We start from the raw sequence: 57,437 nt of genomic DNA on the forward strand, positions 1-57,437 counted from the left end.
AATTCGATCAAACTTCTAACTGTCGTGGTTGATTCTGTAACACTAAAAACAAATTCTACTAGCTACGTGTTGAAGACATTCTTCCAAAAGACTTGTATAACACAGAACTCAGAAGTAGAAATTCAGTCGAGTGAAATTAGGTTCTCAATATGAGCATCGATATAGTGATTACTTTACCACATATGGATTTCAGTATTCAAAGCTTCCTTTGATGAAGGATCATAAAAAGCAAAGTTGGCAGCTCGAAATTTACAGTGCTCCCAAGTATATGAACTATGTCATTTGTTGTCAACCCCAACAGCCATGGTACAGATACTTGTTGTGGAAGACCAATAGTGCGCTCCATTGTCCAAGTATCTGCTTATGCAACCCATATGTCACATTACAGACTATTCTCGCTTCCGCTTACATGGAACAAAGAAAGTGATTCTCCCAACACTCGAGCAATAAGTACTATACGGTTGAACTGTGCACATAACTAGTTGTGGATGTTTCATTATTTTCCCCTTCAGATTTTCTTTAACGTCTTATGAACCAAAAGAAAAAGAAAAAAAATACGGAAGTCAGAGGTGAGAAAAAATTTTGACCTCTTAGTTTTGATATTTTTCTTCTTTTCTTCCCTACCAAAATTCCAAACATATGAGTTCTTATATTTGATTCTCGTAGCGAATATGAACAATATTATTAATTAATCCATTGCAAGACTTAATTAGTTCATTCTTCCATTTTTTAGTATAGATAATATTGTTTGTTAAAAAAAAAAAAAAACTTCAAATCCATTGAATGTTTATTATTCCATATTATAGCGTAGGACCTTAAATCGGATCGGGTTCGGATTGAGGTATGGTAGTACCATCACTACTCCACACCTGACTCGGATTTAAAAAAAAAAAAAAAAAAAAACCCACCCGCCTCATATCCGTTTACACTCCCCCATAACCGCCTCATATTCGAATAAATTTTCCATTAACATAATCTTTGTCCTCAAAAAAGGCATTTAAAAGTAGAAACCGCGGACTGAACCAGTTCGAACCGGTCCGATTCAGCAACCCAGGTCCAATGCAAGCGGACAACTGATAACAAAATTCGAAGGAAAAAGAGACCCTGCGAGAACGAAAAGGCCAACAAAACAAAGGTTGAGTGTGTACGACGCCACGACACCATGGGAAAGACGGTGAAGCCCATCAGCTCCTGAAAACCAAGAAATGGGGTTCGTGGTTCGTTGTGTCTGAACGTGGATTCGATCCTTAAGTGTATCTTGGATGCCCGCATTCGCTTGATTGAGTAACAAGTAACAGTTAGGGTTTCGAATTGAAACCCCATTGGCATAAATGAGGTGGATGTACTTCTCGGCCATTTATTGGATTACGTTTGTTTAAATAACTGGACTATCCAAGAATTGCTGCGCGTGTTCATGTGCTTTTGTTGATTTGGGTTTCTGGTAATGGTGTTTGGAATTGTCGTGTTTAATCTTATAAGCTAAAGGGCCTTCAATTTAATACATCCCTAACTGGCATGGCTGTCATTTCAAGAGTCTTGTGCAAAATTTATAAAAGGACCCGTCTTAAGATGTTTTCTGAAAAAACGTAGAACAATGCATTAATGTTAGAAAATAATAACTTAAATCAAAACAAACTTTAAGACTCACTGATTGTACGTTTACTAATATCATTAAATAATAAGTAAAAAAAAACAACAAACATATAACCTTCACTAAATAATCAAAAGTAGTTCAATCTTAAACAACCAAACAAGAAGAAAAAAAACCTCAAAAACTCTTGAAGTTTTACTTGAAAATTTAGCATTATTATATAATAAAATTGAAAAACCAATCGTTTTTTAGGAAGTTGTTATTGGTACTCCAAATAGCTCATTGTGCACTCTAAATATTTATAGTTTGAAAGAAAAAAAATCAGCACTTATAAGAAGTGCACAATGAGATTTAAAAGTGCTAGCAAAAACAAATTTTTTTTTAATATATAGCATTATCACAAATAAATTTTTGATAAAATTTCTTTTTTTTAGGCCCCTTCAAATTTGGGGCTCAATGGCACATTTCGCTCCCCAAAACCGCCTCTGCTCGCTGATATATGATTAAAAGCACCATTGCACTATCTAGTTACCTGAAATAGGTTAATCATATAATATTACTCAAGATTTTGATCCATCTACAGAGTCCAGACAATGCACAAGCTAGCTAAGCTATGTAGGGTAAGTGAGTGTCAACTAAAGTGTGTGTGTTTGGGGGGGGGGGGGGGGGGGGGGGTGGTGGGGTTGTGGTTTGGTAATACGTACTTGATACAGTTTCCGATTTGTATCCACCATCCACCATCCACCATTCTTCAACACACTAAAATGTGTGGAAGCAAACGGAGAACGTGCAGGTGGCTCTCCTACATCGCTTGCTTTTTTTAACAGTAGTTGAGGAATTATTCAGCTCTCCAAGACTTCTATATATTGGGACATTTTAATTTTCTAATTGTAATATATACATTGAAAATAATTTTTGTCAAAGCTTTGGTCCCACGACGTATTTAGTTAGTTTCTTAAGGCATTTGGCATTTGGCACGACAAGTTCTCGTAATCACATTTCATCATATATATTTACGAAGAAGCAAATATAAGTGCCGATAAATTTACGATATTAGGATATCGTTCCATGCATCATCTTTTGCATGCATGGTTTACTAGTTTTTTTTTCAATGATGGTATTCCCAAACTACAGTTTATATGTATATGTTTCCAAATTGCGGTTTATATATCTTTTTGATAAAAATCAAAGCATTCCTTAGGGGTAAATGAAGAAAACCATTTATTCTTTTTATTGAACAACTAATTTGTCACACAGCACACATACATATTACATATATAGGGGGGAAATGTAAATCAATCCAACTTTTTTTTCTTAAAATGATCTCTCTTTCTTTTAAATAGAAGCAATAGTCATCGCTATAATAAATACGATACGAATAATATTATTATTGTCTTTTTTCTTGCAATTTTCTCACACAACCTAGGATTTCTTAGGTATTATTTTTCTTCTCCTCTCAAATCTTTCTTCCAGGTCACATATATATTATGAGAATCTTTCCGCACACCTCTTTTTTATTTTATGTATCCACACCCATGTTTATATTTGTCCCTTGATTCTCATCATCAGACTTATTAAGCCTAAAAATAACCCAAAGTGTGCATGCATGAGAGAAAAAAGATGTGCGGAACTATATCATATATGAAGCACAAAGTAGGTATGACTATCTAGTAGTCACTAGCAAGCTGCATTAGTTTCTTCCAAGAAGGCCTGTTGGATATGTCCTCCCACCATGCATTCACTTTCTTCCTCTCAGTCACCAAATGCCCCAGTTTAGCTTCATCAATCAGATACCTAATCCCAGGAAGATGGCTCAGATCAGCCAGAGTGAAAGTTTCTCCAGCAAGATATTTGCTTTTTGACAATCTTTCCTCATAAACATCAAACACCTTCGCCAGCTTCTCCTCACATGCATTGATTAATGCAACGTCGCCACGTTGACCCATCCGTGGCAGGACAAGAAGCTGGAGCACCAGAGTGTAAACCAGGTCGTTGAAGTTGTGGCCTTCCACTTCCAGCCACTGGTCGACAACTGCCTTCTCCTCCAGAGTTGTTCCCAATAGGTTGGGACCACGGCCTGCATACTTGGCTGCGTAGTACCTTATGATGGCCCTAGATTCTGGAAGGAGAAAAGATACAAAGGCTCAGACCATAAAAGAACATGTACGTAGGAACATGCGTGTGTGTATATTTATATATGAGAAAGACTTGGCTCCTCAGGGATTGAGGAGGAAATTCTCCTTAAAATACGTTGTTGGTTTTTTTTTTCTTCAAAATTTTGTGCTAATAATGGTCAGAATCGTTCATATTATAAATAATTATGTAATCTATTTATACAAAAAGTCAATTCAAACAAAGATAATTTACTATATAAAAGATAGATGGATTCGGTAAAAGTATTATGAACCGTTTATCTATTTACTACAATTAGTTGACTAAACAATCTTATTTTTAATTTATTTCTTTGGAGGGATAATTTTTACAAAGTGATTTATAATATAAAAGGTTCCAATTATAAACACGAAATTTTGTGAATAGGCCATGAAATACATTATATATATATATATATATATATATATGTATGTGTATATATGGTTCTCACCAAAGAGCCTTAAGTCACCATCTTCTACAACTGGAACTTGCCCAAACGGCTGCAAAACAATTAAACATCTATCAATATATATTACAGGTTCAATATTAACAGCCATATTCCATCTCCACCTCCTTTAAGGGCTTTGTCTTAGCCCATAAGTTTACAGAATTTTGTTGACGCTTGATTTAGAATTACATTTAACTATCATGTATGTTACATGCGCACTTTATGTTTTCAAATTGTGAATCGAAGACCTACCTGACGGGTGAGAAACTCGGGTCGCTTGTGCTCTCCTGCCTCAAGATCAACATCTACAATTTCAAAGTTCACTCCTTTCTCCAAAAGGCAAACCATCACCCTCTGGGGGCAGGCTGCCATTACTGGACCATATACTTTGACAACCATCTTCTTGTACAACAAAGAGCTAGCCAAGAATATATAGTGACACACTCGAAAACGTGCAAATTATAAGTACATATATATGAGAATTGCACAAATCTATGTTTTGGTTTTTGGCATTTCAGTGAGGACTCAAGCTCTCTATATATATACATGCATTTAGCATGACTTGATGCCCTTGGGTTCGCCATCGCGGGGGTTGCTACTTGCCACGTGAATTTGACTTTCAATGGCTTGTACATGAACATGTGTGCTATACATAAGCTACCTAGCCAGGTTGAAAGTATAAATGTAAAAGAGAGATTAATTCAAGAGTAAATACACAATTAATAATTCATTTCGTCACTATACTATATAGCAATGATATGAATTTTTTAAATTTTTTTTTAAAAGGGACCGACTTGTCGCTTCGCCACCACAATCAACACTTCCGGGGATGGAGAAGACTCACAGAGGCATTTCAGTCTCCCTCTAGCCTTCATTGTGTGTTTCACACGCTCTAGGAATCGAACCAAAGACGTGCCTTGTGGAATACAGACTTGAAATTCGTCCTCAACCACAAGGTCATCCCGTGGTGGTTATAGAAATGATATGAATAAATAACATTAGAAAAATTGCTAGTTAAAATGTTATTTAAACATAAATGATCATATTGCATATACAATTTACAATAGAAGTGAACTTTATTATTATATGTGAGATACATCAAAATTAAAGTGTTTCATGTATGTGTGTGTTTCTACAAATGACAGTGTTTCCAAGACTTTAGGGAGGACACTACCAAGACGCAGTAGAGGCCATCCCCCATCACTCTGTATATTTTGTTCCTTCGTAGTTGGCATTTTTCTTTACTTTCCATGCTTCATGCAATGGCGCTAAAAAAAGGCTAATTCATGCACTGTCCTTCCAGCAATCCCCTTTCAAAAATTGCATAAACTATATATGTGAAGATTATTGATGCATTCTTTTGCATGATTATACAAATTTTGCATCTATATAAATTATGCTCCCTCTTAGAAATACAATGGTTGAGCAATCACCTAATTAAATGAATTTTTTAGAGATGATATTTAGATAATAACAAAGATAATGACTTGTTCCGTTTATGACGTTTATAACTAAAAAGACTCAAACCATGGCTCGAACCAAATATTCTTTTAGAACGGGGCAACATGCACGACAATTTATGCCGTAACAGTTGACTACAACTAGAAATTAATCTCATAACAAAATATCAAAAGGCACAAATGAGGTAGAAACTGTGTTATGTGGAGAGAAGGTGGGGGGGCCGGGGCCGGGGCCGGGGCGGCGGGTGGGAGGGGGGTGGGGGGTGAAGGGGGACAACAAAGGAAGACTTTGGGATGAAAATTAGGTATATCAGTGTATGGTGGTTAATGGGGGTTAGCTCATGTCTCTTAGCCCGAGAGTAAGACACAACCAAAGCCGCCCTGTTATGGCTATTCGCCCACCACACGATGAAATTTACTTTCTGCGAGTGTGTGTCTGGCGCCCATGCATACACGTCTCTTCTGGGGATTACGTGCGAGTGTACGTCAAGCTAAGTTTCAACGATCGACAGTTCGAAAGGACGTGTACAATACTGAATATACACTGGGTTTCGTTTTGGTTATATCCACGTTCTAAAGATCAACAAGTGCAAATTGTGGATGAACAGGACGATAGAAACTTTTTCTGCAACTGTGAAATAGTTTTTGTACTGGTGTCATTCGTATAACGGATGTTTGTCATGTATTTATAATGTACATTATCAATTTAATAAATGTTTGTCGCATGATATTTTTTTTATTTAATAAAAAAATGATCAGTTAGTGACATTTTCACGACAATTCATTATTTCGAGGGCCGAAAAAACTCAAAGATGCATTTCAACCTTCTATGGCCACTTTTATGTGATTCACGAGTGTAGGAATCAAACTCACAACGCATCATGAAATATAGGCTTGAAATTCGTTTCGAACTACTAGGCAACCACATGGTGATTGTCACATGGTGTCTTTGATTACAAGATAATTCATCTCGTACCGAGAGAGAGAGAGAGAGAGAGAGAGAGAGAGAGAGAGAGAGAGAGAGAGAGAGAGAGAGAGAGAGAGAGAGAGTGTGTATCCTCTCAAATGAATTCGGTCTCACATATCTACGAGGATGTGTTTTGGTTTAGCTCATTTTTAAAATACTTTCAAGTTTAAATAACTTGGATCTTTTTCACGTCTTGAGCTGCCAAGCCTTTTAAAACACAATTTTCTAATCCCTAGTATCAACTACATGAGTGCAGCTATGAGGATTTGGATCCTCTCTGGATTCCCTCCCTGATCCGGATCAAGGATGTGTTTTGGTTTAGCTCATTTTTAAAATACTTTCAAGTTTAAATAACTTGGATCTTTTTCACGTCTTGAGCTGCCAAGCCTTTTAAAACACAATTTTCTAATCCCTAGTATCAACTACATGAGTACAGCTATGAGGATTTGGATCCTCTCTGGATTCCCTCCCTGATCCGGATCAAGGCACAAGGACCGTTCATCAAAGATCGTGCGGTCACAATTAAATGTTTTTTATATTTTTAAAAGTAAAGTAATCTCGTTTTGCTTAAAAAGCATTTAATTATGGCCGCATGATCTTTAATGAACGGTCCTTGTGTCTTGATCTCCGGGATCCTTAGGGAGGGGATCCAAAGAGGATCCAAATCCCATCTATGACTTCTACTGCTTCAATTTTGATTCCAATACAATGTGTTGTAGAAGATTAGAATGTACGGATGGCAATTTAACCGTTAAAATCTTGCGAGTAACCGTACCGAGTAGGACGGAGTTGAAGATGATAATTTAAGTATTTGATAACCGTGTAAAATTGAATTAAAATAAGAAAAAATTAATGAAAATAACTTCTCTAAACTTTTTATTAACAAAAAATTATCTACTAACTTTATTTAATAAAGATAACTTAAATTTTAATAAAAATGACTTAAACTTTAATGAAAATGATAAAAGTTTAACATGAAAATAAAAAAATAAAAAACAAAACAAAAACAAAAGCTAACACACGCATTACATGAGAGATTTTTCAGTGTGACCGGTATACAAGTTGGTACACCAAGTATCACTATACAAATGGTGAGATATATGTATTAAAAAGTTAATAACTTAAAAAATAAAAAATTTCACCACTTCTATAAAAACACATGATGTACTACTCGTGTTCCGATTATAATAAAAAATTTCCCGCATCACATGATGTATTGTTTATGGAGTGAGAGTAGAGTAGTGATATGAGAGAGTGAAGAGAGGTGAAATGAGAAAGGACAGAGAAGAAAAAAGGTTGATGTGGATGGGTGAGGTGAGAGGAGACAAAAATTTTCATTATATTTCAAGGAACTCCATTAGTTATGCCAAGGAGAGACAAAAAAATAAAAACAACTAAAACCCAGCCCAAAAACATGGAAACCATATTTTAAAATACTAGTCATACCCTTAAGGTTTTAGGGTTGTTAATACAACACAACCCTCACAACTCCAACAACATTAATATGAGTCATAAGCTTAACTCATCCTCGATTTTTTCTACAGAATCAATTTTGAAATTATATGCAGAATCAGTTTGTATCATTTATTACTAGAATCAATTCAATCCGTCCTCGACCGTTTTTGCAGAATCAGTTCAATGCATCCTCGACAATTTTTGTAGAATCAATGCAACCCGTCCTCGATCATTTTTGCAGAATCAGTTCAATTAGTCATTGACCATTTTTGCAGAATCAGTTCAATTAGTCATTGACCATTTTTGCAAACTAAGTTCAACCCGTTTTCGATCATTTTTGTAGAATCAATTTTTTTTTTTTGTAGAATCCGTTCAACCCGTCTTTGATCATTTTTTCAAAATCAGTTCAACCCGCCCTCGATCATTTTTGCAGAATCAGTTCAACCCGTTCTCAATTATTTTTTCAGAAACAATTCAAACCGTCTTCGACCATTTTTGTAGAATCGGTTCAACTTGTCCTCGATCATTTTTGCAAAATCAGTTCATTTTTGCAGAATCAGTTAAACCTGTTTTGCAGAATCAGTTCAACTCGTCTTCGATCATTTTTGCAGAATTAGTTCAACACGTCCTTGATCTTTTTTTTCAAAATCAGTTTCAAATAAATTGACCTAGTAAAAATTATTAACACAACTGCACTAATCTAGGTTAAACAAAGAGAGATCCTTAAATCCTGCCGAGCGGATAACAAAATTTTGATTTCTATTCCAAGCCAAAATACTGCTACCACCACCATATTGTGTCATTAGACTTTAGCTTTCTTCCCCCTCCATAACATTTTATGCAGTTGAATGGTATTATGTGTGACATTGAGAAATAATGATAATATTCAATAATTTAATAAAAAATAAGATTTGCTACTGGTTTTGTCATTAAATCTCCATGCTTTTCTCATACTAACTAAACTACTAAGGTTACAATAATTATGTATAAATACCACCAGGTCAAAACCATGGGCTCCCCGTCCATCATAAGTATGAATGATCTTACCTCCAGTAAGACCTGCATCACCATGAAGATTGTCTTCTCATGAAGAACAAGCTTAATGACATGGTCAACGACAATCTCATCGTTTGTGATAGTCTCATCATGCTGGGTGGAGATAAGGGCAGTGTGGACACGCACTGGAACCATACATATTTTATCACTATAAAAGATATTTTTGTAATTTACATTTCATAGAAGAAAAAAAAAGTCAATAATGTTATCTTCTACATTTATTAACTTTTGTCGTTCCTTGAAAGGTTTAAAAGTGTAATCTTATTATAAAATTAAGTATCTGATTTCGTGAATACGACATAAGTTTTGTAACATCTTATCCAAGGGATTCAATTTTTGAACCCAATTCAACTTCTTCTTCATTGGTCAATGCTTCCACCTGTTGGAGGAGACCTAAGAGATTCATCACCCTCACGTGTGTTCCTTGGGACAATTTTTCATTTGCTTAATTGCCTCATATTGTGAAAAGGAAAAGTAGTAGGATATAATCATCCCTGGAGTTTGACCGCCACTACAATAAAAGGGTATTTTTGTAACTTAAATTCTAGAGAAAAAAAAAAAAAACTAAAGATGTCATCTTCTATATATGTTAATTTTTATCTCTTCTTGAAATGTTTAAAAAGTATTGTCTCAATATAAAATTAAGTATTAAAAGTATACTCTATGTGTAATGTGTAATTTTTCCTTTTATAAACAATGCTTATTTTAATTTTGAAATAGTGATTTTATCTTTAGTTTGGACAAATTTTTAAGTTTGTGTTATGTGATATGAACACCGGTTATTTTTATAACTGTACACTAATTATTTCTAGAATTGAATATTAATTATATTTAGAACGTAACACTAACTATTTCTAAAACTGCACCATCGAATTATTACTATTTCTTAAACTAAACACTGATTATTTCTATAACTGAACACTGATTATTTCTTAAACTGAACACTAGTACTATCACTATTCATAAACTAAACACTAACTATTTCTTAAACCGAACACTAGTATTACCACTATTTCTTAAACTAAACACTGACTATTTCTTAAACTGAACATTAATGCTATCACTATTTCGTAAACTGAAAACTGACTATTTCTCAAACCGAACACTAGTAATACCACTATTTCGTACTAAATACTGACTATTTTTTAAACTGAGCACTAGTACTATCACTATTTCATTAACCATGGTAGAGAAAACAATGTACAATAGGCGAAGCTCAACTGGAAAATGCACACTAGCATTTAAGGTTTTGGGGACCAATAAATTAATGGCCAATGGCACGAAAAATAAACTTGAAAAAGGCATGCCATCAATATTAACTAGATACAAATGATTAGTTGTGTTTTCTGATTAGTTGTTATACTGATTGATGGATGAATCGTGACAATCAGATTTTTAAACTCATTAATCAACCTTTGTAGAAGCTTGGTTTTTAAGCTAAAACTCCATAGATGGTGTCGACAATCTTTGTGTACATTATCAATCAATCAAAATTTACATAACAGATATTATATATTTTTCTATCTACAAAATTAAAGGTTGATACTTGACGGATTTTTTTTTGTTTTTTGTTTTTTTAATTTATTTGTCTTCTTTTCGGTTCTACCTGTTTACAGTAGGAGCTTGATTTAATATTTGAATTGGTTGCTTACGAGCGGTTGGGTGGGATTTTTTTTTTTGTTTTCTTTTTAATTTTTTTTTTCTTATTATTAAATAAAATTAGTATATAATTTTTTTTATTAAAATTTAAAATTTTGAAACTCTTTTCATTAGTCTTCTTTTAAAATAATTCAATTTCAGTTGTACAAATATATTATACCAATGTATTATATTTAAATATTTTATCATCTTATTTATGATGACGAGGAGGAGGAAACTGATACACAGTGGCAATTCAATTGCCGGACGAATTTGGTTATAAGCGATCCTTGGTGGATTGGCAGGGCTACGATTATGGGGAGTTATAGCGTGAACACTGAGAACCAAACCAAAAATATCAGTTTGACTTATCGATTTCCAATCAAGCAAAATTTGGCTACACATCTGAGTACTAGAAGGACAATATAAAAAGTCATTTAGTACTACGATTTAGTGGTATTTCTCTTCACTTGTATGTGAGAAGTTAATTCGATTCTCGCCAAAAACGAATTTGAACCACATTATTGCTAATATATTATGAGGCTTAGCTCACTTCCCAACTCTCTTAAATGTAGATAATATCATTTATTCAAAAGAAAATAAAAAAAACAAGATAATAAAAAAAAATGTTTCTTTTGCCTTTCAGGGCTTTTCTAAGGCTTTAGGCACTATAGGCATTTACGAGGCTTTAGGCCAGAAGAAGTGACCGTGACACTAATATCTCATGTGTAATAATTATAGACTAATGTCCTAAAGTATGCCTCCCGCAGTTATAAAACTCACGCTAGTGTGTAACGTTATATGTATCTGTTGACTCTAAAAATTACAAAACCTACGTGGCGCGTAGGCCGAGTAACTAATAAGCTAACTACGTCCTTCGGTTGAATGCGGGGCGTGCCAACTCGTCGGCCGAGCTTGGCCGAGGAGTAAAATTTGTTGATGTCGCGTTGAGCGCGTCGTTGACTTCTCTATCTTGCGATTGCGACCGAGGAAGGAACACCCTCGGTCTCTGGGTTCTATAGCCTGAAGACAAGGCTACTAATTCTGCGGAGTTCACAAATTGTCGGAGCCCGATTCGGTCACTGTGATTATATTCGTAAGAGTATAAGCACGTCGAATTGAGACCAAACTATATGGGCACAAGTACTCAAATGTGATGTATGTCTTGATGGTAAATGTAGTTCGGCCGTCGGAATGCCGAACCCTGAAACTTACTTGCGAGTATCCAATCATAAAATCACTCGGCGTCCAGTACGCCGAGCAACACAATTCGTAACACCTGACTACACCGAGAAGGCTAGCAAGGTGACCTCTACCAACAAGGGTTCGAAAACCCTTCTCGGCCGAGACTTAGATAGGTAACCGGTCAGCCTCGACGCAGTGCTGTTTATCCAAACTGAAGGTGCTTCTCGGTCGGCTGATTCTGCGGCAGCAGTGCTGTTTATCCAAATTGAAGGTGCTCGCCGGGTGCCTCCACAGTGCTGTTTATCCAAACTGAAGGTGTATCGGCAAAAAAAGAAAAGGAAAAAATCTCAAGGTATTTGAGAGGTTTTGCGCAGGGCGATTGTATGCTAAATTGAAGGGGCTTCTTTGTTGCATGATTTCTTGTATTTATAGCACCTCATTCCTTGAAACCGAATTGCATCCATATCTGGATTGGGAGTCCTTGTCCCGTTTCAACTCTACCTCGAACAAACCTACTCCCACTAGGATTTTGAATCTTCCCCTTTTTCGAGGCTTTATTCTCTGCCGGCCGGGAATCCTGGTCGCACCAGGACTTCCTCGACCCTTTCTGTTTATCTGGACTACTCCTTAGGATAGGACTTGTCCGACCCTGCCAACTGGCCCGGGATTTATTACTCGGCCCACATCATTTAACACAGCCTTGGGCCGAGCACAACCTGCTGCTCGGCCCAACAATATTATTTTGGGCCCAAACAGTATCAAACTCAAGTTGTCTGATTTCTGTATGTATATCACACTACTCAAAATATAGTAGGTGTAAACAAAGTATAATTTTTAAAATTAAAATATCTTTACGTTTTTTTCTTTTTTTTTTTGTCAAGAAAAATATCTGTTACGTTTTTTCTTGTCAAAGAAAATCTCTTTATGTTAGAAACTATTCTTGTGCTTTTCACGTATGAAATTGCCATACTTCACTCCTTACCAACCCACTAAACGTCTCACCGGAACTAACGGATTTGTTAACGGACTTTTGATTACAGGGAAAAAGTGAGACAATTGGGCTGGTCGGGCGGGGGACGGAAGTGTTATAATTTCAGTTGCGCAGAGCTTAATGAGATTTATATCGAGTTCCAGGAGGCATTTTAATAAATAAGCCCAAATATTTCAACAAATATGAGCATCGGATCCAGTATGACAATAGTGAATCGTATTGTTCAGAGCTACAAAACGAGATAATAAGCATATATTGGCAATTTGGCATGATAGCAGATGACAGGAATCAGCTGCAGGAATACATTTCCGGACTAGTTCAGGGTTCGTTTCCCTCCAATGTAACCAAAAACAAATATTAATGCAGGAAATAATTATATAAACTACCTTATGGCACAACTCTAAATAAGAAAACTTGGCTGCCTTGCTATTCCACATCAGACAGCTCGCAGAATGTTCGCCCACGCAGAATGCTCGCCCCCAATGGATCGAAATTTTAATGCTGATTTAGGAGCTTTTCATGGCAACCTTTCTTTGTGACTGATTCTTAGACTCCCAATCCTTGTTCATATCCCAGTATTTGTACTAGGGATGGCAATGGTTCGATTTGGGGACTGAAATGTTATATTCATCCCCATAACCATGAAAATTAACCATACCCATAACCGCAAAATAACCATCGGGGATTATCCATAACCATATTCACCATATTCAACGCCATTAAATAGCCACATCCAATTACCAAAAACATAACAATATATATTTGAAGTTGTTCATGATAAGCCAATATGATAAATTGGTCCAATAAAAAAGAAAAAGAGGACAAAAACAAAAAAAGAAAAAGAGGACAAAAACAAATACGGAGGGAAGATAAAACACGTAAACTAAATATATGACAACAAACAAGAAGACAATTATTGATTTAATTTTGCATAATTCTATGGGCTCATCACATATGTAATAAAATGAAAAACTGACGCTAATTGATAATTTGCATGAATCAAATAACATGAAAAAGAACGAAAGATTACCTATTGAGCTTACAACATGCACCAATTTCTTGACAGTGAGATTTTTGAAGAGAGATGAATCTGATAACCTTGGAACATTTGATAATTGATATATAAAATGATTCAATGAATTAATTGGATTGAGTATAACAATAAAAGTATTGAATTGATGAGGTTGTCGGTATGCCCCATGTATGATGTTTGGTGCATAATAAAGATAATATAGGGTTTAATGCATGTATAATGAATTAGTACTATAAGGATAGGAATAATTGAATACGTTGTGGGCATAATTCCAAGAATTCGAAAGGCATAATTGAATAAAATATAATATATATCAAATATATATATATATAATATTCGGATCGGATTCGGGTACGGATATGGATTAGGTACCCCTATAACCATATCCAAAACCATAATCGAATAAAGTCAACGGTTTTTCCCCATGTCCAAACCATACCCGAATTTTCATATCCAAATCCAATCCATTCGGACGATTATCCACGGTTATCGGGTTTAACGGTTAGAATTGTCATCCGTAATTTGTACAGTATACATCATATCGTACCAAATACTTCAATGCTCAATTACCATCATGATGTATTTCAGTTATCTAGTTGCCTGGACTTCGGCCTACCACTAGTCTAGCCCATCCATAGCTTCAGAACTCTATCCTTGCCACCCGAAGCAACCTTCCCACCATCTGGACTCCAATCGACAGCAAAAACCTTTCAAAAACAAATTAAAAATGGGCCTCACCATACGTCCATATAAAGAGGGCATGTATACTACGTGTGTAAAGCTTGTCACGGGTGCACGCGATACTTCATCCTAAGTAATATCCAAAAACATTTAGTAAAATGGAGAATTGAAAAATTGCTAGCGTTGCCTGCAATGGTCTGCTGATTTAGTATCTGTTTTTGGGAATCTTCCTATATGTCTATGTTTCCATCCTCCTCCAAGCATGCTTCAATAAACGTAACAGTATATCAGTGCCTTTGAGGTGAAGCGAAAACATACCTCGTCAGCATGGCCTGGAAGGTCTTGTTTTAGCGCCCGTGCTCTGATATCCCAAACCTATATGATTGAAATAAATAAAAAATCCAGCCATAGGTCATGGATATAACCCCGAGAAATTCCACCATTAGCAAAAAGGGCATAGCACCCAAACCAAGGAACTCAATAACAAAACAAGTGTAAGGAATATGAATTTAGTTGGTCGAACATTGGAGTTCATACATGATGAAAATATTCAATAATCTGGGATCTAAAAATAGAGATCAAGGTTTCCATGGTTGCTAATGCCACGGGCACACCCATGTACAGAACCACAAAACACCAGGTCAAAGCTAAGAAATACGCCTTATAGTAGTGAAATGATTAACGGAAATTAAAAGACAACACTTTATTTCTCGGATGTATGAAAACAAGATCAGGATAAACAAACTCAAATTATTAGGACGTCATATGGAAACAATCAAACTAATGTCTAGTTTACATGAACCGAGATTTAATCCACTAGCAAATTTGAGATGATTCGTTTTGTGACATGTAGAATTAGCAAAATGTGAAGAAGTCGCAATGTCAATTATTTTCTCCACGTACACCACATTATGTTTCATGATGTGTTTCTAATGCAATGTAAAATCATACAGTCTCACTCCCTTTGATAGGAATCCTTATCACCACCAAACAATAAAAAGTTCATAACCAGTTAATGGTTTACCTTGAGAGTGGAATCTTTGCTGCCACTTACAAGCAGCCTACTGTCTGCCGACCAGCTGTGAGGCAATACGTAATAATTAGCCATACAATATAAGAATTTGAATAACATAGATAATTGAATTCAATTCAGACCTGATCTGGTAGACAGGGCCAACATGGCCCCGGAAAGCTGCAACAAATTTTCCAGTAGTACCGTTCCATAACTTGACAGACCTATCAAATGAGGCACTTGCTATCCATTGCCCATCAGGTGAAAAGCAGACGTGGTTTACAAGCTGTTACCAGGAAAACATTTTCACCAATCCATTATAAAGCTTAAATGATAAAAACTTCCAACTACATAAATTGGTTTTAAGAATTCATCTGATCAGAAACATGAACATGAGCACCCCTAAAAAGCAAGCAGTAATCAGAGCTCTAAGTTTAAGGCCTGTGCTGCAATGAAGATGCATCATGCATATTTTGGGAACTCAAAATTGCCTCATTTCATCTACTATGAAATAAAACATCTTACCGAAAATTGAATCCGAATTACCTTGCAGAACTAAAGATGAAAACAAGAGTCTGTTGATTAGCATGACATTTTTTTTAGTTGTAGCCAGAGGCGGTGAGGAATTAAAAAAAATGGCATGTTTGGTTCATCAGAAAACAGCTTTGTGTTCCATAATCATGAAAAACTTGTTCGCCCAAAAAAGAAAAACAGAAATACGTTACCAAACAAGCTCTCACAATTTGACCCAAAAAAAAGTTCTCACAACTGTCTTGAAATTCTAAAAACATAATGATGTAAGACAGCTGCAGACCAAGGTAATGCAGGAAAGTCTCTCAAGCAAATTAAGATTAGCCATTCATTTAACCTACGAAATTCACGTAGAATGCAGCTTACAAAGACTCGACTTCGCATGTGTGGGATGGAGCACTGAACATCAAGGATAATGGTCTTCTTCAGGAGGTTAAAAGCTGACGGTTCATCATTTTAAATCTTTTCAAAGGATGGAAGCCTAAATTCACAGCCCGAGTAGCTAACTCTCAATGACTGTATAGTAACTCACCACAGGAGGGTTGGGAGGATGAACCATTATGATTTACAAACAAGGAAGGTGTCACTACCAGACCATGCCTAAAGCTAAAATTTGACACCCCAAATAGAGGAGCGGAACTTAAGTAAGCCTTTATTAACGAAAAAAACTCAGGTAAGCTGACAAATAAGATCTTGTCATTTTAAGTCATAACTCATAAGCACACTGATACAGAAACACAAATTGGAAAATTAAGGTAGCATTCACTCCAATTAAAAATAATCAGGAACTTGGATTACAGTTAGCAACCGAACGTAGCGTTCAAGAAAATATTTTACCTGTTGATGACCTGTCATGCGAGTTTTAGGTTGTTTGCTGACAAAAGGTTCCCATAGAAACATTGTAAAATCATCGGATCCAGAAACCAATCTTTCAGGGGCATTGCCCTTCATTTTGTTATATCTTTCCAAAGCTGCCTACATGTCCGACATTGAAAATATAATTAGTTTCATGGATGGGAAAAAGAGGTGGAGAGAGAGAGAGAGAGAGAGAGAGAGCATATGTAAGAATTGTTATGAAAGAATCAGCATTGTAAAATTCATGATATACACTTCTTCAACACTGGTATTCCAGCGTAAGAATTGTTCAATCAAAGGTCAAGACTTTGCAGTTCCCAATTGAAATAGAATGCAATAACAGAGATTCAAAGGAAACAAAAGAAAATAGATCTTGTCCTCCCCAACATTAAACTCAAAGAAAAAAAATAACAAATGCCTGAGTGGCAGGCTTGAATCCTTAAAACTAGTAAAAGGGTACCAAATTTGTTTCTCTTTTGATACTAAAGTATCGCTATGAAAAAACAATACTCGTCTTAAATGAAACATATGAGACCTGAATAAAATAAACACTATCAAAGCAGACAAGACTAATGCAACTACCAAAGCAGACAAAACAATTACCTTCTTCATTTCCTCTGGAGACGAATACTGCTTGCAGGTGTGATCAAAGGCTCCAGTACGAAGAACATATTCAGTACTCAATGTAAGAGAGTTAACCCAATGACCATGACCCTAAACATACCATGTAAGATATCAAAAGTCATGAAATGTAAATTACAGATATTAAGATGCATGAGCGTCAACAAGTGCCATTCCATGGACAAGGCATATTAATTTAGACAAATAAGCATATTACTAACCATCAATGACTTAAAAGGAACAACAAACAACAGAACAATTGAATTACAAAATTATAAGGTTGAATTAGAAATTTGAACTAGCTAATACAGAGTCTGGTGAAAGTTCCATATACAAGAAATCTAAAAAACCATTGATGGAAAAATCGGGAATATGAATAGTCTATATACCATTAAACAAAACAAGGTCTAAGAGAAGAGATGGAAGCAGATTATCATTGAGATCCATAAAACAAAACCAATTATATTTAGTCAAAAAACACTTATCAATGTCTAATACAACAACGAAATTAACACATCCACAGCACAGAATAAAGCATATAGAAATAAGTTATAGGGTACGAATAACCGACAATTTAAATGAGGTAATCACAATGTCAATAACTTAATTATATATTACAAATCAAGCAATGATGCAAAAATCAAAGGTTCCGAACTAGCCATGACCCTATAGACGTATTACTTACCTTCAGTTCACGAATTAGTTTTCCTTGAGTGGTCTCCCATACTTTGATGGTACAATCCTGGGAGCTGTGACAGTTAAGATAGAGATATTTGTTATAAATCTGTAGTCAACTTCACCTCAATAATATCGAAAATATAAGAGCCACATGTAAATGGATGTCAGGTGGAGCATTCAAATTGATGACCATAATTATCATCCGCAAAGTCTCTAATTATAGTTTACATAAACAAGTTGATCATACTAACACATATTTCACATTCTTATCAGAAGTAAATGTTATTATTATTGAAAGAAATAGGAAAATATATATATATATATACCCTGTATATATGACACCATCTCCACCCCATTTTACACAAGTTACTGCAAGTGTGTGGCCACTAAGACATATAACAGATTTCCTCAACGTAACATCCCATATGCGTGCATCACCATCTTTGCTAGCACTTACAAAGCGTCGACACGGAGAGCTAAGGTGGACTGGTTCCCAAGAGATTCCAGTAATCCATTTCTTGTGGCCCTAACAAAAGAATAAAATAATATTGTCAGCAAACAAATATCAAAGAAACACTTGCTTCCCAGTAAGGGATTGTCAAGGAAAAGGCAATTTTCAGGAACCCTCTTCTTTATTTAGTTGTTCTCACAGAGCAGCCATCATGGCATCATCTTGATGGAGTCTAAATGGGGCATCACACTTGGACAAAAAGGTTAAATAAATACAGACAACCTTATATGTGGATGTAATCAAAATTTCAAATTGTAAATTTCAACATCCAAATCCAAGGGAGAAGATATCAACTTTCAATTTACAAAGGTTTCAAAATTCATGACACATAAATCATTAATAACAATATGTTATGGGGTACTTATTATGTATTTAAAAAGCATACAGGCACTCACTGTTTTACTCTTTATTGGAATGGGAACTCATTACTTAATAACATGCACAGAGAAAGAGGGAAGGCACATGTTCCTGTTAATTCAGCTGTTGAACATTATAGTATAGCAAGTTCCCCAATGTAGAAGAGGTTTCTCTCCACATGCATCACAAGCAACTAAGTGCAATATGCCACAAACAACAGAGAAGTTTATAAAGATCAGTAATTGAAGTATAGATTCTTACAATAAGTGGATTGCCTGATGGATTCCCTGTCTGTGGATCCCAACATTGAAGTTCTCCAGACTTGCTGCCACTAACAAGATGCTTACCATCAGGTGATCATGCAATGGAAAGGACCCAATTCTTATGTCCTGAATAAAACAAGGTCCACTGTTAGTGCAAATAATATTACGACAAGTGATGAGGAATGACTACCCTCTTAACTTAGAAGTAATTGCATTATCATCTCTAATCCTACAGTAATCAAGAAAAGAAATGGTATGTTCTCAGGTATCCAAATCATCTGTAATTCCTTCTCTTTTTTTATATGCAAGCTTATCTACTATTTCAAAATACTTTTCGTAGTGTACAAACATAGTGTAATGTTCAAAAGTATAAAAATTAGGAATGTGATATAAAACTCAGACTCCAAACCTGTACATGTGTGCAACGGCGTCTGAGTATTAAGGTCCCATAGTCGGACAGTTGTATCACCAGAACCACTAGCCAACTGTTGACCATCAGGACTAAAAGCAACTGAAAGTACAGCTTCTGTGTGACCTGCAGTGACAAAACATAGCTTTGATTTAATAATAAACTAAATTATATTCTCAACAGCATACAAGTAACCGAAATTGGTATCCAGTAAGCCAATCCAGAGAAGGTTGATCACACAAAGTACCGGCAATTGTTGCTGAGCAACGATGAACAGGACGAATTCGGAAAACAGCTTGTGGTTGATAAACTATGTTGAGTACCTTCTCCACGGAAACTGCCAATGTTTTTCACCAGAAAAGAGTATCAAATGAAAAAGCGGCCCTAAGTTCTCACAGTTGCTGTTGTTTAATATATGCACAACAATCATGGCAGCTGAAATACTGACTAAAATTTTTGCCATTATCTAACTCACTTTTCTTCTTGTCTGCATATTTTCCAAGTGACTCAATAAGTTCCTGATCTTGTATATAGAAAGCATAAGGTAGCCTCTCCTCCTGAACAAAACCGAAACGCAGACTTCATTACTTATATGAGCATGGAAAGCCACAACACATGAAGCAGGATCCACAACAAATGTCAATGTCACAAATCACTTCTTGCTCATACATAAGAAAGTTGGAAAAACATAGACTTAATCATTGCAATTCAAATTTTCTTACAAAATTGAAATTAGTCATTGCAATTCAACAGCTTTAACCAGGGGAATTACAAAATTCAACAGCAAGATGCAAAATTTGTAAAGAAGTAAAAATGATTATACATTTTTGAGAAGCTGGTTGACGATTTGCTGAAGGTGTTGCGGCTCAGTGTTCTGAGGAAGGTAGACGGAGCTTCCTAATGGAGTCCCATCTGGGTCCGTCAGCAGGCATAACACAGTCTTCCCCTCTGTTTCTTCCACCTCCATAGCCATTGCTGATGCAGTCCAAGTTGGAGAATCCTTCTTCTGTAAAAGTTGAGATTTTGGGGACTACATATAGCTCTGGGTTCAGGGAGTTCAAAAATTGGGGGCGAGGGGTTTAGGAATCAGGGTTTAGGACTTAGGGTTTAGAGATTAGGGTTCGTCAGATGCAGCAGTGGTCGCGGTTTATTGGTTTCACGTTTGTGTCATGGGTTCGAATTCCGCAACCAACAAATTAGTATTCTTTATTTGCCATTTTTGATGAATCTATTTCATTCCATGGTTAAGAAGATTGGTCGGGCTAGTGGTATGCTTTTTCACTCATAAATAGAGGTTTTAGTTTTGATTTTCGTCAAAAATGAATTTGAATCACATTCTTGCTAACTCATTGTGAATTTTAGGTAACTCTCCACCCCTTTAGTGTATATACTATTGGTTGTTCAAAAAAAAAAAAAAAAAAGTTGGGCTGTTCATTCATTGCTTTTATATAAAAATTAGAGACTCGAATAATGAACTTTGCTATTCTATAAACGTGATATTGTGGACAGAGAATTTGAACTCAAGTTTTCAAATGTAAAGTTGAATTTTTTTAATCAACTAAGCTCAAGTCATTTTTAGAAGCATTTTTCCATGAGGCCCTACATTTGTAAAGTTGAATCTCTTACACCAATATGTATTTAGATGGTAGAAGTAAAGTAGTTGAAAATGTTAAATTACGGGGTGGCAAAAAAAAGGGATAAAAATTTTGGGGGTAAAGCGATAAGTTATGTTAGAATTGGGGGTTTCTTATAGTTTATTTTCTCCATTTGTGCTTAAGTTTATATGTCATTATAGTCTGATAAATAAATACTCCGATTATAACAAGAGCGGATCGACTAAAAGTATTTTTGGACAACTAGAAATTAGCTTTTTGACAATTAAAGTTGGTTATATTTGGAATAAAAATTTGTTTTAGAGTCATTAGAGAAACACATGTCAGGTGTTTATTCACGAAAATTGAACCTAAATCATTTTACTTACAAGTAAATATAAATAAAACTTTGTCGTAATACTAAGTGAAACGTCAAATCACCCTTCAATAAAGCTACTGTAGTTAGTCAACTAGGGATTAAATCATAAAATGATACCATAATTAAAGGTCATCATCCCTAAAACATGTTTTAGGCCCAATTTTGATAAAACTGGGTGAATAGGTTCGTGGTAGTCGAGGCCCATAACTTGGGGCTTCTCCTACGTTTCCAATCCATGATCGAAAGTCCATTATCCTTAATACAGGTGATTTGAATTTTTTTCAAGTATTTAATTACTTATATTAAAATACTAAATGTACCAAATCGTATTTTTAACGTACTAAAAAATATCTCAAAATTGGAGGGTGAAATCATTTCATTATAGAAGCGCAATCAACCTGTAAAACACTAATTCCAAACTTCTACTAAGTTGATTGTGCTTCTAGAATCGAACTTTTTTTTTAACACGAGTTAAGCTAGTAGAGGTGTAACGTGGTATTTACATAATTCATTCACAATAACAGTCATAGCGATGGAACGAGACAAATAACCAAGTTATGACAGTTTACTATAGGTAATGTTGAGGTGTAGACAAAATTTACAAACTAAATAATATGTCATCAATAGAACACATTTTATCAACGCTTAAATAATAATTCAAGGGTAATGCTAGGGAGACTAAATTTGAAGACAAAGTTTTGGAAACTAAGAGACATGGAAGTTGATGATTAGTATATTACTTAAACAATGATAAACGTGTTTATTCTTATTGGTGACACATCATTTACTTTGCAAATTTAGTCTTCCTATCATTACCCATAATTCAATCATCAACTTTCATATCATTTAGTTCATAAAATTTAGTGTACAAATCTACCAAAATTGTTTTTAATAAAAGCTACCCAATGACATTTGAGAAGAGATACATAGATGGTCCGAGTACTAATACAGTTTTTTTCCAATTAAGTCCTAATACTATGATGACCTGAGATACTCTATACACTCATTAAAGTCCATGCCAGGTCTAACAAGCCAATGAAGGAGTTGAGGTCGAAAGAGATTGATCTGGTCCAGTAATGCTAGATGATTGTCATTTTTGTAGGGTCCATTCTATAATGTATTTTAACGATTTGAATAGTTCTAATAATGTTAGGCCATTGTCATAAGATATACGTTTTCTAGAGCTCATTCCGTAATGTATTTCAATTATGCGAAATGTTAATTTTTTAGGTTGCCCTTCAAAGATCATTATACAAATTATCCAAATTTGAAATCATATGAATGTTTGATCAGGGTTTAAGGTTTCTTAGAGAACCGTATTAGTCCATTTCTTCACTACAAATGAATAAACGTTTAAATAGTTTTGAATTTGTCTAATTTTCTGCAAAGATGATCTATGAAGGATGTTCTAAACGATAGACGGTTCAAATGGTCAAAATATATTAAGTAATGGACCCTACAAAAACTTATGTCAAAAGTTGTGCAAAAAAAGTGGTGTCATGGATCTGCCCCATATATATATGTATGTATGTATATACCCATACACACATATTTATACATACACACACATATATATATACATACATATCTTTTAAGCAAACATGGGCGTGCTAACCCTTTACAATCAAGTTCGAATCCCCCTCCTTTGGAGCATTTTACAAATGAAAATTAAAATAATTTTGGTTCTTTAGTTTTACGCATTTAGAAAAATACCAGAATGGAGAAAAAGTTCACCCTTAAACTTTCCCATGTACTAACACGTAAGAAATAAATAAATAAAAAGTGTTAATTTTTCTTATAATCTATAATCAAATACCTAAACAAAAAAGTCTTAATATAGGTTTCTCGACTAAACAGTTGTTTACATTGAGTTGTTAATAATATTATTCAAGTGGAGATCGAATTTGTTTCCCACCAACAAAGTTCCTGGAAAATTATCATAAAACTACGAACTAAATAGAACTCTTAACACTTTCTTTGGAAAGTTGAACGTAAGTTCTTGGAAAGTACCACACTAGTTTCTTCTTGGAGACTTGAGTTACACTTCATTTAGTGGAAATTATTTCTTAGTCTATCCTCAAGTAAGATTTATAATCCAAATAATATCATTCGTGCAACCGAAAAAAAAAATACCGTATGAACTTTATGTTAAGAGGTTGGTTGGTTCATTCCGAATTGGATCGGTTTATTCCGAATAGACCTGGCAATTTCTGACACGACCCGATAACCCGACACGACACGACACGAAATTAACAGGTGTTTGGGTCGACACGATAACAAATCGGGTCTTATCGGGTAACCCGATAAGCACCTGTTAAGATAACGGGTTGGGTCGGGTATACACGTGGGTAAACACGATACACGATAAGCAGAATATTATTTTTATAATTTTATAACCCTCAAAAAATACTGTAATAATTATATACATTAATTTTACAATTTTATACCCCTAAAAATTATAATAAATATATATATATATATTAAATTAACTATAAAATTTATAATAATTATAATAATTATATATACTATAATAATTATACCCCCAAAATATTAAGTCTATCTATACTAATTATATATATATATATATTAAATTTTATAAAAACTATAATAATTATTAATTAATAATTTAATATGCATGATCATGCATTGCATATTTGCATGATTTTGCATCCATTGAAATTTGATGCGTCAGGACTCATATGTGATTTGTTTCCATTCTCAAATTTCAATAATCAATTTCTTGCCATTGCCATTTGCCAACTTGCCGCCCTTTTTGAAAAAAAAAATGGAGGGAAAATGAAAATGTTAAGAAAAGTTGAAAATAAAACAAAAAAAATGAGGGAATTCAATTAGGGAAAGATGTTGGAGGGAAAAGTGAAAATGATAAGAAAAAGTTGAAAAGGAAACAAAAAAGAGAGGGAAAAATGAAAATTAATAGAAGTGGTGAATCTAAGTATAAATAAACTCTAAGTGTTAGTCAATCTATCGTTTTACGAATTCTCCAAAACTAATTTCAACGATCCAAACCGTCAAAATTGTTTGTAAATGCTTGGAGATCACATCAGCAAAAAATCACAAAAAAAAAAACATTCAGAGATCAAGTAACGGGACAAAGCTTTTCAACGGTTATAAACGAAAAATCACGATTTAACGGTTATTTTAACTCCGATTTTGATGATTTTTTATAACTACACTCCTTGACCCTATATGAATACAATGAATGAATTCGATCTTCAATTTAAAATATTTACACAAGTGGATACCACAAAATCTTATGTTATACTTAATAAAAGTATAAATAAACTCTAAGCGTTAGTCAATCTATCGTTTTACGAATTCTCCAAAACTAATTTCAACGATCCAAACCGTCAAAATTGTTTGTATATGCTTGGAGATCACATCAGCAAAAAATCACAAAAAAAAAACATTCAGAGATCAAGTAACGGGACAAAGCTTTTCAACGGTTATAAATGAAAAATCACGATTTAACGGTTATTTTAACTCCAATTTTGATGATTTTTTATAACTACACTCCTTGACCCTATATGAATACAATGAATGAATTCGATCTTCAATTTAAAATATTTACACAAGTGGATACCACAAAATCTTATGTTATACTTAATAAAAGTATAAATAAACTCTAAGTGTTAGTCAATCTATCGTTTTACGAATTCTCCAAAACTAATTTCAACGATCCAAACCGTCAAAATTGTTTGTATATGCTTGGAGATCACATCAGCAAAAAATCACAAAAAAAAAACATTCAGAGATCAAGTAACGGGACAAAGTTTTTCAACGGTTATAAACGAAAAATCACGATTTAACGGTTATTTTAACTCCGATTTTGATGATTTTTTATAACTACACTCCTTGACCCTATATGAATACAATGAATGAATTCGATCTTCAATTTAAAATATTTACACAAGTGGATACCACAAAATCTTATGTTATACTTAATAAAAGTATAAATAAACTCTAAGTGTTAGTCAATCTTAAAAACAAAAACTCTTTATCCTTGCACATTTAATATTTGTAATAGATTAGTAGTGTATGTATTATTTTTTTTATTAGGCTTTCATTTTCGAGTGTAGATATAGTACTTGAACGAGAAATGTTTTAATGTTTTCAAGTAATATTTATATCGCAATGTGTGGTATGTGCAAATTTTAAAAAAAATATATTTTTTTCTTAACGGGTCATAACGGGTCGGGTCACTTTACCCGTTGGGTAAAGTGACACGACCTGTTAAGGACCCGTTAAGATAACGGGTGTGACACGACACGACCCGTTAAGATAACAGGTGTTACACGAAAACGACACGAACACGACAGACACGACCCGTTTGCCAGGTCTAATTCCGAAACACATTTTTTATGCCTATTTAACTTAAGAATATATTTTTTTGGGGCCTTATTTACTCAAGGGAGAGAGAGTATGCAGTAGCACAGAGAAAGATAAGGCTGACGAATTTTGATGATGCATGTTTTTCATCACTTGTGTCTTTATTTATAGTAAATATAGCGAATTTTCTTGCCTTGCAAGTAATGTAATTCTAAACGAATAATATTTTTTACTATAATAAAAATAATCGATTAATAATTTACACAATCACACATGTAACATTTTCGTCATATTCCATGCCTTGCAAGTAATGCAATCATAAACGAATAAGATTTTCTACTATCATAATATAATCTATTAATAATTTATACAATCACAGATGTAACATTTACGTCATATTTTTATCACATGGAATTAATATCATAACATTTGCCTAATTTTTGTAAGGATGATCAATGAATGATATTATAAAAGATAGACGGTTCATAAATACATTACAAAATAAGTTCCACAAAAATTTGTGTAAAAAAAATTGGCGTCACAAATTGTGTCAAAAGTTGTGGAATGACTTTTTTTTTTTTTTTTCCTTTCTTTTTAATATGAACACACAGTGACTCCTTTTTCATTATTCGTTTTTTCTTTCTTCCACTCGTAATATTTGATTCTTTAGTGTGATCGATGTGTGATATAGACCTGCAAACTAATTTCCTCCAGACTACATGACCTTGAATATTCAAGGGTCGACTGTCATATGACCTTGAACAGCCCCTAAAAGTATCTCAGGTCATCATAGAATTAGTACTTAGTTCATCTCCATCCAAATGGTCCAGAGGGTTAGAGGGCCGAAAATAGCCCGAAAACTAGGGTTGGGCAAACGGGTCTTAGGCCCGCGGGTAGGGGCGGGTATAGGCGGGTCGGGGCGGGTACGGGGCGGGTCCTGTTTTTAAATAGGGGAAACGGGGCGGGGCGGGCCTAGGTAATGGCATTCTAGGGTCGGGCCGGTTCCAGATTTATAGAAAAACGGGGCCCCGAACCGGCCCGTTTGTAATTGAAATGGACGGCCCAGATTGAAAATAAACATACCTTCCAATCATGACCGTTGGTTTTAGGTTTTACCCTAATAGAGTCTTTGCTCTCTCTCTCGATCGACCTCGACCTTTCCGTCTCTGAACTCTGAACTCTGAAGTCCGACATCTCATCCTCGATTTTCTTCTTGAAGTCCGACATCACCTCACCGTCTCTGAAGTCCGACATCACCTCTCCGTCTCTGAAGTCCGACCTCACCTCGACCTCGACCTCTCCGTCTTTACTCTCTCTCGACCTCGACCTCGATCTTCTTCTTGATTGTTCTCCTCGACATCTCATCCTAGACCTAGGCACCCGCACAACCCATCTTCCCGATTCTTGTTCACTCTTTCCCGACGACATCACCGCCGTCGCGATCACCAACACTCCATCGCCGTTGCCAGTTCAGGTGAATTCTTTAACCTCTTTTTTTTTTTTTTTTTTTAATAGGTTCTTTAACCTCTGATCTGATCTGATGTATGTAATATGTGCTCAATATATTGGGATGTTCATGTTTGTTCTTGCTGATTTGGTGGATTTTTGTGATTTTTTAGTTTGTTTTCAGTGAAAGGTAATAAACGTTAGTGTACATCTACTCTCGGAGGCACCACAGGCACGACCTTAACGACCGTCAGTGTACATCTACTCTCGTCCGGCACATCAAAGCCCCTGTCCATCTTGTACATCTCTCTCTCTCTCTCTCTCTCTCTCTCTTTCTCTCTCTCTGTATGTGTGTATGTGTGTGTGTATATATTTGATTAGTTTTGATCTGGGATTTGTCTAGTGGAGATGTAAATATCATGCGTGTCACAAATAGGTAGGTGGGTGTTCATGTTACAATTGGATTTGGAGTTTAATGTAGGAGTTGTGGCATCAGTTTGTGAAGATGGGGTTACCGGGATTCGACATTTCGGATTGTTTTTGCTCTATAAAGTTTTGTTCGTTTTCCTTAGGACATGTGTGATCGCATTTCTGGAGAGCATCTGAGCTTTAATCTGTGGAGTTTGTATTGGATTCCTTAATGCTTTTGCCTACATTGATGTGGTGTGTTGATCGATTAGATCATTGTAGCTCTTTACTCACGGTGTCTCTGCATGTGTAGTTGTTAAGAAAATTGGGGAGAAATAGAAAAAAGAAAGGAATTTTTGATTGCTTTTCTAGGATTTTTTTTTTGTTCAATTGTTTGATAGCTCAGAAATGTAATTACGGCTATTTTTTTAAATGTTCGATTGTTTCTTATTCCCTGTTTCCAACAAAATGGAAGATTAAGGTGTGTTTAAGAGAGATTCTCAATGAGTATGAACAGTTATCCCTTTTTAGTAATGTGAATTGTTTTGTTTCTCTTCAGGTTTGGTCGTTGGTTAGACGATTTGATCAACCGCAAAAGTATAAGCTATTCGTCAGCAGGTGTGTGGTGCAGGGGAACCTTGAGATTGGAAGTCTCAGAGAAGTTGATGTTAAGTCTGGGCTTCCTGCCACTACAAGTACTGAAAGATTGGAACTTCTTGACGATGACGAGCATATTCTTAGCATTAAAATAATTGGTGGGGATCACAGACTTAGGGTATGAAGACTTTGATATGAAGTTCTGTGTTCACCGGAGTCTTTGCATATCCTTTTATAATTCAGCACATACTTCTCTTTTCCTTTTATTTGGTTGCACATTTCTCAGCATACAAGCTAAAAGGTTAACTAGTTCACAAGATTTTGATATGAAGTTCTGTGTTCACCGGAGTCTTTGCATATTAGTCTGCAGTTTTTTGTGCAGTTTGCAATCTGTGAATATGTACAATTTTTTTTTTCTTTCAAACAACCAAAAAAAAAATGGACCCGTGGACCTGGCTCGAACCGGCCCGTTTCAACCGGGCCGGGTAATGTCCGGTTCTTATATTAAAAAATGTAATCCCCGGCCCGGCCCGCCCCGTTCCCTTTGAACCTAGGTCCGGTCCGGTCCCTTCAAAATTGGGCCCGGTCCGGCCCGTGCCCAGCCCTACCGAAAACTGTCTCCAACCGAAGGCTAGGCCAGATGACTCATAGGCCCCACAAAATCTGAAAGGGCCAAAGGGCCGGCTGCTGGGGCTGGCCAGAAATTCAAAAAATCATGTCGGTTGAATCCAACGGCTAGCTGACTAGCCATTGTATTCAATTTTTTTTTTTAATTCTTAACAATTCTATTTTTTTTTTCTATAAATACCTAAACCATTCATTAAATTTAAGTTCTAATTTTTTTGGTTTTTTGGGCCAGTTACCGTTGTAGTTTTTAAATTTAAGTTGTTGTAGTTTCTAAATTTAAATAATAAATTATGTTTAGCTCTCGGTTGGAGATGGTTTTTGTGTGACAGGACTAAAACGAGCCCTATGACCTTTTGGCCCTTGGTTGGAGACGGAGGTAAATATGGTCTTGTACTGTTCATTAAAATATTAATATCTTAGAGGGCCAGAGGACCAGAGGGCTAAAACAAGTCATCTGTCCAGCCCTCGGTTGGAGATGACCTTAATTGGAAAAAAAGTGTATTACTACTTGGACCATCTATGTATCTCTTCTCAAATGTCATTGGCTAGCTTTTATTAAAAACAATTTAGGTAAACTTGTAGACTAAATTTTATAAACTAAATTATATGAAAGTTGATGATTGAATTATGGGTAATGCTAGAGAGACTAAATTTGTAAACTAAATGATGTGTCACCGATAGGAATAAACACATTTATCAACGTTTAAGTAATATATCAATCATCAACTTCTATGTCTCTTAGTTTCTAAAACTTTGTCTCCAAATTTAGCCTCCCTAGTATTACCCTTGAATTATTACTTAAGTGTTGATAAACGTGTCCTATGAGTGACACATCATTTAATTTGTGAATTTTATCTACAAATTTTGTCTCCTTAACATTACCTATAGTAAACTGTCACATTCCGGCCCGGGGCGGATCACTTCCCGGGTCCGCTCCACCACCGTAGCACAATATTGTCCGTTTTGGGCTTACCATTCCCTCACGGTTTTGTTTTTGGGAACTCACGAGCAACTTCCCAGTGGGTCACCCATCATAGGATTGCTCTAGTCCCATTCTCGCTTAATTTCGGAGTTCCGACAAAACTCGAAGCCAGTGAGCTCCCAAAAGGCCTCGTGCTAGGTAGAGATGAGAATATACATATAAGGATCACTCCCCTAGGCGATGTGGGATGTCACAATCCACCCCCCTTAGGGGCCCGACGTCCTCGTCGGCACATACGCGACCAGGGTTAGGCTCTGATACCAAATTGTCACATCCTGGCCCAGGGCGGATCACTTCCTCGACCCGCTCCACCACCGTAGCACGATATTGTCCGCTTTGGGCTTACCATTCCCTCACGGTTTTGTTTTTGGGAACTCATGAGCAACTTCCCAGTGGGTCACCCATCATGGGATTGCTCTAGCCCCCTTCTCGCTTAACTTCGGAGTTCCTAAGGAACCCGAAGCCAGTGAGCTCCCAAAAGGCCTCGTGCTAGGTAGGAATAAGAATATACATATAAGGATCACTCCCCTGGGTGATGTGGGATGTCACATAAACTGTCATAACTTGGTTATTTGTCTAGTTCCATTGCTATGACTGTTATTGTAAATGAATTATGTAAATACCACTTTACACCTCTACTAGCTTAATCCGTGTTAAAAAAAAAAGTTCGATTCTAGAAGCACAATCAACTTAGTAGAAGTTTGGAATTAGTGTTTTACAGGTTGATTGTGCTTCTATAATGAAATGATTTCACCTCCAATTTTGGGATATTTTTCAGTAAGTCAAAAATACGGTTTGCTACATTCAGTATTATAATATAAATGATTGGATACTTGAAAAAAATTCAATTACTTGTATTAACAACTTAGTGTATTAGGACCATGTTCTGCACACCACAAAATTTCTCCCAATATTCAGATTTATGCTCGGTGAGAACGGACCCAACCCAAATCGATTCTGCTGTTTATTTTTGCTTGTTCTTATTCCTCTAACAACCATTTTGTTAACCATCTTGATGACTTGTCCCATTCATCAATACCTTGGAAGGAACTGAATCCAAGTCAAAGAAGGAAATGAATCCAAGTATTAGGACCATGTTCTGCACACCACAAAATTTCTCCCAATATTCAGATTTATGCTCGGTGAGAACGGACCCAACCCAAATCGATTCTGCTGTTTATTTTTGCTTGTTCTTATTCCTCTAACAACCATTTTGTTAACCATCTTGATGACTTGTCCCATTCATCAATACCTTGGAAGGAACTGAATCCAAGTCAAAGAAGGAAATGAATCCAAGTCAAAGTCATCATGTTTTTACAAATGAAAGTCAATATTTTGACTGGATTTCTTTCAACAACCAATAGCATGTCTTGTTTAATCTTTACGGTCTGGTTTGGTAGTTGAGACGAATTACATACTCGTATTCTATACATAACGTTTTAGGTTTGATTTATAGCATTAGTGAATCACACCATGTTGGTTAGGAGATGTTGAAATGCCTCTATGAGTCGCTTTAACCCTAAAAATGATAGATTACCGTAATAAAGTCACCAACTAGTCTCTTATTATAATTTCCTTCTAATATTTCCAACATAATAGTGTGTCGTGTTATATAGAAGATGATCTAAGGCCAACAACAACCCTATTCAAGCAGCCACTTTTGCGGTTGTTAAAAGTTTTGATGTTATATGCATGGTTGTGAAGTATTTTGAAGGGAACAAAGAAGCCCCACAACCCCTACAACCCCTGGTCAGGTTGTTTTCTTTTAGTACCATAGTTGTTATGTTTTGTTTTAATTGTGGCTACAATTTTTCAACCCTTAATTTCATAATTTATTATACAAAGCCAAAGCTATGTGTGTGTAAAAATTTTAAAAAGAAAAAAAAAACTATGTGGAAGAGAGATATGTTTGAGACAGATGTGAAAGAAAGGGAGAGTGAGAACGTGGTAGATGTTTAAATTTTTATTTTGTAGTTTTTAAAATTCAAAATCAGTGATATGTTATGATAACATGTAAGTCATAGAAAAAAGAAAAAATTGGTTTGCAAAATTACATTACTTCTCATGATTTTATTTTGTGATAGTAGATCAAATTGTTTTTTCACCATCTTTTGATTGACAGAGAAGATTTTGCTAATACTTCGTGAACTATATATCCGACTGAACTAAGAGGTTCAAAACCTCTTTAAAGACAAAATTATTCAGATGTGACCTACAACAAAGAAGACAGTATTTTGGAGATCGAACTAAACCTACGTTCTTGTTGTATCCAAGAGGTCAGTTATACCAAAAAGCTGTTGATAAAATATTTTTCTGGGTCGTCCCCGCCTAGAAGTCATGTACAAAGCTTATTTCGATGTCATCCATTCAATGCAGCAAGCAGATAGAAACACACATAAATTAGTGTTTTCAAATGGAAGAAAGAGATTCTCGTAAGACTAAAAACAAGTTCTTCGAAGTTGCACTCTTTAACTTTGTTTGACTACAAGAACGAGTTTCTTCTTGGAGAGTTCAGGTAAAAGCTCTTTTAGTGGAGCTATTTTTCAAGTCTTTAGTGGAAAGCAAACAAAGCACTGATTCATGCATGTTTCCATCAGCTTGCTGCATTGAATATGGATGATAACAAGATAAGCTTTGTACATGACTTCTCGGCAGAGACGACCCAGAAAAGTATTTTATAAACAGGTACATGATGGATTAGTTATGAAGAAAACTTTACTCCTAATTGTAAAATATAGGGTTTAGAAGGGATATAACTTTCTTTCGTGACTACTTCATCTTGATGTTTTAGAACGCTTATTAATTGATTTGCCTCCTAAAATTGCCATTTAGTCTTACTTTATTGCCTGAAACTGATTTTGTCTCACTTTACTCCATGAAACTTCCATTTTAGTCTCATTTAATCTTAATTCATCCTTGTTCAGTTTATTCCATCAAATAAATATAAAATTAAAGGATAGTATGTACATTACATCAAATAAACGTTAAATTAAAGTGAGACTAAATTGCACTCCTCAATGCATGTTTCTATCAGCATGCTGCAGTAATCGATGATAACGAAATAAGCTTTGTACATGACTTCCAGGCAGGGACGACCCAGAAAAATATTTTATTGACATGGTAGGTGATGGATTAGTTACGAAAAAACCTTGTAATTGCAAAATTTAGAGTTTATAATATTTAAAAGTTTTCATCTATGCCAGATCTTAAGTTCGATTCTCGCTAAAGATGAATTAAAATCACATTATTATTAACTGATTGTAAGGCTAAGCTTAACTCTAACCCCCTTCCCCTTAATATATTATTGTTTGTTTTAAAAAAATAATAATAATAATAATAAAAGTTTTCATCCATGCTTTCTTTAAATTTTCGTTCGAAATCACCTCTCTCTATCAAGCGCAGCCATGATTTGACTTATTTTTCATCCGTTCATGTTCAGACAAGAAGATAAGGAACATAATTACCCTTATGGGTCCTAAGTCCTAGCATGCGAGTTGACTAGTCTTGCCAACTACTTCCCCATGACTGGTTTTAAGGCTAGTTTGGGATTGTTGTATTGTGAAAAAAGAGTTGTTTTAAAAAATGAAGATAGAAGTAGAACTGCTTTTGTTTTCTACTGTTTTGGAATCATGATTTGAAAAAAAAAAAAAACAATTTTTTTCATTTATTAAACACGATTTTAGTTCTATTTTTTTTTAAAAACTACTTCTTAAAAAAAAATTCAGTAATGTCAAACCAGCCCTTAACGTAAATTACGTCTGATTTTAGTCGTCCAAGCATGCCTTTTAGGTCGAAATTGATCTTGTTGCTCAAGTTCAAGTTAGACAGTTTTCTTTTCTTGCATGCCAAGGGAGAAAACAAAATAATTCTAAAGTCAGACTGCGCCTTGCTAGTAATGGTTTTTATATTCAGTATTGTCGTTTAACTTTTTCATACAACGTACAAGAGAAACAGGTGTCATGTGTGAATTTAAAAAAAAAAAATGTTACTCTTACTGTATTTTATAGATCACAGATGAAATCCATATGTGTTGGTAGGCGATATTTTTATTAAAGAGGTTGTATGAAAAATGTAATAAATATAGCATTATTCAATTTTTTTGTATGCTTGTTGTTTATGGGTTTATCATAATTTATTCAGTTTTTTTAGCAAGTTTATTTTTTAATCTGGAGTTCAATTTTCAACTTGTGATCTTCATCTAAAAAATGAAATTTGAAAACAATTATCAAACAAGTTTTTGGTTTAAAAAAAAAAACTTTAAAAAAAAAAATTTAAAAGCTAAAACGAATTTAACCAGATATCAATTTGTTTTCAATTTAATTTTTCACTATAGTTTTTCAATTTTTTTAGTTTTAAATCTTTAAGTTTATAGTTTTTTTAGTGCTTAAGACCCAGTAATCAAATCTGTACTAATCTCTACTAATTAATAAAACAGTTATTGTCAACCAAAATCTTATGAAATTACCAGTTTAATTCTCTAATTAAAACAGAACATGCATAAGAAATATGGGCAGAAATGTAATTTCACACAACTAATTTTTTCTGTTTTTTTTCTTTCAAAGTCTCACCTAGATGTAATCCTAACATATCTCTAATTAAAAATAAAAAAAATAAAAAAATAAAACTTCCTACTCTCACATTCTCTATCACTCTTTTCCACTCTCCTTCTATTTCAAAACAAAAATAAAAAAAAATTCACATATTGTGTGTGCCCATATTCTAGTGTTTACGAGCATTGGTTTCTTATTTTTTTTATCGAAATAATGGGTGTTTTAGGGATCAGGATCATCTCCGGAGCAATTACATCAGGATCCTCGGGATCAATAAATCATGGCCGTCCGTAATAGATCGTGTGGCCAGAAATGAATCTCTCTACATTCGTCTGCTCCTTCCCCTTCCCCTCTTCCCTGCAATCACCAACCTCTTTCTTTATGCTTCAATTTGATTCTAATCATGGGGGATAAAGACAACACAGTATCTATTAAAATCGGGAAAGGATGGTTTTCCTCCATCGTGACCCAAATTGAACCCGCGGCGACCTGATTCCCATCCGACGACGGCGACACGTCAACGTCGTGTCGGTCACCTCCGAACTCAACCCCTAGCTCTGCTTCTCTCGCAGTCTCCGAGAGCAGAATCCAGATCAGGAGAATCGTCGGAGTTCGGCTTGGTAAGGTTCGAAAAAGAAGGTTATTGATTACCGGAGTTCGACTTCCATACGGCTCGAAGAAGAAGGTTGGTGATTACCGCCGGGGGGGGGGGGGGGGAAGGGGAGGGTTTATTTTTGACCGCACATCTCTTACGACGGTTAGGATTCCTTGATCCCGAGAATCCGGATGTAATTGCTCCGGAGATGATCGCATGAACTAAAAATTCATGAATATTGATTTCTAAATTTTTCATAATATTGGGCAATAATCCATTTCGTTAACACCCCCACAACTCCCATCCAAGATAAAAGGGTTTAACAAGCAAATAAGTGACATAATTTTTAACAGTTACCCCAAAAAAAGTGTTACTTCATAGTGTAAAAAATTGGACCAAAACTTGCGGATCAGAAACTAAGACTCTAATTAGACTAAATTTCATGGACAAATGTTCTAAATTTCTGTATTTATATTGTTAGAAATTATAAGATGTGAACCTAAAATATAAAAAAAGGTTAAAAAAATTCATGGAAACCCGAAGAGTAAAATGTGTTTTACTGGAAATGGATGAAAATGAGAGTGGTAAAAAAGAAGATTTACTTAGCTCCATCTGTCGAATGCTTAGTATTCTTTCCTTTTCGTATGGGTTTGAAAAGAAAAAGTTTAAAAACAAGTATTAATACTCTATTCTTCACTGGCAATTTAAGTGCTTTAGTTCCAATTCTCGTCTAAGTCGAATTTGAACTATATTGTTACTTGCTCATTGTGAGGCTTAACTCACTCCCTTACCAAAAAAAAAAAAAAAAAAAAGAAGACTAATATCACAATCATGTGCATTAATCTATTGTTTTTTTATCTGTTCCTAGGAATAGATTTTTCAATGCGTGGAACAGGGGCGCTATGGCACATGTAATTGTACAAGAGGTGAGAAGTGTTTTTTTTAATTTTTTTTTTATTTTTAAGTGTCCTACTACTTGTATAATTATATGTGGTGTACCACTCTATATTCCAGATACACTGAAAAATCTCTCGTTCCACAAAAACAGATAACAACCAGTTCAAACAGCCTGTTTAATGCATAAATGTATGAGAGATGCTAAGAAGACTCTCTCAAAGAAGGACTCTCCATGGGCTCTCAGCCACCTCATATTTTTTTCACAATGTTTTATAATGTTTATACAAAAATTGTGTAAAAAAAATAAAATGTCGGATAATTCCACTTTTGAGAGAGTTGAATGTATCAGCCTTGGAATCCCAAGTCTGGCCTCCAATTGGAGCATTAATCCAACAACCAAATCATTATACACTCATTTGAATAGGCTATGCAAAATAGTATGTGCTGCTCCTTTATATATATACTAGCCTTCATGCACACGCTCACGATGGTGCAAAATGTATTTTTTGAATTACGACGTGCTATGTGACTTACATGTTTTTAATATATTTATATGCGTAAATTGACAAAAAGAAAGTCAAATATTTGAAATAAATAAATAATCTTAGATCATGCTAGAAGAAACCCCTCATAAACAAATTAAAGCAGTTGAATCTACATAATAAAATCGGTCTCTATTGCATTTATATTAAGAATAGAGAAAATAATATTTAATAAACAACTGATTGAATCACATTATTACTAACTCATTGTAAGGATAAACTCACCCCCTTCCTCTTAGTGTAGATAATATCGTTTGTTCAAATAAAAAAAAACAAAAAATAATCATTTGACAACTAATTTAATCACATTATTATCCGCGTGCGAAAGACATTTTTTTATAACCGACATTACACACCTCTTAAGATGTTTTGAATGTGTTTAAAAACAAAGAAAAAAAATATTTAATGAACAACTGTTTGAATCATATTATTGTTAGCCTATTGTGAGGTACTAATTATTTTAAAAAAAAAACTGTACAAAAAATTTTAATTATTAAAAAAACAATGTCAAAATGATGAAAATACCCCTGCCACATTTGATGCATTATTTTGAGTTACTTTTGAAGTTTTTGGTTTGAGAGCATTTTTGTTCAATTATTGGGCCCTTAACTTTATGTATAAAGATATATCACCTAAGCATATCGTGGGGCACTTTTTGTGTTATTGGAGTTGTAGCTTAATATGTGGTTATGAGTACACATATATTGTTGAGAAAATCATTGATCATCACGAAGATACTTACCAATATAGTGGAATCAATCAACGATAGTCATGGAACAAATATATTGTAATTACTTACTTTCCAACCTTGCATTATATATTTTCAATTAGTAGCTAATTTGTAGGCGTTGATTGAGCTATAGCTATTTATAGTTACATATCGGTACAAAGAAATACATTCATTGATTGAGAAGAAATCAAATGTCCAAATTTCACATTTATGCTTGTACTTGAAGTTGTAGGTTCAATGCCTCTCCCTCTTCATCACTGTGTCTAAACGAAAGAAGTTTCACTACTTCTACATAAACTATATACTATGATATCATTTAGTGACGTTTTCGTTTTGTCTAAATTGCCTTTCATCCCCCAAGTTAGTTCCATATTGTCTAGTCACCCCTTGAATTATTGTTCTCGACAATTTATTGCTTTAATTATTTAGTTTGGTTTTAAATCTTTAAGTTTAGTTTTTTAGTGCTTAAGACCCGGTAATCAAATCTGTACTAATTAATAAAACACTTATTGTCAACTAAAATCTTATGAAATTATCAGTTTAATCTTCTAATTCAAATAGAACATGCATAAGAAATATGGGCAGAAATGCAATTTCACACAACCAAATTTTCTGTTTTTTTTCTTCAAAGTCTCACCTACATGTAATTCTAACATATCTCTAATTAAAAATAAAAAAAATAAAAAAATAAAATTTCCCACTCTCACATTCTCTATCACTCTTTTCCACTCTCCTTCTATTTCAAAACAAAAATAAAAAAATTTCACATATTGTGTGTGCCCATATTCTAGTGTTTACAAGCATTGGTTTCTTACTTTTTTTTATCGAAATAATGGGTGTTTTAGGGATCAGGATCGTCTCCGGAGCAATTACATCAGGATCCTCGGGATCAATAAATCATGGCCGTCCGTAATAGATCGTGTGGCCAGAAATGAATCTCTCTTCATTCGTCTGCTCCTTCCCCTTCCCCTCTTCCCTGCAATCACCAACCTCTTTCTTTATGCTTCAACTTGATTCTAATCATGGGGGATAAAGACAACACAGTATCTATTGAAATCGGGAAGGATAGTTTTCCTCCATCGTGACCCAAATTGAAACCGCGGCGACCTGATTCCCATCCGACGACGGCGACACGTCAACGTCGTGTCGGTCACGTCTGAACTCATCCCCTAGCTCTGCTTCTTTCGCAGTCTCCGAGAGCGGAAGCCAGATCAGGAGCGGCTGGAATCGTCGGAGTTCGGCTTGGTAAGGTTCGAAAAAGGAGGTTGTTCATCGCAGAGGAAAGGGGAAGCTGAAGGGGAAGGGGAAGGAGAAGACGAGGCCGGAATCGTCTCGAATCACCGGAGTTCGGCTTCCATACGGCACGAAGAAGCTGGTTGGTGATTACCGAGGAGGGGGAAGGGGATGGTTTATTTTTGACCGCACGATCTATTACGACGGTTAGGATTCCTTGATCCTGAGAATCCGGATGTAATTGCTCCGGAGATAATCATATGAACTAAAAATTCGTGAATATTGATCTCTAAATTTATCATAATGTTGTACAAAAGTCCATTTGATTAACACCCTTACAACTTCCATCCAAAATAAAAGGATTTAACAAGCAAATAAGTGACATAATTTTTAACAGAGTTACCCAAAAAAAAGTGTTACTTCGTAGTGTAAAAAGTTGGACCAAAACTTGCGGATCAGAAACTAGGACTCTAATTAGACTAAATTTCATGGACAAATGTTCTAAATTTCTGTATTTATATTGTTAGAAATTATAAGATGTGAACCTAAAATATAAAAAAAGGTTAAAAAAATTCATGGAAACCCGAAGAGTAAAATGTGTTTTACTGGAAATGGATGAAAAAGAGAGTGGTAAAAAAGAAGATTTACTTAGCTCCATCTGTCGAATGCTTACTATTCTTTTCTTTTCGTATGGGTTTGAAAAGAAAAAGTTTAAAAACAAGTACTAATACTCTATTATTCACTGGCAAGTGAGGTGTTTTAAATTCGATTTTCGCCTAAGACGAATTTGAATCATATTATTGCTTGATCATTGTGAGGCTTAGCTCACTCCCTTACCCCTTTAGTGTAGATTATATCGTTTATTAAAAAAAAAAAAGACTAATATCACAATCATGTGCATTAATCTATTGTTTTTTATCCATTCCTAGGAAGAGATTTTTCAATGCGTGGAACATGGGCGCTAAGCCACATGTAATTGTACAGGAGGTGAGAAGTTTTTTTTGTTTTGTTTTGTTTTTGTTTTTTTTTGTTTTTTTTTAATTGTCCTACTACTTGTATAATTATATGTGGTGTACCACTCTGTATTCTGGATACACTGAAAAATCTTTCGTTCTACGAAAACATATAACAACTGATTCAAACTGCCTGTTTAATGCATAAATGTATGAGAGATGCTAATGATACTCTCTCAAAGAAGGACTCTCTATGGGCTCACACCCACCTTATGGTTTTTACACAATGTTCTATAATTTTTATAGAAAAATTGTATCAAAAATATAAAATGGCGGAAAGTTCCACTTTTGAGAGAGTCAAATGTATCAGCATTGGAATCCCAAGTCTAGCCTCCAATTGGAACATTTATCCAACAACCAAATCATTACACACACATCTGAATAGGCTATGCAAAATAGTATGTGCTGCTCCTTTAGGAAAACTAATAAAAAATGCTTGAAAACATTGAGTTTTAACGATAAGGACAAAATAAAGGGTAAAGTGAATAAGGATTGACTTTTTAGTGTTAAAATGTGATTTTTCGTTAAAATGAACAGTATCGCGAGTTTTTCGTTAAAACTCCCTTATATATATACTAGAGTGGTGCAAAATGTATTTTTTGAATTACGACGTGCTATGTGACTTACACGTTTTAAATATATTTATATGCGTAAATTGACAAAAAGAAAGTCAAATATTTGAAGTAAATGAATAATTTTAGATCATGCTAGAAGAAACCCCTCATAAACAAATTAAAGTAGTTGAATCCACATAATATAATCGGTCACTATTGCATTTATATTAAGAATAGAGGAAATAATATTTAATAAACAATTAATTGAATCATATTATTGCTAGCCCATTGTGAGGATAAGCTCACATCCTTCCTCTTAGTGCAGAGAATATCGTTTGTTCAAAAAAAAAAAAAAGCAATCATTTGACAACGAATTTAATCACATTATTATCTGCTTGCGAAAGATATTTTTTTATAACCGACATTACACGCCTCTTAAGTTGTTTTGAACGTATTTAAAAACAAAGAAAAAAAAAATTTAATGAACAACTGATTGAATCACATTATTGTTAGCCTATTGTGAGGTACTAATTATTAAAAAAAAAATTGTACATAAAAATTTAATTATTAAATAAACACTTTTAAAATGATGAAAATACTCTAGCTACATTTGATGCATTATTTTGAGTTGCTTTTGAAGTTTTTTGTTTAAGAGCATTTTTGTTCAATTATTTTTTATAACGCTTGTGATACCAAAAAACACTGTTCATTGGCCCCTTAACTTTATATAGAAAGATATGTCACCTAAAGTGGCCAATATCATGGGGCACTTTTGTGTTATTGGAGTTCTAGCTTAATATGTGGTTATGAACTTACGAGTACACATTTATTGTTGAGAAAATCATTGATCATCACGATGATATTTACCAAAATAGTGGAATCAATCAACGATAGTAAAGGAACAAACATATTGTAATTGCTTACTTTCCAACCTTGCATTATATATTATCAATTAGTAGCTAATTTATAGGCGTTGATTGTAAAAGCTATAGCTATTTATAGTTACGTATCGGTACAGAGAAATACATTCATTGATTGAGAAGAAATCAAACTTCCAAATTTCATATTTATGCTTGTACTTGAAGTTGTAGGTTCGACGCCTCTCTCCCTTCATCACTATGTCAAAAAGAAAGAAGTTTCACTACTTCTACATAAACTATATACTATGATATCATTTAGTGACGTTTTCGTTTTGTCTAAATTGCCATTCATCCCCTAAGTTAGTTCCATATTGTCAAGTCACCCCTTGAATTATTGTTCTCGACAATTTATTGCTTTTATTTTTTCTCAATACTTTAAATTTAAAGTTAGATTTGAAATGTTTTATCGAGTGTTTGAAAATTGGTCTCATTTGAAAGGCATGTAACTCACTTTTGAGCAAATGAAGTCTTCACTAACTTGGGCTCCTTAAATTTTGACTCTTCAACTCTGCACAGCAATTTCAAATAGATGTTGCCCTTCAATGCTCCCTTGTGAAAGGATGAAAATATGGTTTTTTTTCGTAAAAAATGAGTCACATGGTCATATGATGCCTATTGATCGAAAATTGGATGAAATTTTCGAATTCCTGCTAAATTAACGAATAAATTGGCAAGAAAGTTTGTTTGAGCAAATTGCCGATACTGTACTATTGCAAGAGGTAAACAACATTTTCCTCTTTCGTTTTCTATTTTATATTTCCAACGTTCTGGTGAAAGAGAGAAATTACATGCACGAGAAAAATGTCACCAAATGGGTCTTATTCTCAGTGTTGAGATAATATAATTTTAGCGAGTAATCTCACTACTAACCCACTCAATATTACAACAGCTTGGATAATATATTTTTAGTGAGTAATCTCACTACTAACCCACTCAATATTACAACAGCTTGGATAATTGAGAGAAATTTTTTATTGTGACAGGAAGACGGGTGAGACATTATGTGTTTTTATGTAAGTGGTGTGAAATTTTATTTTTTAAGTTATTAACTTTTTAACACATATATCTCATCATTTATATAATAATATATGATATATCATCCCGTATTTCAGACCCACTAAAAAATCCGCCTATAATTGAATACCGGTCAGCATAGAAGGTGTGAAAACCCAAAAGAAATATAAAACATACATAAAAACGAGGTCAACGGTTTTCTTGCTTTCAGACTAACTAATTAAGTAATAACTTGGTAATTTCCACCCAAGCATCAGGCAGCATCCTGCAGCATCATGATCCACTTCCAACACTCCCACCACAAGTATCGTGGACCCTCCCACCCTGACAATTCGCTATATATTGCTCCACTCATCCACCCTCACCCATGTCCTTCACATCGTCTCCCTCCCTCTCTCTCTCTCTCTCTCTCTCTCTCTCTCATTAACCAAATCAAGCAGCTTAATTACCCACAAATCGATCGAAATGGCCTTTGAATCAATGAATATGCTTCCGAAATGTGATGCAAATTACACAGCTCTCTCTCCCACAACTTTTCTCAAGAGAGCTGCTGCCTTTTATGCTGAACGTACCTCACTCATCTATGAATGCACTCGCTTCACTTGGGGCCAAACCTACGACCGTTGCTGCCGTCTGGCTTCATCCCTCGTTTCCCTCAACGTCGTCAAACACGATGTGGTAAGTCCCGTTATTTATCCGGATATCGTATTCAAAGTGGTTAAGAACATTTACTTCTAATGCAGTTTCCTATAGTTTTAATTAATTTTTTTTTCTCCAATATGGTTGGACAGATATTAAACATAAGGTTAACTTTTGGTGTTTTTTTTTCTCCGGCAGGTGTCAGTATTGGCTCCTAATGTTCCGGCAATGTACGAAATGCATTTCGGAGTGCCCATGGCCGGGGCCGTGCTCAATACCATCAACACACGCCTCAACGCCAAAACCATCGCCTCCATTCTCCGGCACTCGGGAGCCAAAGTCTTTTTTGTCGACTACCAATATGTCCCCCTGGCACGTGACGTCCTCAGGATCCTCACCACCGGTACTGCCGACAAATCCATGCCGTTGGTCATCGTGATCGACGACATCGACTCTCCCACTGGCATTCGACTCGGCGAGTTGGAGTACGAGCAACTCATCAAAAAGGGCAATCCCGGATTTGTCTCCGTTCCAGTCGATGACGAGTGGGACCCCATCGCTTTGAATTACACATCCGGAACGACGTCGGAGCCCAAAGGCGTTGTGTACAGCCACAGAGGCGCATACTTGAGCACCATGAGCCTAGTTTTGGGCTGGGAAATGGGGAGCGAGCCTGTTTATTTGTGGACCCTCCCCATGTTCCATTGCAACGGCTGGACCTTCACGTGGGGCGTCGCAGCACGCGGCGGCACCAACGTCTGCCTCCGCAACACCACCGCCTACGACATCTACCGCAACATTCACCGCCACAAGGTGACGCACATGTGCTGCGCCCCCATCATCTTCAACATCCTCCTCGAGGCCAAATCCCACGAGCGCTGCGAGATCTCAATGCCCGTCCAGATACTCACCGGCGGAGCCCCTCCTCCGGCCCCTCTCCTCAAGAAGATCGAGCCGCTAGGGTTTAAAGTAACTCATGCGTATGGCCTGACCGAGGCAACAGGCCCCGCTTTAGTCTGCGAATGGCAGGCTAAGTGGAACATGCTGCCTGGGGATGATCAGGCCAAGCTCAAGGCAAGGCAAGGCATAAGCATATTGACTCTTGCTGACGTGGATGTAAAAAACAAGGACACAATGGAGAGTGTCCCCCATGATGGAAAGACCATGGGGGAGATTGTTTTGCGTGGGAGTAGCGTCATGAAAGGGTACTTCAAGGATCCCAAGGCGACCGAGAAGGCGTTCCAAAGCGGATGGTTCTGGACTGGAGACGTCGGGATTGTACACCCCGACGGCTACATGGAGATAAAGGACAGGTTGAAAGACGTGATCATATCAGGAGGAGAAAATATTAGCAGTGTGGAAGTGGAAAATATATTACACGGGCACCCAAAGGTGTTAGAGGCAGCGGTTGTGGCAATGCCACACCCTCGATGGGGAGAGAGCCCGTGTGCTTTTGTGGCTCTCAGAAGCAACGCCGAGGGGGCCGCCACCGAGTCCGAAATCATCGCTTACTGCCGGAAAAACTTGCCGCACTTCATGGTGCCCAAGAAGGTTGAGTTTCTGCCCCAACTGCCAAGGAATCCGATGGGCAAGGTTCTCAAAAACGTTTTGAGGGATCAGGCAAAGACATTCGTCTTATCGGAAAGCCAGCAGACCGCCGTTGATCGCCACATAAATGATCAGCAGATTCTTGCTCTGTCTCGTCTTTGAATTGTTTATCAATATTTAACCTCAAAAGTTGGGGAGAATTTTCACTGTCACCCTCACGGGATACACCGTACCTTCTTATATAAATGTGCGGTTATATGTGATAAAAATTTAATAATTTAAAAATTAAAATTTTCTAACACTTGCATAAAAATACGTGATATATCATTTGTGTTCCCATCACAATTAAAAATTTCTCTAAAAATCGGGTCTTTTTGTTAATAATTTGAGTATTAATAAAGGATTGTATATGGTCTAGCAATTTGCACTTGGATTTATGTTTAAGACTTCCAAACACAATCTTTTCTGTGAGCTGTGCCTTCCTTTTTAATCACAATTAACTTTTTCCGTATATATTATCTGTAGTCAACCATGTTCTTTCTAATTAATTATTTGCTTGTCAATTCGTATAAAGGCGGAAATGATTCCATTCTCATCATATCCCAAGTCTCAAACTAAAATTACTATGGACAAAAAATTTTCCCTCTAATTTACCCTTCCTTCCTCTGTACTCTCTTACTTTCTTTTCCTCTTTTTATCTTTATAAGAAAAACCAACACAGGATATTGAAATGGTTTAATCCTGATCTTTTAAATAGAAATGCAAGAAAGAAAATGAGACTTTGAAAGGAAACAAATCCTACTTCGCACACAAGGTGGAGGATTCTCCTCCTTTCTAATATTTCTACCTTTCCTTACCCTCCTACTTGAATAGTTACGGTTAAACAACGTCAACGTTTTATATTGATTTTTTTATAAAAAAACAATAAGACAAAAAATAATGTATGAGAGAAGGAAAGGGAAGGAAATAAGAATAAGAGGAGAGAAAATCTTACTCCCGTACACAACCAAGCAGAGTATCCAGCTTTTGCTGCAAATATACAGCACAGGTTTTTGCTGAGTGAAACTGTGAAAGCCAAAAGCTCCTATGGCTTTTTTTTTTTTGAAATAAAATATAGGTCTATATACATTTAACAGTCTACAAGTTCAGTAGGATATTCCTTTTCAAAATAAATCATGGAGTCACAAAATGTAGCTTTTATTGTATCAACTTATGATTCAATCTAACGAACTATTTCATTGACCAAAAAAAAAAAAAAAATCTAATGAACTATTTTATTCATTAAACTTTTTTTTAATATAAGAGGTATTATTTTTTCCATGCAGCACCGATATCACATGGAACGGTTGTACTTTTTGCCTCCAAGTCAAACGGCACGTCAAAGTAGAGTTGGTAGCCACAAGAAATGAATTCATTTGAGCAGTGACAGAGGCAGAATTTGAAGTCACTGGGGTCATAACAAAGAAGTAAATGTGATAACATTTTGTTATTTAGATATATAATTCATGACTGTTTCTTATAATTTGAACTCATCGATGTACAATATTATTATAGGAAAACTAATGAAAAGGGTTTGAAAACTTTGAGTTTTAATGATAAGGAAAAAATAAAGGGTAAATTGAATAGTATTATGATTGACTTTTTAGTGTAAAAATGTGATTTTTCGTTAAAGTGAACGGTAGCATTAACTTTTTCGTTAAAACTCCTTATTATTATTTACAGTGTCATTATTTATTTCGACGTAAACAACCAAGTTATAACCATATGATTATAATATTAGATTTTTGTGAAAGATTATTGATCAATCCTTTCAATTGATTGAACTCACTACGAAATACTCTTGATTAATAGTGTTTTCATAAATAATTCTGTGGAGTAATATAGAGTTGTTGGGGTCTTGTGATCTCATTGACCCACCTTTCCCTCTGCTAGTGCATTTGAGTTCGAACTCAAGTTGGGGGTTCTAAATTTTTGCTCTCTTTTTGCTAGACAACTTTGGTGTTATTTCATTAAATTGATGACATGGTGAGTGTGGAACCCATAGTTTAGTTAACATAACTCAAATTTGCACCTCATTGACAGAAAAAACGCATCAATCTAATAGAGGTATATATGTTCTAACTGACAGAAGTACAAATATGAAAAAGTGAAACCTCATGGCCCATTTTAAAAACCACCTTAAACTTGGAGGGTCCAATTTGTTGTCGTTTTTTTTTTTTTTGAACAAATGATATTAGCAATAATTTGGTTCATATTCGTCTTTGGTGAAAATCGAACCTAAAACTTCTCACTTACCAATGAAGAAGAATAACACTAGATCGTAGTACTAAGTAGCCTAATTTGTAGTTAAATATACAAGAGATGAAATAGAGGAGAATAAAGAAATAATTAAAAAAAAAAACCTTAATGAAAAGAGTTTGAATAAAATTTATTTTAACAAAAAATTATCTAATAACTTTATTTAATATAACTGAGCCTGAAATTTAATAAAAAGACAAATTACAATACAATAAGGACAAAAAAACTAAAGCTTCACGGATAAAAAACAAGTCTATGTTCATGACTAATTTTTATTTTTGTTTCAGCTAATGCCCCTTACGAAAGCCCTTTTCTCTCTCTCTCATCTCTGCTATCTCATTTCCTATTTAAACCATATATCCAAAAATCCCTATCCGATTAGAAGAACTTAAATTTTTCCCGGCGAATCACTTGAAAAAAGCCTAGCAGGTTTAAGGTCTGGTTTGTTACTTGAGGTGATTCTGAAAAAATCTAGTATAAAAAAATGCTGGGAGCTGTTTTTGTATTTGGTAAACATTCAACTTCAGCTTTTTTTTCACAGTTTTGGGTGAAAAAAAGCAAAAAACAAGAAGCTGTAAACCCAGCTTTGAAAAACCGGTTTTTTTTTTGCATCTGTTTTACATAAAAGTTTACCAAATATTATAATACTACTTTTTTTGTTTTTTTTTTTCAAAAGCACTTTTACAAAAAAGTTTACTAAACACTCTGCTGTTTTATTTCACATCTGCTTATTCTTATAGAACAGCAGAATCAACTTTTTTTCAAAGCACAGCAATACCAAACCAGTCCTAAATATGCCTCTCCGCGAGGGATCCGGCTTCTCTACCCTCCCACTTCCCATACACGCTCATCCCCTCCTATTTTATATGGTCACAGTTAAGCCACGTTAACATTTTATATTAATTTTTTATAAAGATAATAAGATAAAAAATAATAATAATAAAAAATATTAATATGACTTAACCGTAATCGTATAAATAAGAAATGATGAAAATATATAAGAAGTGGAAGGGCATAAAAGCCGGGTCCCTCCGCGAGAAGATCTATCATCTATGAGTTTTGAAGGATAGTCAAAGGAGTTCAGATTAAAAAAAAAAATCCTAACTTTGGGAGTGGGAAAAGAAGGAAATTTAATTCCAAACTTTTATTTTTTTAATAATTTTGTCACTATGAGTCTGTGGGGCCTATGCCGATAATTACCGTTAGATCTAGCGTCATGCATGTCTAGTGAGTCTTCTTTGCAAAATCCCTGCAGCACCCAAATTTGTTGAAACCGAGAGAGAAAATAGTACATGGTGTATCGTGGAGGTTTGTGAGATTTTGTAGCACGGCAGACTGCTTCTCTCTGCGTATTCTCTCTTTTAGTGTCCGTTTTTGGATTGAATGCATGTGATGGGAGAAATTAAATTTGAGGTTGGATTACATTAAATAAAGTTATTAGGTAAATTTTTTTTTATTAAAATAAACTTAATTTGAGTTCGGTTACATAAAATGCCTAGAAAGTCGTGCATAAAATGTATCATCTTTGTGTCTCATTTAGTAATTTTATTTAATTCATTTCAGAGCTAAGCTCAGCCAATACATTTGTCATCCGCCTACTATAGCCATATACTCTTTTTTTACATGCTGAAGATTAATAATATATAATTAAAATTGAATTGATTAAGTCTCGACTGATCTCGACTCTCCAGGGCAATTGGGTCAGGTTATGTTTTTATTTTTGGGGTGATGAGGCTTGACAGGAGCTTCAGCTACATTTATGGCGTGTATACAAATTTGAAATGAAATTAGAGAAACTAAAATGAGAAGAAGAATTGCTCATCTGCTAATTTATAAACTACTAAACAAAATTACAGGAATTGAATTGACAAGTATTTAGATTGAAGAAGATTCAAAATCAAACTCATGTTGAAATGCTTATTGAAATATTTATAGAATCAAAATAAGATTAATATAAATTTCATATAAGCTGTTTATAAAGAGTCAGTTTGAGACTATTGTGGGTTTAAAAAAGTTGATACTGCTATTTTTAGAACTGAACACTGACGATTTCTACGTAAGTGGCGCATTCAATGCCCAGAAAGCACATGAAGTTGAACACAAGGCTTCTAGGTTCATTGAGGACCTAAATAAAGGGGTATGAACCTCTTGTAAGGGGGTAGACGACTACGAGAATGGACTTGAGATCAATACAATTTGAGCAACATAGTGTATGTAGACTAGTTTTGAGAGGTGAACCACTCAAATCTTTGATTCCATTTCATTTTGGTCTGTACCCCAAGCACACCAAGGGTTTATTGTTTTAATTTGTTGAGAAAAGGTACGATATTCATTAAAGAAGAGAATATGTACAATCAATAAGAATAGGGGGCGTGGTGGCATACAATGGGTCTCGAAATTTTTTTTGTCAATTTTAAGCTGGTCAAAGAGAAAAAGATTGTCCCGGTAAAAAATTCAAGTAGATTCATAGCCAATCATATTGCTTTAACAATGCAAGAGAAATCAATCACATTGAATGATCAAAGCTTATTGTATCCATAGGCGGATAGTTCATAGATGGCAAAAAGAATATAGAAATTTAATACACGTTTACCATGTCATGTATAATATTCGTATGAATAAAAATAATTATTCCAAAACAGAGTCAAACATAACGTGTTTGAAATGATATATATGAATAGAGAGGAACTTCTTTATACATGATTCGGTTACGTAAAGTCACGTAAAAGTTTCCGTACTTTACATTACATGAACTAAACTCATAAAATATTACATAATAATATTTACAACAATATTATGTGTAGTATACATAGTGATGATGTACTTGATAGTAAATAACAATTTAGAAGGAGAGAAGTCTGGAACGGCACAGAGAGATGGAAGAAGGGATTTGGTATTTAGCTTGACTGATTTTTCTTTTGTCTTGTGTCTTTATTGATACCAATTCATATGAGTTTTAATTGTCTTTCTCAAGTAATACGAATTATACGATGAAAAGAATCTTGTGGATCCTATAGAATTACTACTCTTTCAATTTATATAATCACATTCATATAATAATAAATAATAACGACAACATTTCCTCGAGTTTGTATAACTAAAGAAGCATTAGCATCATGTCTTTAGACAAATGTGGAAGCAATTGATGAAGCCTTCTTGTCAGGCACATGCAATGCATACGCGAGTCTCCAAGTAGGGATGCGTATAAAAAGTATAGTCTCACCAAAACCTGGCTATGGTAAACCCAATGGGACAAACCCGTATTCACTGTAGTAAACCCAATAGGTCAAAGCCGAATTCTAAGAATAAAATGATGAGCTAATGCAATGTCGACGCTTGAGATGAACAAGAATGCTCACGTCAAGGTTATGACCAACCCTAGTGGGTGTCTCATTTAACCTTCATCAGGTTAGCAAAAACTCAATGGGAAAAGGTGCTCCTGATCTAAGGGAAAAAGAATAGATTAAAGTCAAGTGAGATACTACATAATATTTCTCTTGAGTTTGACTAAACTCCCCCTGAGAACTACCAACGTTGCAAATGACACAAAAAGTAGTTTTAGCAAGAATGGTAAAAGTTTATTCCAAATGTAAATGTTTTGGATCGATTGACAAACACTAGTAATGACATAAGCAAAAAAATTCACCTCGCTCAAGACATTAGACCAAGTAATAAAAGAAAAGGAACTGGCAAGATATCTGATGTTGTCAATAATTGTCTTTAAGCGCCACGGTGTACTGCACTTGTTCAAAATAACATCAATGATGAGCTTGGAATCTCCTTCAACGCAAACCTTCCTAAAACCCTTGACCTTTGCAAATCTCAAAGTATCACTAAGAGGAAGAGCTTCAACAACAGAAATGGTACTTTCTCCAAGATTGCTGGCACTAGCCACAATGGAGGTGAACCATTAGAATCTCTTATGATAAATCCACCCACAACTTGAGAACCCACCACAAAGCCATCAAAATTAATTTAAATTAGAAATTTGGGTACACTAACTTGCTATTTGGACCATGCTAAGTGACTCTAGCTCGTACCTATTCAAAACTTACCATGTGGTAAACCTGAAATGGAAACAGAAATTTATGCCCAACCAGTTTATCACTTGGCTCAAAATCGTTGATCTGGAGCTGTGCGTATCTCACACGTATTCTCTCAGTTTATAAAGTTTTTTCTAGCCTGGTAGTGATACATCTAAAAGGTGGATTTACTCATGAATATTAATGGGAAGTGTTATTGGCACTCTAAAAATCTCATTCTACACTACTTATAAGTGTATTTTTCCTTCCTAATATAGAAAATTTGGAGTGTAGAATGAGATTTTTTGAGTGATAATAACAATTCCCATATTAATAGCCTATTATGTAATTGCACTTCCACATTAAGTTTTTTGGAAATGGGATCCTCTCCGAATCCATTCCACCAAGTTCTCCTTATTAATTAATCCGAGCTCTTGAAATTTAATCCAACGGCTACAAACAGGAGCCCACTTTAAAAGTTATAATAACTTTAGCCATTTGATCAAATTTCAAGAACTCAAATTATTTGATGGAGAGAACTTGGTGGAAGGGATTCGGAGATGATCCATTTCCAAGTTTTTTATAAAGTCACAAGCATTTTGAACTCTTTTGGGTTAGTCTAAAATGCATAGCATGTGCATTGATCAAAAGCTTAACGTGGTCTTGTAGTCTATTTGTTATGCATCATCATTTGGTTAATGCCGAATCGTGAATTATATTCTTCGGTTGCTATTATTGGCACTTTAGAAAATTGATTATGCACTTCTCGTAAGTATATTTTTCTTTTTAAATATAAAAAGTTTGGAGTGTACATTGAGATGTAGTGTTGATAATAGAACTTATGCTCCTCTTACGATTGATTAGTTAATGTATATCTATACTATTGTTAAGAGAAAAGAACTTGTCACTTATTACTACGATATAGTAATATTTATCTTCATTTATAAGTGAGAGGTCTTATATTCGATTATCTCTAAAGGTAAATTCAAACCAATTATTATGAATAGCCCATTATGTAATTTAGTCTATTTCATCATTTTTAGTATAGTAATATCGAATATATTAAAAACATGACTTATCAACCTACACGTTTCCTTTATAACCCTAAAGATCAACCCCAATAATTTAATTCAAATCCAACATCTATAAGAACCAAACTCAAGACTTTTTATACAAAACTGTAATACTAAGTGGCCTTATAGTTATATTTATTTATTAAAACTAAACAAAATAAACTAAAAGACGAGAAATAAAAGCATTTCAAATCGAGCTAGGGCTGGGTTTGGTTGGTAAACCGTGTTCTTGTGCCACTTGCCAACCACATATACATAATGACTGAAAATCAATTTTCGCTAGCCAACCATCTTCTTGCGGTTGCCAAAAATTGATTCAATCAAAATTATTAGCTGGTTTGGTTGGTAAATGGCACAACTAGTAGTTTGCTAATAAGGAAAATGTGAATAATAACAGTAGATTTGCAAGAGTACGATCAACATTTGGATGTTGTGAATATGATTACATTTGTGGACAAAATAAGCTAAAAGACGAGAAATAAAAGCATCTCAAATCGAACACAACCGCAACGTTATATTTATTTATTAAAATTAAACAAAATAAACTAGAGGACGAGAAATAAAAGCATTTTCAAATTGAACACATCTGCAGCGAAAGAAACGTGACCAAGTTAGTGCACAAAAGTCAGAGGGATTGTCCATTGTGGCACACATAAAATATTTCCCATCATTATTCACATCGCATGAATGGACCCATACCTTCTATTATTCACATTTTTTCATTACGACAAAGATATTGCTATTTTTCATAAAATAAAAGTTTTTTAGCCATAATAATCTATAAGATTTACATAATTCATTATTTTGATTTTTGAGATTTGAAATCAATAGAAGTGATCCCTGAGTTTGTCCAACCTCAATCATTTTGGTTTTTTCATGAAAAATTATATTAAGTAAGTATCAAAATGATAAAAATACCCTCAATTTAATAAACAAATGACCAAATGATTTGATAAAAATTGAAGGTAATTTTGTCATTTTAACTTTATTTAATGGAGATTTTTCATTAAATGGTCAAAATGATTGATAGTGGACAAACTCATGAACTACTTTTATTGATTTCAAATATCAGATACTAAAGTGATAAGTTATGCAAATCTTAAGAATTATTTTGCTTAAAAAAACCTAAAATAAATAAAGAGGCTGGAGAGATAAAAAGGCTTAAATAAGATGAATTTTACAATATAATTTGAAAAATTTTTAATCTAATTTTTTTATTATTTTCATGTACCCATGACATGTCACTTATGACAACACCACATATTTTACTATAAATTCTATGCATGCACCATCAAAGTTTCAGAAACGTAACCGAAGTTTAAAAAAAAAAAAAAAAAAACCGATACCATCAAAGTTTCAGAACCGTAACCAGAGTTTCATAAACATAACCAAAGATTTTCAAAGTGAAAACACGACATGAAAGCATGCTTCAATTATACATGTAATCAATGAAAATTTTCAAGTTTTTCAAATAGCAACTATATAATTTTGAAAACCCTGCTCTTTAATTTTGTTTTTTTCTTGATATTTATTCAAATTTTGAATATTGTACACCCAGTTTCCTTGTCGTGCTTTTGAAAGCTCTGATAATGATAATATGTGGAGAATATGATACCCAGTTTCCTTGTCATGCTTTTGAATGCTCTCATAACCAATTTTTGTCTTAACAAGACATGATTACAATGTCTACCATGTGTTTGTTGAAAGGCCTATGTGGGGAGTTTGCATTTTTTTGGTTCTGTTTACATTTAGGTACGACAATTAGTTTAGATCCAATCGTTTTGGTACGGTCAGTTGGGTTGATTTCAATTAGTTAAGTTATGTAGTTTAGGTCCATTTCATTCGGTATGGTGAATTTGGTTATGATTTCAAGTAGGTACGTTGTATAGTTTAGGTATGATCGTTTTGGTATGATCAAACTAAAAATTCAATAAATCCATAAAAAAGTAATTAAAAATGATATGGAATACATATTTTGATGTGGACACAAATTAAAGGACTATTTTTTAGTTTTTAATCTTACATATAGTGTCACATCCCGGTCCGGGGCGGACCACTTCCTGGGCCCGCTTCACCACCGTAGCACGATATTGTCCGCATTGGGCCCCGACCATGCCCTCACGGTTTTGTTTCTGGGAACTCAGACGAGAACTTCCCGATGGGTCACCCATCCTGGGAATGCTCTCGCGCGCTACTCGCTTAACTTCGGAGTTCCCATGGAACCCGAAGCCAGTAAGCTCCCAAAAGGCCTCATGCTAGGTAGGATGGGAATATACATATAAGGATCACACCCCTGGGCGATGTGGGATGTCACAATCCACCCTCCTTAGGGGCCCGACGTCCTCGTCGGCACACACGCTACCAGGGTTAGGCTCTGATACCAAATTATCACATCCCCGCCCGGGGCGGATCACTTCGCAGGCCCGCTCCACCACCGTAGCACGATATTGTCCGCTTTGGGCTTACCATTCCCTCACGGTTTTGTTTTTAGGAACTCACGAGCAACTTCCCAGTGGGTCACCCATCATGGGAATGCTCTAGCCCCCTTCTCGCTTAACTTCGGAGTTCCTACGAAACCCGAAGCCAGTGAGCTCCTAAAAGGCCTCGTGCTAGGTAGGATGGGAATATACATATAAGGATCACACCCCTGGACGATGTGGGATGTCACATATAGTGTTATTATCTGTATAATAATAAAATAGATAGAAAATAGATAACTTTCATCTGCATTTTATTTGTTTCATTTGCATTTTATTTTTTTCAATAGATAATAGATAACTTTCATTTGCATTTTATTTTTTTCAATAAATTGTAAGAGACTTGCTGAATACTTAAATGAACACATATTATATGCTTGTTCTTCATATTTTTATTATTTTCAAATACTTCATAATATATATGTCATTCTATTTTGTAGTTTATGATGAAATTATATATATTTTAAGTATAAACGATCACTTATTTACACGAAATATAATAAATTTACTTAAATCCGTCTAGGCGCTAAATCTCATCCTACCGTTCGATTAGCGCGTATCGTTTTTTAAAACCTTGACTACAATACTTAATGTACTGATCCCTATTCTCGAGATAATAAAAAATTTCTTGAAGGCGACATGCGAGGGGAAAGGCAAGGACATCGCCATGCATGATTGAGTTTTTACACGCTTGTCTTCTTTAAATTTACCTATCTTCTATGAGACTAATTATATCCGTTGGTTTTAAGTTACTTAGATGTATGGCTTGGATTTAATTGTGGCGGGGTCATGCGCACTTGATGTGCACGATCCATGTGCGCAACACACAAAAACTGATGGGTAATTAACGTGCTGTAGGTACAACTTTGTAACTAAATGTGTAGGTAAAATTTTGTAAACTAACATGAAGCGTATAATTTATAGAGACTAAATGTGTAAGCAAAATTTTGTAAATTAAATAACGTGAAAGTTGATAATTAAATTATTATTTAAATGTTGATTAATATGTTTATTTTTTATTAGTGATACATCATTTAATCTGCAAATATAATCTACAAATTTAATTACGTAGCATTACTCAAAATTGATAACGCGATCTACGACTTTACCAAAATAGGTCATTATTCAAGGAATCTTGTTCGAATCATGGTGTGCCAAACATCTAAGAGTAGTAAATCCAATTCACTAAACCTAGAATGCATTGACAGCACTTCGGTGGAAAAAAAAAAAATATATATATATATATTGGAGTAATTTCTACTTTATTCATGTGAGTTGATTTTAATCGTTTTCATAGGATTTGGATCTCATTCGGATCTAAATTGTGGAAATCCTCATATTTTAACTATTTATCGTGCATCGTACGGTCAGAAATCATTTGATTTTTTTTATATTTAAAATTAAACATAAATAGTACCTGACAAAAATTGACCGCACAATGTATGATTAACAGCTATAATGTGAGGATCTCTAAAATTCCCATAAAGTAAATCCAAAAAGAATCTTCTTCCTTGTCTATACATCCGTTAGTGTTTTGGTCAAATTTTCTGTTAGCTAATAATGTGGTTGGACTTTGATATGTGGAGGGACAAAGGAGGGACAAAGACATGCTACGTCATTGGTATGCGGACGACTTAAAGGATGAAGATGAACTAACAAACAAATGTACGAAAGTAGTCAAAAAAATCAATGTAAAGAAAGTAAGAAAAGAAACCCTAAATACTAAAAAGCTGAAAATGAAAAAGCTTAGGGCCCGTCCGGACCATTTGCAAATTGAATTTTGAACTGTTTTGTAAACAAAAATGACAAATAGGATGTTGTATTTTTATGATTTGAGAATACGTCGAACAATTTAATTCAAGAATAATTTTTTTTAGAATGAAAGCATTTAAAACGTGTTTATTACCAATATCTAAAATGTCAAACAAAATATAAATTTGTGCTTGTTAGTGAGGGCGGAGGTGATACTAGAGATGGTGATTGAGATGAAAGTGGTGTTATAGCAATAGTGATGGAAGTGAAGGTAGTAGCGAGGAAAATAATAGGGTGAAGATGGTGGAGGTGGTGGTGGCAATGATGAGGACAGTGGGGTGGAGAATGTGGGGATGGTGGTAGTGAGAGGTGGCAACAGTGGTGATGGTGGGAGATGGTGACGGCTAGGGCGGCGGACTGTGGCGGCGGGTGGGGGTGACGGCAATGAATAATATGGTGGTGGTGGTGACAGTGGTAGTATTGGAGCTAGTCATAGTGAGATGGTGATGGTGGTGTCGATTGTGATGATGGTGAGACGGTGGGGGTGATGATGATAATGGTGGCGAGAGTGATGATGAGACAAAACCTTAATACTAAAATCAATGTTTGGATACAAAAGTTAGACAAAAAAACCTTAAATACTAAAAGCTGGAAATGAAAAAGCTTAGGGCCGATCCGGGTGTTTTGTAAACTGAACATTGGAGAATTATTTTGTAAAACAAAAATGACAAATAGGATTCTTCAATTTTATTTATTTGAGAATGTGACTAGTAGTTTAATCCGAGAATGATTTTTTAGAATGAAAACATTGAAAACGTGTTTGGTACCAATATCTAAAATGTCAAACAACATATAAATTTGCGTTTGGTGATAATGGTGGCCGTGGTAGTACAGATGGTGATTGAGACGGAAGTGGTGTTAGTAGCAATGGTGATTGAAGTGGTGGCAGTGGTGAGGATAATGGGGTAGAGAATGTGGTGATGTTGGCAATGGCGATGGTGGTGGTGGCAGTGGTAACCGTAGTCGTGATTGAAGGAGGTGGTGATGGTCATGGCTACATCAGGGGGTGACCATGGTGGATAATATGGTGGTGATGGTGACAATGGTGGCGGTGGAGGTGTAGGTGGTGGTGGTCAAGGTAGTGATGGTGACAGTAGTGATGGTATACATGATTTATTTATTTATTAAAATCTAACTTTGTTTTCTATTATTTTGAGAATTGTTCTTAAAAAACAGAGGAGTCAATCCGATGTTCTAACAAAACCAAGGTTAAATAATATTTTGCAAAACGTTAATGAAGATGCCCTTA

General features: G+C 35.0%; 4 protein-coding genes and 1 long non-coding RNA gene across 5 annotated transcripts; 2 read left to right on the forward strand and 3 right to left on the reverse strand.

Annotated features, from left to right (window-relative positions):
* Nucleotides 1-2,820: 2,820 nt before the first annotated feature.
* Nucleotides 2,821-4,686, reverse strand: LOC137709508 (glutathione S-transferase F12-like). The gene is made up of 3 exons (XM_068448594.1): nucleotides 4,443-4,686; nucleotides 4,194-4,242; nucleotides 2,821-3,710 (listed from the first exon to the last, which is right to left on the reverse strand). The coding sequence occupies exons 1-3, from the start codon at nucleotides 4,587-4,589 to the stop codon at nucleotides 3,259-3,261; spliced, it is 648 nt and encodes a 215-aa protein (XP_068304695.1). The 5' UTR covers nucleotides 4,590-4,686; the 3' UTR covers nucleotides 2,821-3,258.
* A 9,605-nt stretch (nucleotides 4,687-14,291) lies between these two features.
* LOC137707757 (notchless protein homolog) lies at nucleotides 14,292-21,053 on the reverse strand. Its single transcript, XM_068446673.1, has 13 exons — nucleotides 20,717-21,053; nucleotides 20,369-20,450; nucleotides 20,141-20,230; nucleotides 19,894-20,019; nucleotides 19,483-19,610; nucleotides 18,680-18,879; nucleotides 18,361-18,424; nucleotides 17,658-17,768; nucleotides 17,037-17,174; nucleotides 15,812-15,954; nucleotides 15,681-15,735; nucleotides 14,975-15,031; nucleotides 14,292-14,682 (listed from the first exon to the last, which is right to left on the reverse strand). The coding sequence occupies exons 1-5, from the start codon at nucleotides 20,864-20,866 to the stop codon at nucleotides 19,579-19,581; spliced, it is 480 nt and encodes a 159-aa protein (XP_068302774.1). The 5' UTR covers nucleotides 20,867-21,053; the 3' UTR covers nucleotides 14,292-14,682; nucleotides 14,975-15,031; nucleotides 15,681-15,735; nucleotides 15,812-15,954; nucleotides 17,037-17,174; nucleotides 17,658-17,768; nucleotides 18,361-18,424; nucleotides 18,680-18,879; nucleotides 19,483-19,578.
* LOC137707683 (notchless protein homolog) lies at nucleotides 14,599-19,014 on the reverse strand. The gene is made up of 9 exons (XM_068446588.1): nucleotides 19,004-19,014; nucleotides 18,811-18,879; nucleotides 18,361-18,424; nucleotides 17,658-17,768; nucleotides 17,037-17,174; nucleotides 15,812-15,954; nucleotides 15,681-15,735; nucleotides 14,975-15,031; nucleotides 14,599-14,682 (listed from the first exon to the last, which is right to left on the reverse strand). Exons 1-9 carry the CDS (start codon nucleotides 19,012-19,014, stop codon nucleotides 14,599-14,601), a joined length of 732 nt encoding a protein of 243 aa, XP_068302689.1.
* Nucleotides 21,054-27,629: 6,576 nt separating the features above from the next.
* LOC137749255 (uncharacterized) lies at nucleotides 27,630-29,004 on the forward strand. Its single transcript, XR_011070196.1, has 3 exons — nucleotides 27,630-27,685; nucleotides 27,831-27,956; nucleotides 28,625-29,004. It is a non-coding gene; the product is annotated as an uncharacterized lncRNA (long non-coding RNA).
* Nucleotides 29,005-42,713: 13,709 nt separating this feature from the next.
* Nucleotides 42,714-44,722, forward strand: LOC137708752 (trans-cinnamate:CoA ligase, peroxisomal-like). The gene is made up of 2 exons (XM_068447904.1): nucleotides 42,714-42,997; nucleotides 43,157-44,722. Exons 1-2 carry the CDS (start codon nucleotides 42,785-42,787, stop codon nucleotides 44,666-44,668), a joined length of 1,725 nt encoding a protein of 574 aa, XP_068304005.1. The 5' UTR covers nucleotides 42,714-42,784; the 3' UTR covers nucleotides 44,669-44,722.
* Nucleotides 44,723-57,437: the final 12,715 nt, after the last annotated feature.

The sequence above is a fragment of the Pyrus communis genome, chromosome 11 (assembly GCF_963583255.1).
Source record: "Pyrus communis chromosome 11, drPyrComm1.1, whole genome shotgun sequence".
Taxonomy (NCBI): domain Eukaryota; kingdom Viridiplantae; phylum Streptophyta; class Magnoliopsida; order Rosales; family Rosaceae; genus Pyrus; species Pyrus communis.

Bases quoted from the DNA above. Each gene is read 5' to 3' on its own strand.
- LOC137707757 (XM_068446673.1), bottom strand. From the start codon at position 20,866: ATGGCTATGGAGGTGGAAGAAACAGAGGGGAAGACTGTGTTATGCCTG. The intron at 20,231-20,368 runs GTGAGTTAGATA...AAACATTGGCAG, and splicing joins ATATGCAGACAAGAAGAAAA to TTTCCGTGGAGAAGGTACTC. The intron at 20,020-20,140 runs GTACTTTGTGTG...TTGTCACTGCAG, and splicing joins TTGCTCAGCAACAATTGCCG to GTCACACAGAAGCTGTACTT.
- LOC137708752 (XM_068447904.1), top strand. From the start codon at position 42,785: ATGGCCTTTGAATCAATGAATATGCTTCCGAAATGTGATGCAAATTAC. The intron at 42,998-43,156 runs GTAAGTCCCGTT...TTTCTCCGGCAG, and splicing joins ACGTCGTCAAACACGATGTG to GTGTCAGTATTGGCTCCTAA.
- LOC137709508 (XM_068448594.1), bottom strand. From the start codon at position 4,589: ATGGTTGTCAAAGTATATGGTCCAGTAATGGCAGCCTGCCCCCAGAGG. The intron at 4,243-4,442 runs GTAGGTCTTCGA...ATTGTTTTGCAG, and splicing joins CCGAGTTTCTCACCCGTCAG to CCGTTTGGGCAAGTTCCAGT. The intron at 3,711-4,193 runs GTGAGAACCATA...TTCTCCTTCCAG, and splicing joins TGGTGACTTAAGGCTCTTTG to AATCTAGGGCCATCATAAGG.
- LOC137707683 (XM_068446588.1), bottom strand. The intron at 17,175-17,657 runs GTAATTGTTTTG...TCGGACATGTAG, and splicing joins CTCCAGAGGAAATGAAGAAG to GCAGCTTTGGAAAGATATAA. The intron at 14,683-14,974 runs GTATGTTTTCGC...TGTTTTTGAAAG, and splicing joins TTCCAGGCCATGCTGACGAG to GTTTTTGCTGTCGATTGGAG.